The sequence below is a fragment of the Cyprinodon tularosa genome, unplaced genomic scaffold (assembly GCF_016077235.1).
Source record: "Cyprinodon tularosa strain WSP-4 unplaced genomic scaffold, ASM1607723v1 ctg1124, whole genome shotgun sequence".
Classification (NCBI taxonomy): Eukaryota; Metazoa; Chordata; class Actinopteri; order Cyprinodontiformes; family Cyprinodontidae; genus Cyprinodon; species Cyprinodon tularosa.
Window position 1 is genome coordinate 468577 of NW_024037921.1, and position 70790 is coordinate 539366.

The window sequence follows — 70790 nt, forward strand, 5'->3', positions numbered from 1 at the left end:
ACCCACAGATAGTATGGGATGATTTTTCTTGGGATAACCTTATCTTTGACTGGAACAAGAACCAGGCCTTTGCATCCTGGAATAATACCAGCTTCCATCTTTCAAAGCCTTTCAGAAAGAAAGCAACCTAATGTAAAAGTCTAATAGACAGAATATAGAGACTAAACTATCTGTTAAACAGTGAGAACCTCTTAAGCAGTGTTGTTTTCATCAACAATGAGGATGACAAAATAATTTTTGTTGATGCTCCTTTTTTCATGATGATAACAAAAACTGAGGAGCTAAACATGGATCTTTGATGACTAAAACATGACTAGTCATAGGTTTGAGTTTTAGTCAATGAGTTTAGATGGGACTAAATAAAAAATAACGGGTCGTCGGTCAGACGTTTCAAATACATAAATGTGCTGTAATCAGCTAAGCAGTATCACCCGTGTAGCTGCGTCTTCATTGATCCTGCCGCCCACATGACATGCAGTGCTGCACATACTGCAGGAGCACAGATAAATCATGGGAGCAGCCTTGGCGGCATCTGAGAAAATAACCCTGCTTTTGTCTGGTACTGCGCATTCAATTCTGATAAACTGCTTTGATCTTCCATCTGTGCTTGTTCAGAAATGTGTCTTTGACGTGTCATCAGAAGCACTCGTCATCTGATGATTCGCTAATCTCGCTGATGATTCGCTGATGATTCACTAATCTCATCTGATCATAATCTGCCAAGAGTAAAAAATTCCTTTACTATCACATTTTAATTCTTCAAGCTCACAAGAGTTGATAGTAAACATTCCTTAAGGAATCCCTAAATTATATCCAAATAGAATATTTGATTGCAAACTGTTTTGGATTTTTGGATAAAGAAAAAAGATAAAAAGGTATATAGATCTTTAAATATGTTTCACTGATTGTTCCCGTTTCTATCTATTCAAATGTGATGTAAATGTTTCCTTGTTTTTTCATTAAAACATTTTCTATGTTTCCTTTGAATATTTCAACATTTTAGTTAACATATTCATTGAATTTAGGTCTGGATTGCCATAGAATTATGTAGGTTCTCTTTTTTTTATATCAAAACCCAGTGAATTTAAATCTACTTTGACCCCTGAGCAGTGGTAACTAAGGGACATATTATCAGAAGTATAGCCCAAATTGCCTGTTAGGAATCCAGTTTGTGTGGGTTGTTTGTGTGTTTTTCTCTCTCCACCACCAGGTGGCGCCCCGTCCTTGTTGGGCCTCCCTGCACACCTGCGACTCATTGGATCATTACTGGAGGAGTATTTGAGTAGTGGGCTGTTACTACCTTGACGCCAGAGTGTTTGCCAGTTTTGGGTACTCTAGCCAAGCTGAAATTAGCAGAGTCTAACCTAAGCTTTATATCTCTGACTCTTGTTAGGTTTAAACACCAAACACCTTATTCAACCTGCACAAAAGAAAGACACAGAGAATTGAGTATAATTTACTTGCAAGGAGAGGGGATCAGAAACTGCATTCAGTTACAATCTCCAACCCACTCTGAAGCAGTCTCTGCTCTCCAAGCTTTTTATTAAGGAACAACCTGGCTACAATGTGGTTCCGACTGCTAAAAGGGAGGGGGGGTGAACCCAGTCGGAACCAGAATTTCTGTATAACTTCATACAACATCATAAGATAAGGAGAGCTTCCACTCCTTATCCGGTGCTAGTGTGTACAGCTCCCTGTTTTCTCCAGCTTGTGACCTTCAGCATTCTTCTGCACAGACTTAGCAAAACATTAGTACACAGCAAGCAAGTAAAACGTTTCAACACTCTGTGTAAGTATAAATGTATAAGTATAATATGATTAAAGGAATATGATTAAAGTAGAATAACTTGTACAATTAATCCAACATTTCCCTCCTGTTTATTCACTTTAAGCTATTTATTTTATCATTCAGAAGTTACTTCTTTTCAGATTTTCAACTATGAAATCATTTTTAGCTAAAAAGGGTAAACTCAGAGGTACTTTAAACTGATGGGTTATTGTTATTGTCATTGGAATTAGGATATAAGTCAGGAAAATGTAAAGAGATTTCATTCTCTTTGCTGTCTTCATCATCCAATGGGTATTTTTCAGTGGGCATGAGGGCATACATTTCTGCTTTCATGGGTTGTATTGCTGTGGTAATTAGTCTATTTAGCAGCGCTCTAATACATGGAATACAACAACATCCACATAAGGTCAAGATGGCGGCAAATACAGCTATAGACATTAAGATAGAAAGCACCAATTGTTTGTATTTACCAAAAATGTCTCCAAATCCATCCCACAGTTTTGTGTCAACTCCAGAATGGTCTTTCATTTTGCTGTTAAGAGAGCAAAGGCCTTCAAGGGCCTTTGTGAGGCTGCCATCAGCAGCGGTGTTGTTGGGAATAAAGGTGCAACACTGATCTCCAAAAATAGAGCACACACCACCTTTTTCAGCTAACAACATGTCAACAGCAATACGGTTCTGGAAAGCCATCAGAGAGGTAGCTGACAATTGTTCATGGACGGCGGAGAAGCCTTGTTCTGTTCTATTTCCCAGCCTCTGGACGTTATAGTGGACGTAGTTGATCCTGTCTACATTTTTATTTATAGTGCACCACCAGCATAAGAAAGATTCAAATCCTGCAGAAACTTGATTGGCTAGTTTATACTCATCAGGAACACCCCTGGGTACACCAATGCTATCAATATAAGTAGGATCATCTCCACTCCATGCATCTTCAGATGCCCTCCTCCTTCTAGTATGCTCTGTGTGAGGTAAAATGCTGTTTGCAGTCGTTAACAATTCATCTGTTGTGAGTGATGTAACAGAAACAGGTAAAATCAAGGTGACCGCAGCACATAATCCAGTGGTGTTGTATGGAAGTCTGTCAAACAATTTGTCATCTCCGCACCACCACCAGATGTCACTGCGGGATTGAGGTTTAAAAAGATGGATACCAGTAAAATGCTTGCACATTTTGTTTCATTTAGTGTGCCTAGTTTCGGGCCCACTCCAGTCCTGTTTACACAGGTGAAATTTGCCACAGCTACTTTTTTCAAAAAGATTGTTTTTTTCTTCTCAGCTGTGGTCAGGGGATAGATCTTATCCCAATAGGTGCAATTATCAGTTGGGACTGTATAATTCATGATGTTTAGAAGACATTGAGGAGTTATAGTAGCAGGAACCACGCGTAACAGCGGTCTGGCTCCCATACACACAAGACAATCAGTGGACACTGTTTTAGCTGCTTGTTCTGCCATTAAGAGCCAGTTGTTTGTTTGTCCAGAGATTCCAGTGGTGACTTGAAACAATTCATCTGTTTTAAGTGGACCATTAATATTTTGAATTTTTATCTGTTCACCTTGGGCAGAAGTAAGAATCCCTTGTATCTCATTTTCTTTTTGTGTAACATTTGCAGGGCACAAATACAATGTCCAACATGGATCGGTTCCACTAGACCGTGCACATATAAATGAGGAAGAACAGCCTTCCTTCTCAAGGGGTTCTGCTGTGGAGTTTATTGTCATAGTGAAATCTTTGGAGACATGGTTAACAGTGAACCCTGATATTCTACTCATCCATTTTTTAGCTAAAGGTGTCCATCCATACCATCCCTTTTCCACTGTCCAGTGGTTCTAAACACGTCTCCCCAACCATTATGAGTTGTTTGAACTACGCAAGGAAATACGTAGAAATCCAAGAATCCTTGCCCTGAGTGAGAGCTAAAGACAAAACTAATATGAGTAGTCGCAACATTATCTAGGTTCAAACTTCAAAAAGTTTCCTATGGGTAATCTTTCACACAATGGTCTACTTCCTATGACCTTTCGGCAGAGTTGTGGACAATCTTCACCAGTTTGAGACGGTCGTATACTAAAAATACAACCCCCTTTGTACGATGGACTTCCTCTGAAGGTCGGTGAAGGAGACCAAATGTGTATTCTATAACAAGTACCACAGTAGAATTACTAGAGTGCTAAGCAGTACGGTAAGGTTCCAGAGAATAATTAAGAAAGTGATTTTACTCATTACTCATCTGATCTAACTATCACTTTCTTGCAATCCATTTAGAAAACAAATCTATTATAACTAAACAGAATTTTTTACCTTCGCTTGGATTTAGTTCAATAAAATCCATATATATGAACTGGAAAGCATAAATAGGTTTAGGGAAATCACCTTTTTAGGTCTTAAATTTCCTTGAAGATTATGTTTAGCACATATTAGACATGCTTTTTAGACATGCCTTACAAAAGTTTTTTGCATAGAATATAAATCCATATGCTGTATAATGATGCTCAATGCTCAATCAATCCTACAATCCCTCCGTTTGAGACATGAGTAAAAAAATCATGACTCAATATAGCAGCCCATTTAAAGGAATTTTTATTTGAAAGGATTGGTTTATGTTCTGGTCACATATAGGTAGGTTTGCATAGGGACCATAGGGACATCATTAACAGATTTTATCTTACGTGGATTTCCACACAGTCTATAAGTAAATTAGTGCAAAACATTAACGAAATGATGCCACATGGATTTTAAGATAGTTTGGCTGATTAACATGTTTGTTTCGTTGAATGTTATCCCCACTTCACATGTATTTAGTAAGAAATGTTATGTTTAATGCAATGTTACGATAAAATTAGGACAGCAACTAACAATTATTTTGCAAATCGATCAGTCTATCGTTAATTCTTTCGATTAATTGGATAGCCAAAGGTTCTATAAAGGAGATTACTAATGACATTAAACCAGGTGAAACCAAAACAAAGAGCTCCGGACGGAAAGTATTGACAGACAAAAACATTTTATAATCGTATTTGCAAAATGTTTATAAATTTATTTTACAGTTTTGGTATGATTACTGATCCAAGTGGGTTATTCTGTCGGGGAAAGCCAGATTTTACATGTATATTATGTTTTAGAGTCTCTATACTCCATTTAATGATGAATCACTAAATTTATTTACGAATATGCAAATTATCAATTAATATGATTCATGTTTTCAGCCACAGATGAAATACATGAGATGGGCGACACAGAGTACCTACAGCCCAGATGTTCAACTTTTATAGTGAAGTTATTATTTTAATTCAATTCAATTCAATTCAATTCAATTCAGTTTATTTATATAGCGCCAAATTCACAACACATGTCATCTCAAGGCACTTTACAGTTCAACCAGATCAAATTGATACAAAGTTTTCTATCTAAGGAAAACCAGTTGATTGCATTGACTCATTGACTCAAATACAATCCCCCACACTAAGCATGCTTGTAGCGACAGTGGAGAGGAAAAACTCCCTTTTAACAGGAAGAAACCTCCAGCAGAACCAGGCTCAGTGTGAGCGGCCATCTGCCGAGGCCGACTGGGGTTCAAGGAGACAGAAGCAGAGATACAAAAAGCAGCTGTAAAAGGCGGCCCCGTCCAGGAAACACACAGCCAGGCAGACGAGCTCCAAGGCAGCTCCCATGCCAGAGGACGAAGAAAGCACATCCACTCAGTCACGGTCAGAGAAACAGGACCACACTGGAAAACAGGCCGATCTCCAACATCTATAAACAAGGGTGTTGATAGAAGCAGCACAGCTGATGTTTCTTTCCAGGATGACGTCACAGCCAAACAGGAACAGACGAGGCAAAGCTACTCTGAGGAAAAGCAGAGAGAGCAGAAGGTTAGAGATTGAACTAACAGATTCTGCAGAATAGGAGAACAGAGAGAGAATGAAGCAGAATGATGAAATGGGGGTCCCTATGTCCTCCAAAAGTCTAAGCCTATATCAGCATAACTATAGAGATAGCTCAGGATAACCTGAGCCACTCTAACTATAAGCTTTATCAAAAAGGAAAGTTTTAAGCCTAGCCTTAAAAGTAGACAGGGTGTCTGCCTCACGGACTAAAACTGGTAGTTGGTTCCACAGGAGAGGAGCCTGATAACTAAAAGATCTGCCTCCCATTCTACTTTTAGAAATTCTAGGAACCACTAGTAAACCTGCAGATTGAGAGCGAAGTGCTCTGTTAGGAACATAAGGAACAATCAGATCTCTGATATAAGATGGAGCTTGGCCATTTAAGGCTTTATATGTGAGAAGGAGGATTTTAAATTCTATTCTTGATTTAACAGGAAGCCAATGAAGAGAAGCCAGGATAGGCGAGATGAATGTATTATTTTGCTTGATACAGAGAGAGCATAGTAGGTAAAAATATAAGAGTGGGGTTTAACTCTGCACGATTCTATATATTCAGAAGAAAGTACTGTATTTACCTTCTGTCTCAGTTGTGCAAATGAAACCATTTACAAAGTGGAAAACAGTCCTAATTCCACATTCATCAGAGCCGGTGATACTTCAACATTGATAAACAGCATCTAGTGAGTGTAGTGCTTATAAAATGTTTATTAATGTAGCAAAATGCTCCTTTTCTCTTTAAACAATGAATTCCTCTTATCAGTACTGATGCTCACGTCAGTCATAAAAAAGGGCATACATATTGCATAGCACCAATGACACCAGACTAATAGTGTCCCTACCAAAGTTCAAATCAAACCTAAGCCCTTGGGTACCATCCTTCATTGCAGCGCCCTTTTTTTTTTATATCGTTTTTTAATCCAAGTAAGTTTTTCATAGTCTTTATCAGGACCTGGAGAGTCTTTGTACCACATGGTAATGTGTAGGTCATTCGGGTCCATGGACTGCTGTACAGTTCGAACAGACTGTCTTCCCTCCTGAAGCAGCGCTTCTCCGATGTTTAAAGGAGGTTTGTTGGGAAAGTCCAGAGTGTAATGGTAATGTGGGATGCCCAGCCTCTGTATAACCATGGTATTAATGGGTTTTCCCATTCGTTTTATCACAATCCCAGAGTCAGTGGGGATTAAGGCTAAGCAAAGCATGGCTAGAGCATCCCTGCCTATGAGGTTAACTGGACATTCAGGTAAAGTCAGTACAGACAGCCGGCAGGAGAGTCCTTCAGGGTCTCTCAACCACACAGGCTGGATCTCCTGCACAGCCTTTAAATGACCTTGAGCTGATCGGACTATGACAGTCACAGGTCCTTGGCCAGCACCTGGAATTTGTTGTTTAACAGTTGTTCTGCATGCACCACTGTCACACAGGAAAACTGTTGGGGTGCCATTCACATGTATAGTTAATACAACTATTCCTTATTTGTGCACATTAATTATGTTTTTGATAAAAATGCTTTGGCTAAAATGCCATCAGAACGCTGATAAATAGAGAGGAAAAAGGGACAAGAAGAGAGGGACAAAACCTAGAACAAATAATGGATGTCTACTCTATTAACATTTCTCTATCTGTAGAATGGGACTGTCTTATAGGTTTTCTTGTCAGGGGCCCCCCTGCCTGTCCATGCCTAGGGCCCCAAATTTCCTAAATCCGCCTCTGCCTATAGACCATCATGACAGGAAAAAAAAGGATTTTCAGCTGGCCCCTGACCCGCCAAAGGATTGGGCAGCTCGATTAAAGGAAACACCTCAGTGTCAGGTTTGGGTTCAGGGGCTGGCTGTGGGGAGATTAAGCCTCCCCCCATATCTTTTGACCAAGCCCCCACAGGTCCCCCAGAACGGGTAACCCTTGTGGAGGTGCTGGGCGTAGGAGAATAAGCCGGTGGATTCTCAACTTTAGGAGCTGGCAAGACTGGGGCTGAAGCAGAAGCAGCAGCAGCACCAAGTTCATTTGGGTCTTGCTATAAAGCTGCTTGTGCAGCTGCTTGTGCTTGCTGTAATAATGCTGATTATGGACCTACAGGTAAATCATCTTTACGATGGGTATGTGTGAGGGTATGGGTTCTTTTATTGTGGTTCTGCAGACTCCTGTATCACACAAAATTTAACAGGAGTGCCCTGGACCATCAGAAATATTTCTGGTCTATATTTTTCTTTAAAAAACAAAACAAACAAATCTTCTAGGTTTAAGACATCCATATTTTCTATATTATATTATAGAAAATATTATTATATATATATATATATATTATTATATATTATTATATTATATCCATATATCCATAAATTATATTATATCCATATTATCTCTAATAGAAAATGCCTGCTCATCTAGTCATGCTGAGCTTCCTATTTTTGTGGTTTACTTCGACAGTGTCTAGCTATGTGGCCTTTTTTTTTACATGACCAACACAATCTGGAATTATCAGTTGAGTGTGATCCAAAGCCTCTTCCCCTTACACGGCCTCGACCTCTGCCTCGGCCTCTACCTCTGGACTGCTGATAAAACACAGTGTCCTCTTCCTCCTGATAAAACACAGTGGATTCTTTATTGTTATTCTTTTTACTTTTTATGACTTTCTCTGCATGCAGGTTTGCATGTAACCTTCTTTTGCCATCATAGTGTCTTTATTTTTGTTTTTTGTTTTTATTTTTTGTTGCAATTCCTTTATGTTTGTGGTGCTCAATTTGCCATTAAAACCGTAGTTTTTTTTTTATCCAGTAACACAACGGTTCTACCGCCGCTGGGTCATCATTTTCAACTACTTTCCAATCTTTACACTGGAGTTCTTCTTATAACTTCTGTTTTTCTTTACTTTGCCCTTTTCCCATTTTGAACTAAATTTGGGCCCAGTGGGTTTTCAACACCTGTCGTGTTCTAAACACTGGGGCTTCAGACAAGATGGTGATCAACTACTTTTCGTGGTAAAACTCACTTCAACCTTCATAGGTGGAGTTTTCTTGTCTACAAACATCCACAAAAGCTCACCATTTAACCCTTGTCTTTTTGGTATGAAATACAGATATCTAGTGATATCTATATTTCCTTTCACACACACACACACACACACACACACACTCACACTGCGCAGTTAACTTTTACCGTTTACTTTATTTTAAACACAGAGGACGCCGCCGTCCTACACAGAATTTAACTAGTTTAAAACTAGGGGAGTCTGTCCTCCCGCGGACTTTAACTGTTTTAAAATTTCTGTTTTACCTGATAGAGTCTAGAATTGTCAGGGTTTTAGCACAACAGAGGACGCCGCCGTCCTACACAGAATTTAACTAGTTTAAAAACTAGGGGAGTCTGTCCTCCCGCGGACTTTAACTGTTTGCTGTTTTTCTCACACGGTTCTCACGCACTCCTCATAAAAAGGAAAAAACTACTCACAATTCTCTGCGTCCTTGGAATGCTTCAACCGTCGGACCCCAGCTTGTAAGGGAGAGACCAGTCCCGTAAAGGGTCTGTTTGCTGCGGCCGCAGGCTTATCTGGATCTCACTCACCTGCTGGGGGTCGTCGGGTATCTTGCAATCCGGCTCAAAGGACCAATTAATGTTAGGTTTAAACACCAAACACCTTATTCAACCTGCACAAAAGAAAGACACAGAGAATTGAGTATAATTTACTTGCAAGGAGAGGGGATCAGAAACTGCATTCAGTTACAATCTCCAACCCACTCTGAAGCAGTCTCTGCTCTCCAAGCTTTTTATTAAGGAACACCCTGGCTACAATGTGGTTCCGACTGCTAAAAGGGAGGGGGGGTGAACCCAGTCGGAACCAGAATTTCTGTATAACTTCATACAACATCATAAGATAAGGAGAGCTTCCACTCCTTATCCGGTGCTAGTGTGTACAGCTCCCTGTTTTCTCCAGCTTGTGACCTTCAGCATTCTTCTGCACAGACTTAGCAAAACATTAGTACACAGCAAGCAAGTAAAACGTTTCAACACTCTGTGTAAGTATAAATGTATAAGTATAATATGATTAAAGGAATATGATTAAAGTAGAATAACTTGTACAATTAATCCAACACTCTTATCTTGTTTTTGCCTTTGTTCTTCGACAGGAAGCCTTCCTGTGTTACTGGATACCTGGACCTTCTCCCCCTGGAAGGATTAACTGAGTACACACTGAGGAGGGAAAAACCTTCACATGATCCGTTCAAGTCCTCATTGGAACTCCAAGTGACACTCCACTCCTTTACTCCTGTGGGTCCAATGCATGTCTATCTGTCTGCGTTGGTAGTGACAGCCCTCTGCTGGTCTAAGTTTCCTCTTCTCTGGATAAACCCCCACAAGCTGGATTCAAGGATGAACAAGAGCCCCCTCAAACGTGAGTCCCTGTTCAACAATATTCAAGCCTCAGTCAATGTTCCTACGGTCCCTGAACTGATCACTGTGATCTCCCCTCCAAAATTTCCAGTTCTGGTTCACCAGTTCACTGAGTTCCAGATTCTACTTCTGTAATTCATTTACATTTAATAAACCTGCTTAACTTTTTCCCTTGGTCTCTGAGTGGTTCTCTGCATGTGGGTCAGATCGCTTAAACCAATCATGACATTGCAAAAGTAGAAAAAATGCTGTTTTGTTTTCTGTTTTTTTTTTTGAGAAATTAAGATTTTATTGATCTCTGTGTAATACATAATTCATAATAGATCAGGAAGCGTTTGCTTTGGGATGGAATACTTGTTTTTCTAAAACCATTCCTTTATTGTACATTTTGTAAACCTGTCTGCTATATTAACCATATGATGTGTTGAACTCAATCTGCTATTTTAGCAACTTTTGGTAGACACTTTTTTTTTTAAAAAGTAGGGAATTAATTGATAAAAAATATTTGAAATCTATAAATCAAAGTTTTCTGCCCAACAGCAATGATGAACTACTCAGCAGCATTCTATACCCAGTTATTGTAGCATCTTGGCAAGAGCTGTCAGTCTGGGAAAGGATCTGGTTATTATTCTAAATGGTAAAGGTTCACTTTTTTGGAACATTAAACTGACTAAAACCATACTAAAACCTTTTTAAGTGTTAGTCAACTTAAATTTACTAAAACTATCACATATCATAAGGACTAAAATGCGACTAAGATTAACAATAATTTTCATCCTGAAGACTAAGACTAAATCTAAGATGGCTGTCAAAAACAACACTGCTCTTATGACTCAACACAGAAACACTGAGGAACCAGGAAAGATGTAGAATCCAGGATAAAGAGGTTCAGTGATTGTTATGTTGAAGGTTAAAAGGTGGATCAGTGAGTCAGAGGAGACTTTGTAGAATGACAGAATGCCAGCAGGACAATCCACATACACTGCTACTCTGTTAGAGACAGCTGAGGGTGAGGGGGGGGGGTAAAGGAGATGATTTTTTTCTTCTTATTGTGCATCACAGAGTAACCTTTTTCATTGCAGCATCTCAGACTCCAGGAATGATTATTCCACCCAAATACACAGTCTCTACTATCTCCTTTCCTCTTGATTCGTCTGTTACTCACTGATATAAAAACATCTCCTCTCCACTCAACCTCCCAGTAACAGCGACCAGTCAGACCGTCACTACACAGCAGCTGAACCCAGTAGTCAAATCTGTCTGGATGATCAGGATATAATGTAAGGTCCTCCATACGTGTCACCTTCTTGTCTTCTTCAGATAGTTCCAGTTCTCTGTTCACTGTGTTTGTGTCGATTTTGAGCTGACAGGAATCTGATGTAGAGAACAAACACAATCCAGATTTAGTTATTGATCATTTATTGACACTTTGATGATTACTCCTGAATCAGTGAGGGATAATTTGAAGATGGTTGGATGTGAGCTGATTTGTTGTCTTGAATCAAATGAAAAAAAAAAAAAAAAACACTTACACTTCCTCAGACCTGGCTTCAACCATCTGACTCCATCAGGCTCTCTGAAAGGAGAAGGGGGATAAGACAAATAGTATCTTTCAGTAGGAAAACATGGACATTGTAATGGATCATATCAGATTCCACTCTGATATACTGCTGAAAAAACTGGATCCGGTCCTGGTCAATTGTTGGAGAAACCAACATGATGCAAATGACAACATGATGCAGCCTGTGCTGTCTATGAGCTGCTAACAATGAATTCTGCTGCATAAGGCTTATGCAGCAATTTCTCAACGTACTTGCCGTATGTCAACGTGTGAAAGTGTGTTTCAGCGTACTTCAGCATGGTCATAACTTACAAAATACAAAATATACCCTTAACTTGACCAACATACCAATGTTTTTGCTAGATTTTTCATACATCTAACATACACTGTCTAAATCGTGAAGGTGTGACAATAGCTTTAGTTACTGATCATATTGTCTGAAAAAGAAGGATGGTCAGAGCAAGTAAACTGATGGAGTGTTCTGTCCTCACTAAGCGTTGTTCCCCTGAACGTGGGCTCAGCTATACAGACAGCTAAACACTCTCCTTTTCAAACTACAAGGAACAGGCTGATATGTTGAGTTGGATGGTTTAATCAGGATAAAGTGTGAAACTGTTGACAAAATCAGAAATAAACAAAATATTGCATCAATACACAGAAACTTCTAAATATAAAATCAGTGCAAAAATGTACTTTTTAAATTTATGCATAATCTAAACATCACACAAATCAAATGATAAATTAACTTTAACAGCCATAACCTGCTCAGGTTTTACATTTGTCAGTTAAATTTAAACTACAGCTTCCTAAAACAAAATAACAATGCACACATGTTGTTTATATAAGAAGAAACAATATAACTTACAGATGATGCCGCTTTTAAGCAAGTTAGAACATGGATGGCAACAGATGAGCCCATGTGTGACTGCTCTTGGCTAGATTCTTAGAAACATGGCATTCAGAAGGAAGTGACATCTAGAACAGTGACCTCACATCCTGTCTAACTCAGGTTATCAAAATAGAATACACAAACCAGTCACTAGGGGGCACACAGCTGCATAAAGGAAAAGAACTGATTCCATCACATGGAGAGATGATTCAAATATACCAAATCAGGAGGGGAGAGGCCTGATGTTTACACCATCAAACCATTTTTATGCTGGTTGTCTGGAAACTCGGGAACCAGCAACCATCGTCTACTGAGAATTGAATCATGTAGCGTTTGTAGACTGGTTCTGGGTCTGAGTCCAGAAAGTTCTCTTGTCTTTGTCACTATTTGTGTGTTCCTGCTTTGTTCTTTAAAGTTAGGTGTATCTCTGGAGGCCATCTTGAGTCTGCAAACTTTACTGGAATTAGTGAGTGAAGGGTTTAGAAGGGGCTGCACTTTCATGATTTTGGAACTGATTACTGGCTTAACTACTCATTCCAATTCCCCTTTAACTCGGTCTCTCACTGCTCATCTGATCCACCTGCTCCTGCCTCTATTTAAGGTACTTGCATTCAGTCATAAAGGCCAGATTATTCAAATTCTATCTAGCCAGTGGTGTTATTGTTTCTTCATGTTTCTGATTTCCTGATGCTGTCCTGTTCTGCCTCTCAACCACTGAACCAGTGGTATCTCAGTCGTGAGAGTACTTTTAGCTTAAGCTTAGTGTTTTTGATTAACTCATCCTGTTCTGCTTCTCAGCCACTAGGCCTTTGCTAGGCCTGACATCAGACTGCTGGACCTCTGAACCTGCCTGTTCATGTTCTGATCTGTTTGCCTGACCGGCTTCGGACTTGTGGACCTCTGAGTCTTCACGTTCCTGTTCTGATCAGTTTGCCTGACCAGGTTGAAGCAGTTTGCACCACTGTTGCCTTGCAGTAAGAAGGTCCCACGTTCGGTTGCCAGCCCTGGGTCTTTCTACATGTAGTTTGCATCCTCTCCAGGAACTCCAGCTATTTCCATGGTTGCATGTCTTTTTGTGTCTCTCTGTGTTGCCCTACGACAGACTGGCAAATTGTAAAGCGGGGACCCTGCCTTTAACCCATAGACTGACGAATAGGCAAATAGGCACTGGGCCCACTACCACCCTGATGGAATAATCGGGCTGGTTTTAAGGATCCAAAAGAGTGAACGTTCTGTAAGTAGTTAAAAACTAGAGTGGCCAGGACAATGTTTGATCTTGGTCACCATGAGTCTAAATCAGTCAATGAAACAGATGATGAGCTAACTGCTGTCTGTTCCATCTGAGAAACTAACCAATCAGAAGGATTTACTAGAACATCCTCAACATAGCATTTCAATTACTTGATTTTGGGAAACAGAATACTATCAATGCAACTTATAAGCATTAGATGACTCTTTACCTGAATATTTCCAGTGTCCAGTTTGAACCAGAGAGGAACTTATCCCCTGAATCTTGGAGGTTGTTGTTTTGCAGGTCAACCTCTCTCAAACAGCAGGACTTGGACTTGAGAACTGATGACAGAACTTCACAAGTTCTTCCTGATAGGCCACAGGAGCTAAGTCTGAAAGACACAATGAAACAAGTGTAAGAAGAAGAAACAGATGTTTTTTTTGGCAGAAACACTTTGGGGGTGTGTTTGAAGGACCGGGTCTAACAGGTCTTGGTCCTTCAAAGGCCATGAAAATAAGAAGGCCACGAGAGTTGAGTTATAGATTCAAATAGTTCCAGCCTTCTCCAGCAGTCACTCAGCATATGCGTATGCTTTGTCGCCTAGCAACTGTGACAGTTAACTCACAAAGCAGACAAAGAATGAATGCAAATCTTCTTACTACTGTTCCGTGTGCTAATTTATTTTTTGAGGAGCTTCAGTTGCAGTACTGTTGTTGCAGATATTAGATTTGTAATGTCTGGTGGAGCCTCAGTAAAGGAAGTCTTTCATTTCCACCTTCAGGAGAGCTTCTTTCAGATTCAAAAGGAGGCTGGAGACATGAACCCTGAGTTGGCCATGTTCTCTGCCTTCATTGTGAATGCAGTGGTAGTTGTGCCCGAAAGGTCTGGAAGTCTGTCATGGCAGCAATCCCCAAATCCGGTGGTGGACAGCCTTACTGGCTTGTGGAACTCCTAAGACAGAAAGTAGGTATTGTGAGGCCAAGCTTGTCGCTGCCCAACTGCTGCAGAGGCATAAACTGTGGCCTGGCAAGAGTTTGGAGAGGCCATGGAGAAAGACTGTTGATTGGCCTCAAAGTGATTCTGGCAAACGATCTTGCACCTTACTACTTACTGCTGTTTTCAGTGTGAGTAGGGAGCTGCAGACCCTAAAAGAGGCAACATTGGACAGTGAAATGAATATTTTGAGGATGTCCTCTATCTGGCTGGCACTCCATTCATAATTGAAGGACAGACTAGCCTAGATGCCAGATTCATTCATCTTTCAGACAGAAGTCACTGAGGTGCTCCAAAAACTCCATAAAGGACAGTGGATGAGATCTACTATGAGTACCTTAGAGCTCTGGGTGTTATCAGGTTGTCCCCTACATAAGAAGGGGGACCAGAGGATGTTTCCCAAAGTATGTTTGGATTAGGTCCAACCCGTACTGTATAAATACTTTATGTACAGGATTTCTAGGTGCAGCCAGGGATAGAAGTTGGTCTGGTTCAGTTACCCGTGGATTTCGTCAATTCTTTTTGCTTACAAATACCAAAGACAAGACCTGGAAAAGGTGGCTTTAAGGTTAGAGGAGAGCTCCAGCCTTATATAGAGTGGTTCAAGTATGATGGGACATTCAGCAGAGACTTGGAGTAGAGCCAACTCTCCTCACTTTGAGAGGAGTTAGCTGAGGTGGCTCAGACATCATTTTTGGATACCCCTGGATTCCCCCTGTAGAGGTATTCCAGACACCTTTTAACAGGAGGATGCCCAGGGGACAACCAAGGGCACGCTGGAAAGACTATGTGTCTCGGCTGACCTGGGAGCAACTTGGGCATCCACTAACAGAGCTGAAGGAGCTCTCTGCGGAGAGGGAAATCTGGGAGCCTCTGCTATGTCTGCTACCCCTGCAACCTGGTCAGGGATAAAACAGAAGATGAATTGTAAGAATATGTAAACATATATTATTCGTTATGAGTACAATGAACCTGAGGACCTGTTAATTCCCTTATTTTTTAAACCTAGAGGTCCAACTAGTCTGTGTCCATCTCCACAGGTACACTGCTGCCTTTACCTCCGTAGATGATTGTGCTGCACATTTGAACATTTCCACATTCATCCTCCACTCGTGCTCACACTACACCAATGGAGTCAATTATTTTTACTCTTGATGGTGAAAACCTGGATTCAAACCTTGCTTTGTGTGAAAGATATTTATTGTTCAGAAGTCTTAGAAACGGCGGACCAACCTTTTCTGTTATGGCCTCTGAGCTTGGTCAGAACCACAGCAAACATGGAAGGTAAAAGTGGGAATGCTTTACTACTCTCAAGAAAGTGAGAAGTTTATATGACCTAGAACTCTGGCTACAAACAAATAAAAAAAAACTACAATGATGATGATAATTTCATACAATCTGTTAGGGTTCCAGTTTTTTCAGGGGTTGTTTTGTGTTCTTTTTTGTGTCTCCATCCATGCACCAGGCATCTTCCTGGTGTCACCTCCCACACCTGCAGCTCGTTTGGTCATTACCTCCGAGGAGTATATGAGCAGCGGACTGTCACCACCTCCTCGCCAGAGTGTTTGCCAGTATTGGGTCCTCTAGCCTTTTTGAGTTTAGTTGAGTCTAACCTGTTTGAGTTTTACATCTCTCTGAGTCCACAGTTCTAACCCTTTGTCTCTCTATGTGATCTCCGGCAGGACAATCACCTGATCCACTGGATAAGTCTGGTCCTTCAAGCCTTGGAAGGAATCTGCTAGTCTCACTTAGAAAAATGAATACATTCACCTGATCAGTTCACAGTCTTCTTCAGTAAGCTTGTGACAGTCTGCTCTCCTGCTCTTCTGGACCACTAACTGTCTGCCTGTTTACCCTCCAACAAAGTCATCTCCTTATCTGGAAAACCACCCAACAAACAGGAACCAAGGAGCACCCCCAACGACTACAGTGAGTCCATTCATGGCTATTTATCTGCATTGGCCTATTTTCCCTTGGACCTTGAACTCACCACTCTGATCTCCCCCCTAGAGTTTCCGGTTCCGGTTCAGCAGACCGATGGATTTCCCCCAAGCTGAGAAAACCCATGTTTAGTCTCTCTGAGAACCTTCTTTGTTTTGTCTCTCTGAGTGCCGCACCTAACAATAAACTGTTTAACCGTTTCCGTGCCTCTGAGTGGTGTTCTGCATGTGGGCTAACCTTTACAAACCCACAAGGACACAATCTACAGAATTTAGACTGTTTGGATCAAACAAGTAGTTACTTTGATTTTAGCAGATTTTGTTTCAGTTAAATAAATTATAGAAATACACAGCTATGTAACAGATTTCTATTAAAAGATCCAGATATTGACAAGCTGTATTAGCAGAGTTATATAAGTATAGCTCAGAGTCTTGTTTTTAATTTTGCTGTAACATTTTAGAATTGCATTATATAACTCAGAACACAGCAATAAGCCAGGAAGTTTCTTAGCTAATCAGCTGAAAATAAATAAAGAAAAATGACTATATTTGCAGTTACAGACTCAATTAATAACATATTACAGGATCCAGAGGGTATTAACAATGCCTTCCGAGATTTCTATAAATCTTTATACACATCACAGTTAAATTCATCAGGTAATGATATCAAGCGATTTCTGGATGAAATAACTCTTCCTAAATTATCAGAGTCAAAGAGTGACCCTGGACTCACCGCTGTCAACAGTTGAAGTCGAGGAAGCATTAAAAAGCATGCCAAATAATAATGCGCCAGGTCCAGACGGGTTCCCTACTGAGTTCTAAAAAGAGTTCTGGAACATTTTGGCCTCAATGTTCCACAGAATGCTGCAGGAAACTCAAGGTAATGGCAAATTTCCAGTTAATATATTAATTCTGCCACCATTAGTCTCCTGCTTAAGCCAGGCAAAGATCCTATGTTTCCGACCATCTATCGTTCCATATCCCTAATTAATGTGGATATTAAAATAATCTGTAAAGCTTTAGCAAAACGATTAGATAAAGTCACTCCTCTCATAATCCACCCAGATCAAACTGGTTTCATTAAAGGAAGGCAGGGACTGCTGCCGGTCCCTGGCCCCCGGGGCTATGGTGGAGCGACTGGTGGGGATCTCGGGGAACGGGGTTGCCTATTGGAGTCAGCGGGGGTGCTGGCTCCCTGGGAGTGCAGTAAGCACCTCAGTCCATTGCTCCCCATCCCCGAAATCCTCCTTCTGCCTGCTCCACCACACTGTCACACATTTAGGTTTTTGGGGAGCGGGTCGTTACTGGAGGGCCCCACCTTCTGATGACGTCCCCCACCCCAATTTTATTTTGCATTTTAGACACTTCCATCTACAACATTTTCACAACACATATTTATGTAGGGCATTTTTCTGGGGGTTGGGTTCCAAGAGCACCCGGGGGGGGCTTATTTCATGGGCCTCACCACGGTCTTCTCCCCCCACCCCCTCTCGCATTTAGACATTGAGGGTAATGGGTTGTCGATTGGGGGGGCGCTGGCATGGCTTTCTCCCGGAGGGGGGCTGGACTGTGCTGGATACCCCCTTTTGGTACTCCCAGTTTTAATTACACCTGAGAGCAACACGCAACAACACCACATTGAGCAGGCACAGGGAGGATTGGGGTCTTTCTCACACCCCTGTTCCTCAGCTACCACTTGGAGTCTGGGGCCTGGAGAAAGAGCAAGCCACCTGGTCTGTGGTCTTGGTGGGGGCTGCTGTGGGGCCTGGGTGGATCTCCACAACCACTATTGAGTATTTTTTCTTTGATTAAACTTTACATGCACAAGTGCACTTTCACAACCAACTACAGGTGTTTGGTTCCAGGTACCTAGAGATTCACTTCCATACAGAAAGCCCATATTCTTATCTTCACACAGAGTATATGACACAAATTACATTATATAACAATCCAACGGTCAATAAGTTCAGCACATAAACATTAAAGATACATTTAAGTATAAAACATGGATTGAAATGTCTCCTTGGCAGATGCTCAGACCTGAGAGTTTCCAGTTTGGAGTTTGGACTTTTCAGCCCAGACGACAGCAGCTCCACTCCAGAATCCTGCAGCATGTTGCAACTAAGATCCATCTCTTTCAGATTAGAGGACTGGGAGCTGAAAACTGAGGCCAAAATTTCACAGCTTCTCTCTAAGAGGTTACAGTCATTCAGTCTGAAAAGACACAGAGAGAAATGGTACGATATTCTGATGTATTAAATTAGTGATTAATAAAACAATCAGAATACTTAAAACAAAGGAAACTTAGAACTTTACAACCCAAATCAACCTCTTTTTGCTAGCAAATTGTATAATACAAAATGTCAAATGATAGGTTCATACCAACCTGATTCACAACTTTCTGCTATGACCATGCAGTAAGAGTGGAGCGGTGACCTCAGAAGTACAAAAATCATGCCTTTTTTATTAATATGACTAATTAGAGACTGGTAGTGATTTTGATGTATCTTGAAGAAATGTTACAGAGACCAGAAATGTAAATACAGTCAAAACAATGCCTTATTTAACCCCTTAAGCCCTCAGGATATTAGGAGCAAATTCCACCTACATACATAAGCAAGTACAGCTCCAACTATGAATTGGCAATACAATTGTTTGCATTTGTATAACAGAAAGGCATTATTGGAATTTTTCAGGAGGAACCACTATTTTAAATGTCAACATGTCTGATGTATAGGTGATTAAACAAAGAAAAAATAAATAAAAATATTTAGCCTTGCTAAAAATGTTTTCAAAATAAACATTGCAAAACACCTTCAACCCTCAGACTTTGTAGATCCATATCTTGACTATAACGCAAGCAAATTTGGACTGAATAAGTTGAAGCATGTTTGTTTCACAAAGACTTTAGTGAGAAGTGGCAGAAATGTGATTTTGGCACAGTGGTGCATATGTTACGTGAAATAGTTGCTCAATTATGCTCAACACCTCCTTGGAAAGGTTTGACCCTCTAGTTTCCAATGATGCCGGCCATTAGGAGGTTTGGCTAAAAATCAATATGTGCTGTTGCATTATTCCGGCAGAGTCAGAAGTGTCAGGTGGACTTTTAAAACAAATTTTAGTTGTTTAAACAGCTATAAAACAAACATTATTTGTAAATAAAATAATTTTGAAACATGTTTTGGAAGTTAAAGTCCCATTTTGAAAGGCATCTGTGTGACACACTATGTGACTGTGTTTTGGCCATTTCTATAAATAGATAAACATGAGCAGGTCTCAGATCAGCCCCGGTCAGGCTTAATTGAGGTTAATCAAAATATAATGTATAGAATATATATTTTTTTATTTTATTCCTTAAAAACAATGCCACTTTAAGCACTGTTGAAGTATTCATCGTCTTTGCTCTTGTGCAGACATCAGCCAGTTGCTGCCTCAGCCATAAGGAAGGAGGCAGAGGACTAATGAGCCTAAGAGCCACTATACTTGGTGAAACATCCAAGATCCATTAGTACATCACGGACAAGGTTCCAGATGACATCCTCAGTGAATGTCTCAGACAATGGGGAACAGAAGATGAGGTGCCAGAGACTCCGTCCACGGAGGAAAAGCCCCTACACGGGATATAATCAAAGTGGCAGATGTCAGGAAATCCTACCAATGGCTATACAAAGCTGGACTGAAGGACAGCACAGAGGCTTGTCATGGCTGCACAGGAGCAGGCCCTAAGCACCAGAGAAATAGAGGTCTAGATCTACCACACAAGACAAAACCCCAGTTGCGGACTGTGCAAAGAGGCACCAAAGACAATTCAGCACATAACTGAAGGGTGTAAGATGATGGCAGGGAAAGCTTAGATAGAGCACCATAACCAAGTGGCTGGAATAGTATACAGGAACATCTGGGCAGAGTATGGACTGGAAACCCCAAGCTCAAAGTGGGAAACACCTCCAAAGGTGATAGAGAATGACCAAACCAAGATCCTGTGGGACTTTCAGATACAGACGGACCGAATGGTGATGGCAAACCAAACGGACATTGAGGTGGTGGACAAAAAGCAGAGGAAAGCTGTTGTTGTTGCCATAGCGATACCAAGTGACTGCAACATTAGGAAAAAGGAACATGAGAAACTAGTGAAATACCACGGGCTCAGAGAAGAGCTGGAGAAAACCTGGAAGGTCAAGGCATCAGTGGTACCCATGGTTATTGGGGCCCTCTGGGCAGTGACCCCCAAACTGGAGGAGTGGTAACAGCAGATCCCTGGAAATACATCAGACATCTCGGTCCAGAAGAGTGCAGTTCTAGGAACAGCAAAGACACTGGCAGAACCTTCAAGCTCCCAGTCGGACCCAGAGGACCCGAGCTTGGAGGAAAAAGGGCGGGAAGACCATCCGCGATAGGTAAGGAAGAGTTTTTTTTTTTTTTTATATTAATGTTGCACTGATACTGATACCAGTATCGGGTGGCGCCATGATCCAGCACTAAAATAGTATCGGTACCAGTGAGTACCAACAAATAGGGCACCGATACCATTTAGAGAGCAAAAAGTGTATTCAACTATTGTCACTCATTCCAGGAAGGCAATAAAAAGTTGTACTGGATTCACTTTGTATTAGTCTTCTGCTTCACAAAGGTAGGCAGCAGCTTGACAAAACCATGATGGCAATTATTTTACATAGAAGTAGTATGCAGTTCTTCATATATACACACACACATCAATTTCAAACAGATGATATCGTTATGGTATCGGTATTGGCCAATACTGCACGGCATTATATATATATATATATATATATATATATATATATATATATATATATATATATATATATATATATATATATATATATATATTAGGGATGGAATGGTCCTTTCTACGTTAAGAGATGTCTAAACCATTTGGTTCGACTGTCTCGGTTCGGTTCGCGTGTGTTGCGTTCGGTGCATTTAAAGTGACCTACGATGACGGCAGAAAGAAAGTTGTGGATGCTGACAGCAACACGACCAACATGTCAGGCTAACCATCAATATAATAATACCAAATCTAACCGAACCGTGGATTTTGTGAACCGTTCAACCCTTAATATATATATAATATGGCACCATAATATGCAGAAATATGCAGAGCTCATATCTTGTTTGTCATTAATTAAAAGTAGAGTTTTTGAGCAAACCTCTTTTTCTTTATTCTACTCTAGCAATAACCATCCTATGTCAGGATAATTTCTGGATAAAAGCAAAAAACTTACATTTCGTGGCTCACTAAAAATATACTTTACGAGATCAAGAAGACCTCCTTTTTCAGCTGATAAAAGAGTCTTGAAATTGATTCTTGCCTTACTGTTTTGCCAAGTGAATTTAGAGATGAATTTTGTTTGTTAAACATGCACACTGTTTTACTTATAGGTAAAAGAGGGAAGTGTCCATCCTCGATGCATAAACCTTACCATTGAATGAAAGAGGAATAATCTCCATCTTGTTAGGTCCTATTTGATTTTTCCAATCAGTATATTATAGTTTGCCTGAAATAAATCTGTAGGATTTCCTTAAGCTTCAATTCTATGTACATAAAACCATTTCCAGTCCAGTAGTTAGAGAATTTCCCTGATATCATTATTGGTAAAAGAAGTCATTTTAGATTAGATTTTGACGAAAGATATGATTTATTTAAATTTAACATTTAAGTCACATACTTTACATGACCAAACCCTTAGATTTATATTTTGTTCTACTTGCATAAGAATTCAGACCTGAGAGTTTCCAGTTTACAGTTTGGACTCTTCAGTCCAAAAGACAGCAGCTCCACTCCAGAATCCTGCAGCTTGTTTGTACTCAGGTCCATCTTTCTCAGATTGGAAGACTGGGAGCTGAGAACTGAGGCGAGAACTTCACAGCTTCTTTCTAAGAGGTTACAGTTATTAAGTCTGAGGAGACAAAGATAGAAATGAAAAAATAAGGATTCTGATACATTTAAATGTAATAAACCAACTAACAACTAAAATACTTAAAAAGACAAGGTAACTATGTAACTATATATATTTTTTTTTATTTAACCTTTATTTTACCAGGAAGTCCCTTGAAATAAAATCTCTTTTTCAACGGAGACCTGGCCAAGAGGCAGGTCAAGGCACCTGCCTCTTGGCCAGGAAAGGAAAAGGCAAAATTATAAGTTGTGCAGTAATAAGCTGAGAAGGTTATGTCAATCTAATGCAGGTCAAAACCACAGAACAGAATAAATGTGGTTTAGCCTCATTGCTATATTATTTCATTGAAGTCTGAGTCAGGTGAGGGCAGTGGGAGGGAGCGTTTTGATCATGACCTAGATGACTGACAATCCTCACAGATATATTTCTGTAGCACATTTCACACTGATTTAGTTAGATTACATAAATAGAGCAAATTCTGTATAGTTCTAACAGATCATTAGAACTGTACATATAAAATGAAAAAAGTTTTAAAACAATTCTTTATTTATCCAGGAAGCTATTTTCAATAATAAAATAAAAGCTTTCTGTATGGGAAGAGAAATATCTTCAAACTTGGAAATAAAGTCCAGTTGATTGTATTTTTTTTTTTTTTTTTTTACTTTTTTTGGAATTACTATGACCAGAGACTGAGAATCTGCCAGTTTTCTGCACACCAAATCATGTTAAATAAATCAGATGCTACAAACATAGAATTATTAACTCTACCCTACCCAACTCTACAAATGATTGATTCAGTTAATCTCAGAGTTACTTTGTTAAAACGATCCCCTGTCACATGTGTTTGCAGGTTGCAAGTGTTTGGGTTTGCTTTCTTCATAATCAAGTAACTGCATGAGAAATGATAGGGTTCCCCAAAAGTGTTGTGATATTTTACCATAAAATTATGAATATTTTAAATAACTAGAACTGAGAGTTGTTGTTAATTAATAAGTCATTAAAATCGAGGCTAAAACCATTAGTGTTTAGTTTTTAGTTACATGATAATGAGGTGTTTACTAGCCTTTTACATAAAATATTGGACTCCTGGACTGACTGTTAGAATCCAGTTGTATTTCACCAATTCAATATTTGAGACTATGTTTCTCAGCCGAGTTATTATTGATTGATAAATCATTCACTGCATGAAAGAATATGGCTTAAAGCAATGGTACCTTTATTAGCTAATAATCCCTTTACAGTATTACTGAATCTAATAACTTTGCGAACACTAAATACTACTAAAAATAAGTAAATAAAAGGGAAAAAGGGGGTTTTTAAGAGTCTGTTCAAAAGTCTCTAAGGTAATTTCATGTTTTGAGGACTAATACATTCAAAGTCTCCTTTGGTGAATGACGCTGATAAAGACATATTAAATGCAATCATGTAGCGAAAAAGTGAACAACTCAGGAATGAATTAACATTTATTGACGCCAGAAAGAATAGGTAAGGTCAGCGCTGGTATGGGGTGGGTCAGCTATACAAAAGGGTTATAGGACACATATAATGCTACTATATGACTGGACATGAGGTAGCTTGAAGCTGGCGATGTTAGTCAGTCCAGCGTAGCAGCCTATCTTCTTTAAACAAAAGGGCCAAAACAATCAGTAACACAAAACCTTGTTTATTAAGTCGGCTAAGTGAGCACTAGCACTCAGTTTAAGCCCCTTACTTAAGAGCCATCAGCAATTATACCAGAAAGCTTCTTTCAAATAAAAACACAAAGCCATGCCAAAATATATATTCTACCTATTTCTCAACCAAGCACAGCACTTATTAAGAAACAGCAAACAGCAATTGCGCCCAGTTGTTCCATGGGCGGCTAATGGGTCAGAACTGAATAATTTTCACAAAACACTGTGTTGAACTTGGGTTGAAACTCAGGAAAAACAACAAATTATGTTCAGCTCCTGAATCGTAGGCAAGGGTGCAGTCTGGTTTAGCAAGCAAACACAGACTGTTCTCTGGAGGGCTTTTGAAGGCTATGTGGCATAGCTTTAAGCTGAGAGCTGGCATTTCTCAGCTCTCAGGACCTGCAGGCCAGAGGCTAAGAGAGATTTGAATGGAGTCAGCTGCTTAAGTAGACTTCATTGCAGGGATGTGATGACGGGGAGTCGCACCTGTTACATCACTGACATTTGAACTTCAACAGTAGTTTAGTGACAGCTTGGTGTCCTCTTTGTTTTAGTATCTCTTTTAAAAGTTGTTCCATATAACAGTGCATTACTCACTTAGTTCTTAACAGAAACATACCGCATCTCTTAACGTAGAAAGAAAAAGGGTATATTCAGTCACAATAAAGATAAACTGAACCTCCAAGACTGTAAAACTTTTCCTGGGAATGCTGTGGATAGCTTGGTTGAGTAATAATCTTGTAATTGAAAGGTTTTAGATTCTATTCTAGCTTACCCCTTTGACATGCCATTGATCCTTTGGGCAACACAATTAACTCCAAGTTGATTATGTGTGTGCATAGTGATGAGTCAAAATGTGCACATTAGAGATGGTGGATTGGGTGAACGAGGCAATGGTGTAAAACACTTTGATGGCTAAGTATCACTTGGAAAACACTTCATAAATGTTGTCCTTTTAAATTTGTATTTTATGATGTTCAACTAATAAAAACATCAATAATATTCAGACCTGAGAGTTTCCACTTCACAGTGTGGACTCATTAGTCCAGAAGATAGCGCCTCTATTCCAGAATCCTGCAGCTTGTTATTACTGAGGTCCATCTCTATCAGGTTAGAAGACTGGGAGCTGAGAACTGAGGCCAGACCTTCACAGCTTTTCTCTGAGAGGTTGCAGTCATTCAGCCTGAAGAGACACAGATAGAAATGCAAAACAGGGCCCTGTGTAGTGAATAAACAACCAGACTATTTAACCAGACAAATTATACTGCAGACCATTCATTCTAAATAAATTTTTTCACCAATAACCTCTATAAATACATCTCTTATAGTGCTGTCCACATATCCCAGAGGTTAATTTGATAATTTACTTCACTTCTGTTTAAATCTCCTTGTGTTTGAATTTATCTCTTCTGTGCTCTCTTAAGGTTTAGAAGTGGTTATTGCATCTGATAGTTGCTTTTGGTTAAGCATAAATTGTGACATCACCCATATAGATTGATGTCAGTTGTATTAACCTGCTGACTCACTCCTGCTAGAATCAATGGTTCACTGAGGGAAGTTTCTATAACTATTAGCCAAACACTCTTGAAACCAAGAAAAAATGTCTATACATAATAAGGTACACACCTATGCTGATATTTTCTTAATATCAATTGTTTTTTCAAGTTTTGTTTTTTTATTATTTTTATAGCCATTTCATAGCTCCAACATCTACAAACACAGATGTTGATGGTGGCTGCAGCACAGCTTATATTTAATGTTAGAGTGATAATTATAAAATTATTGTGTGGACATATGAAACATTGAAAGAAAGAAGATCCTACATTTCTATCCTGTGTTTCAACCAGAAGGGTCATAAACTTTTATGACCTCCTGTAGGTCATGAGGCAGAGTCACACGGTTGTGTGACTTCCATCCAGCCAGTTGGTCAATTTACACTATGTTATTACCTGCATCCTCCCAGATAATCATTACTGGGTTTTCTGTTTAAGACCTGCCCTATTATGTTGTAAACTGTTAATAAAAGGCTTTGCCATGAAGGGATCTGTGTGAGAAGGTGCTGGTTTCTGAGCCGACACCTTCTCTCCGCTTCTGCAGAGGCTGACGTCACAAAACCCTGTCTCTGTGTTGATTATTTCCTTTTAATCTTTTAAACTCACATTTCTCTGGATTAAAACCCAGCATTTAATTTAAGGAGGAATTCACACCCAAACAGGAAAAGACCAGATGAAAGTTCTATAACAAAAAACAAAACAAAAAAAGCATATAGTTAAGGGTGAAACTTAACAAATACTGCAAAATGGAAGAACAGAGGTACAATGCAGTAGATAATGAAACACAGTCACTGTGTTGTTAAACTTAAACCTATAGCATTATAATTATAGAAAATAATTTAAGATAAGGGGTGCTACTGCTACTGTTTGTGAGATGTACCTTGTTCACTTTATGTTTTGACTGCTGAGCAGCATGCTGTTAAAGCTATTTCCATCTGTATTAAGTTATTTTTTTCGTGATATCTCTGTAGTTAAGTAACTCTGTCCAGAAACACTATGAAATATAATACCTACAGCCGCACTGTTCTAGTGTTTGCTCCAAGCCATTAGTGCCACATTATTCAAGCCATAGGTGAGAGTTCTCTAGCATACCCAATTTATTTCTTGTGATAACCTGATCCTGAATAGTTTCTGCCCTTGGGCCTTTTGAGCTTTCCTGCCCCTGATCTGATGTATTTGCCTGGCCTGTCTTCGTACTTCCATTGGATTCTGACTGCTTATGAGCTTGGATCTGGATGTTGATCCCGGCATGGATTTCCTATTACTTCCCCTGGGCTAAGACTGAACTTCATAACCAGGTTAGTGACTCACCCGCTCGTTATCATCCTCCGTCAGAGTTACGTTGTCGCTAACCTGTGTTTTTCTCTCTAATGAAATTCCGGCCTTTTTTTTTTCTGCTGCTGAGTCGCAGATTAGTCAAGCAGTCAATAAGCACTACTATAAATCACTTCTGTCAATCTGCCTAAATGATGGGTCTCAGGTTCTGGTTTCTGACAAAAATTACATTCTTCCCATCTAGAGTAAACATTCTGAATGCCTGGAAATTAGGTTCAGATCTCCATAATCCTATTGGTACTGGTCAGCATTTGTATTATTTTGACTATGAAAAATGAATAAACCTGCTGTGAAATTAACCCCTGTTGGTATTTTATCTAGTGTATTGTTATGCTTTTTTTCTATTAAAAAGATTTTGGATAACTGTCAATCAAACATCAACATGTCTATTTTCTAATATAGCATTGGGTGTTATTCAGTATATCCAGGCTAAAACTGACTCTTTACTGGTTTCAACTGTTGTTCTTAAACCTTAATTCTCTCAGTACTTACAGATTTTTTTTTGAGGCTTTGGCCACTGGCAGGAGTCTGAGAAGAACTTCCTCTGAAGGGGAGTATTTTTTCAGGTCAAACACATCTAGATCTTCTCCTGATGTCACTAAGATGAAGGCCAGAGCTGACCACTGAGCAGGAGACAGTTTATCTGTGGAGAGACTTCCTGATCTCAGAGACTGTTGGATCTCCTGGACCAGAGAACGATCCTTCAGTTCATTCAGACAATGGAACAGGTTGATGGTTTTCTCTGCAGACAGATTCTCATTGATCTTCTTCTTGATGTATTGAACTATATCCTGATTACCTTCTGCACTAAGTTCTGTCTTCATCAGCAGACCATGAAGGAGAGTCTGATTAGTCCCAACTGAAAGACCTAGAAGGAATCGCAGGAACAAGTCCAGATGTCCATTTGGGCTCTTTAAGGCATTATCCAAAACACTCTGGTGGTGATACTTTAGATTTTGGTTGCTCAAAAGCTTAGACATAACTGAAAGTTTTATTAGATCTTGATTTGCAGAGCTGATCTTCGTCTGATGATAATGAAGAGCAGCCAGAAACTCCTGAACACTGAGATGGACGAAGCAGAACACCTTGTCCTGGTTCTGATACAGTCCTCTCTCCTCTCTAAAGATCTGTGTGAACACTCCTGAGTAAACTGAGGCTGCTGTGATATTGAAGCCACACTCATGCAGGTCTGATTCATAGAAGATCAGGTTTCCTTTCTCCAGCTGATCTAAAGCCAGTTTCCCTAATGACTCAATCATCTCCCTATTCTTTGGACTCCAGTGTGGATCTGTCTCAGCTCCTCCATCATACTTGACCAACTTCACTTTGGCCTGAACCACCAGGAAATGGATATACATCTCAGTCAGGGTGCTGGGCATCTCTCCTCCCTCTTTGTTCTCCAACACATCCTCCAGAACCGTAGCAGTGATCCAGCAGAAGACTGGAATGTGACACATTATCTGGATGCTTCTAGATCTATTGATGTGGGAGATGATCCTGCTGGCCTGCTCCTCATCTCTGAATCTCTTCCTGAAGTACTCATCCTTCTGTGGGTCATTGAACCCTCTGACCTCTGTCACCATGCCAACACACTGAGGAGGGATCTGATTGGCTGCTGCAGGTCGTGTGGTTATCCAGAGGAGAGCAGAGGAAAGCAGTTTCCCCCTGATGAGGTTTGTCAGCAGAACATCCACTGAGGTGGACTCTGTAACATCAGTCAGGATCTCCTTGTTCTGGAAGTCCAGAGGAAGTCGACTCTCATCCAGACCATCAAAGATGAACAGAACCTGGAAGTGATCAAAGCTGGAGATTCTTTTGGTTTCAGTGAAGAAGTGATGAACAAGTTCCACCAAGCTGAACTTTTTCTCTTTCAGCACATTCAGCTCTCTGAAGGTGAATGGAAATATGAACTGGATGTTCTGGTGGGCTTTGCCTTCAGCCCAGTCCAGAGTGAACTTCTTTGTCAAGACTGTTTTCCCAATGCCAGCTACTCCCTTTGTCATCACTGTTCTGATTGGATGATCTCTTCCAGGTAGCACTTTAAAGATGTCTTCTTGTCTGATTGTTCTATCTGCACCACGTGGTTTCCTGGACGCTATTTCAATCTGTCTGACCTCATGTTCATCATTGACCATTCCAGTCCCCCCCTCTGTGATGTAGAGCTCTGTGTAGATCTGATTCAGAAGCGTTGGATTTCCTGGTTTAGCGATCCCCTCAAACACACACTGGAACTTCTTTTTCAGTCTGGATTTTAGTTTATCATGACAAATTAAGGAAAAAAGCCCTTTAGGATGAAAAAATATCAGCATTAGAAAAATTTCTTCTGACTGCAATTCATTTAATAATTTATCTATAAGATTAAATTAATGTTGTAAGGCCCTTACTGCTCTGTAGACAGTCAGCTAGCCCCTTCTGATTTATCCACCTCAGGACAGTCAGAGTGATTTTTATAAAAGCTTCTTTGGTGTTCCTCTCCTGCACTTCATCATCACCTTCCAACCACTTCTCACCCTCCCAATGATTCACTAAGTTTTCTGGGTTATCTGCTCTCAGAATCGTCCAGATCCTCTTCAGCTCGTGCTTCACAAAACTAATAATGGTGTTCTCCAGCAACTGAAACAGAATATATAAAAGACAGAGATCATGGCACAAAACATCAGATCCATATTGAACAACTTGACAGTCCTCCGGTATATAAAGTGTAGCATGTTAAGAGAACCTTTGTACAGACCTGAAATATGGAGTCCAGGTCGGTTTTATTTTGCTCTTCACGTGGATCCTTGTGTGCTTCTGAGTTCTGCTGGTCCAGCCTATGAGGGAACCAGGGAAAACATAACTCAAATCAGGTAAAACAACAAACAAAAGATTAAGGTCCATGTGGTGTCCTGCTCCAGAATATATGTTTTTCGCCTATTCAGGTACACCTGTCCATGAAGTAGAAGTCTCTACCTGAGCAGAGATTGAGATTATGATGTTCAGAATCACGTTAAAAAGAAGTAACAATAAAGTAAATAAATTCAGTATAATATTTAAAACAATACATACCACACTAACTAAAAATATCTGATTTAAATAAAATAAAGATAAAACATTAGAAAGATTATTTTCTATTCTGACATTGTTCTACCCCCCTAAAATTTCTATAAAAAACTTAATTTTCATTAAGCTGCACAGCTCCAGCTCCTGATTTTGTTCATATAAAATATTAATGTTAGCAATCCCTAAAACATTAGTAGAAATAAAATTTTGCATTTATTTTTGTTGGGAATGCATATGACAGAACTATTAAAAATACTATAATTTTGATAAAAATGGAAAAAAGAATATAAAGGAACCCTGTGGTTGACTGAATGATCTGTTTGAACTGTAAAGTGCCTTGAGATGACATGTGTTGTGAATTTGGCGCTATTTAAATAAACTGAATTGAATTGAATTGGTACATTACATATATATATATATATATATATATATATATATATATATATATATATATATATATATATATATATATATATATATATATATATATATATATACGTATATATATGACTGTATATTTACAGTTCTAACATTCTTTATTCTTTGTTATAATAAGCATATAATAGCCAATAATTACACTATAGATCATTGTAGTGCCCCAAAACGTATAGCACACATAGATAACCTCATCTTGTTCATAATACAACTCTTACTTTGGGAAAATGGGCTAAACTCTATTTTTTTTAGATTTTTTGCATTATTATAAGCAGGCCAGGTGTGCAACCTCTGCAACAGGAACCACAGCACTGAGCGTTGTGTTCACTGCACAAAGTACACTCACCGGCCACTTTATTAGGTACCCCATGCTAGTAATGGGTTGGACCCCCTTTTGCCTTCAGAACTGCCTCAATTCTTCGTGGCATAGATTCAACAAGGTGCTGGAAGCATTCCTCAGGGAGTTTGGTCCATATTGACAGGATGGCATCACACAGTTGCCGCAGATTGCCTGAACATCCATGATACGAAACTCCCGTTCCACCACATCCCAAAGATGCTCTATTGGATTGAGATCTGGTGACTGTGGAGGCCATTTGAGTACAGTGAACTCATTGTCATGTTCAAGAAACCAGTCTGAGATGATTCCAGCTTTATGACATGGCGCATTATCCTGCTGAAAGTAGCCATCAGAAGTTGGGTACATTGTGGTCATAAAGGGATGGACATGGTCAGCAACAATGCTCAGGTAGGCTGTGGCGTTGCAACGATGCTTAATTGGTACCAAGGGGCCAAAAGAGTGCCAAGAAAATATTCCCTACACCATGACACCACCACCAGCAGCCTGAACCGTTGATACAAGGCAGGATGGATCCATGCTTTCATGTTGTAAACGCCAAATTCTGACCCTACCATCCGAATGTTGCAGCAGAAATCGAGACTCATCAGACCAGGCAACGTTTTTCCAATCTTCTATTGTCCAATTTCGATGAGCTTGTGCAAATTGTAGCCTCAGTTTCCTGTTCTTAGCTGAAAGGAGTGGCACCGGTGTGGTCTTCTGCTGCTGTAGCCATCTGCCTCAAAGTTCCACGTACTGTGCATTCAGAGATGCTCTTCTGCCCACCTCGGTTGTAACGGGTGGTTATTTGAGTCACTGTTGCCCTTCTATCAGCTCCATCCAGTCTGGCCATTCTCCTCTGACCTCTGGCATCAACAAGGCATTTCTACCCACAGAACTGCCGCACACTGGATGTTTTTTCTTTTTCGGACCATTCTCTGTAAACCCTAGAGATGGTTGTGCGTGAAAATCCAAGTAGATCAGCAGTTTCTGAAATACTCAGACCAGCCCTTCTGGCACCAACAATCATGCCACGTTCAAAGTCACTCAGATCACCTTTCTTCCCCATACTGATCGGTTTGAACTGCAGGAGATTGTCTTGACCATGTCTATGTTGGGATCTGGAGATCTGTCCACCTTTCTCCAGCAGAGGGCGCCCTAGGTCTCTGAGAGCTGAAGCTGACTACCACACCTGTGGCTGATTTGCTCATCAGGGAGGAGCAGTATATAAGCAGCAGCAAGACTACTCTTCAGCGCCAGAGTGTTGTACCAGTTACGGTTAGCAAGCCTGAGCCAACCTGCCTGTCTGACTCTCTGACTCCCTTGAAAGCCTGACCAGATTCTAATCTGTTTTGTCCTCTCTGCTTCCTAGGAAAAACTTGACTGCAACCTGGAGCTCTGGAAGAGCCTCCCCACCGAGAACCTGCCTGCCTGCCTCTCAGTAAACAAACCTGAAGATCAAACTGTCTGACTCAGCCTGCCAGCCTTCAAGTAGGAAACTTGGAGGAACTCAGAACACAAACAAGCCTAAGTCAAGTCCTGCTGCTGCCTAGCTCTCTGCTGCCACTCTGTCTCCAGACCCTCCTGGTTCCCTCCCTCTGCCATTCAGCCTGAACCTCAGAACAGGTACAGACCTGCACAATACTCAGACTCAAGATCGCTAGCTTCCTGGCTAACCTAACTATCCCTCTCTGCAGAAGAACCCTGTGAAACCTGTCCCGGACCAGATTCCAGTTTCTGACAATAACCTTGTGCTTTCATTTAATAAACTGTTTAAAGTTTTACTCTGACTCCGTAGTGTGTTCTGCATGTGGGTTAGATCCCTAAACCCAAACATGACAGAACACTCTGGCCAACAACCTAACCCAGCAGTTCACCTCCGGAGGCTGATTAAGGAGCAAGCTGCTCTCATTCGTGGACATGATTCGACCCTCCGTGAGTTAACTACACGTTTGGATCAACAGACTCAAACACTTCAAAATTTTGCTGGCTATCTGGGTAATGCTAACGCAGAACCAGCTCAACTTCCTGTTCCGGAGCCAAGCCCGGCTCTAAGGTCAGAACCTGTTCCGTCACATCCTGAATTCCGTCTGTCACTTCCGGAGAAGTTCTCAGGTATTACGACCAAATGCAAAGGATTTCTATTTCAGTGTAAACACATTTTTGAACACTCTCCTTTCTGCTTCTCCGATGATAAGAGAAAAATTAGTTAGATCCAAGAACATCAAGCCTGACTCTCTTTCTCGTCTTTACTCATCTGAAAAGCCTGAAACACCTGAACCTGTTCTTCCTGCCAGTTGCACGGTGGGAGCCGTTTCCTGGGAGATCACCGACCTGATTAATCTTGCCCAAGCCTCTGAACCTGACCCAGGAAATGGACCACCACCAAACCGTACGTACGTACCCACCTCTGTAAGATCTAGGCTCATACACTGGATGCACTCTGCAAAATTTTCAGCCCATCCAGGAATCAGCAGAACCATAGCCCTCATCACCCGGCGTTTCTGGTGGCCGTCCCTTCATAAGGACGTGAAGGAATATGTGCTGGCCTGTCCCATCTGTGCCAGAAACAAGCCGTCTCATCAACCTCCATCCGGTGTGCTTCATCCTCTGCCTGTTCCGCCACGTCCCTGGTCCCACATTGGGGTGGATTTTGTAACCGGTCTTCCTGCCTCAAGGGGTATGACTACTATTCTTACCATCATTGATCTGACAATAACTATTGCTTTCATTTAATAAACTGTTTAAACTTTTACTCTGACTCCGTAGTGTGTTCTGCATGTGGGTTAGATCCCTAAACCCAAACATGACAATCTACATGCCTAAATGCACTGAGTTGTCGCCATGTGATTGGCTGCTTAGAAATTAAGTGTTAACGAGCAGTTGGACAGTTGTACCTAATAAAGTGGCCGGAGTGTATACCTGTCACAAATGCAGGAAGGACTCACCTTGGGTTTGTAAAAACTGCTACCAATTGTAGCTTAATATGTAGTGCTTTTCCTTGGGTGGAATAAGTGTTACTCCAAAACTGAAATCATACTGTATTTAATTCTCTAAGCTGAAATGTTGAATGACAAGAAAAGGTGAGAACAGACAAAATACTATCATTCTCTAAGTTGTTCTTTCTTTCACATAGTGATCTTTGCAATATAAATGAGTCTGTTGGTGAATGGACAATATTAATAGGTTCTGCCTTGCCTTGTTGGAAAAGCATGGCTATGACCTGTTCTCAGCTCAGGAACTAGGACCCGTATGATATCTGGTTGTTCAATAGGTTTGCCTAAATACAAGATTTAGATATGACTTATTAGCATATCCCTGCAAAAAGGTCTGAAGTTGCAGGGGCAGGTAATGAAAAGTGTTTGGAGCATGCTCTTGTTCTGATGCCAGTTTGTTTCAGCCTTTATCCAGTCTCATGCAGAAGGGCTGGTCACATCACAGGTTATTTGCATTAGAACAAGGACACTTAGCAAGGTAGAGTGAATATACAAACTTGAAGAGGGAAGGGGGGCTTGCAGGAAAACTGGAATTCTCTGGGACATCTAGTGTTAACTCCCCTCTGACCTGGGGTCCTGGATCCTCCTTGCCAGAGCAGTGGTTTTGTACCTTGTCAATCTCAAGTTGCCAAAGCAGTTGTTTACAGCTGTTAGAACATTGAGTTACGAGTTCTTTTGCCATGATTGTAGACTGTGGGTTTCGAAGTCTCCATTTCTCTCACATCCTTTGCATATAGCCTCTCTGACAAGGACTACTTAAGTGCCATTCTTGCATCTTGTCCATTTCCTGCTTGTTGTTCCAGTTGTTGTTCCAGTAGCCCACTTGACATCAAGGTGCTCTGTTCTCCAAAACCTGATGCAGACTTTATTTGGCTTCGCCACGTCTGCTCTGTAAAGCTCTGTATGTCGAATGAACAGATTTTCCAGTGGCAACTCTAATTTTTTAAACCAACCTGTCTCCTAATTTTTATTTAAACAGCGAACTAGCTGCTGTTTAATATTCCTCTTAGTGGTGCTGTGTGTCTCTCCTCCTAACCACGTAGCTACATTGTATGCAGTGAAATAAGACCGCAAATCAGATGTCTCAAAGTGACAAATCCGATGATGTTACACAGAGTTTTCCTCTCTCCAGCTGCTCCCGGGACACGGGAGCAGCTGGAGAGAGGAAAACTTTGTATGAAATGAGGATAGAGGGATCCGGTATTGAATGTGAGACAAACAGTGAAAGTTCGAAATGTGTATTAAATGGTAAATGGCCTGTACTTACACTACATTCAGTCATGCACCCATTCACACACACACACTGATGTTGGCAAGCTACATTGTAAACACAGCTGCCCTGGGGCTCACTGACAGAAGTGAGGCTGCCGTACGGGGCTTGAACTGTCAATCCTGCGATTTCAGGGCCAACTCCTACACCCAACGCCACTGTCACCCTTTTTTTTATTTATATTTCTTTTTATTCAGTGTCCTGTCTGGCAATGTGGCAATAAGAATAATTGTCTTGATGCCAAAAAGAGCCCAACAGATTTTACTTTCACAAGTGTAGCAGTATGGCAATTGCCATATTGCTCCACTTGTTTCATGCATATAAATTGCTTTTTTATAATTATGCAGGGAGCTTTACAGTTTATATGGACACTGCAATGTAAGTAGAGCAGAAAAACAGAAGAAGAAAAGGAAAAAAAAGAGAAAAGATGAAAGAAGGAAGAGATAGAAAGGAGACAATGACAAAAAAATTTCAGTCTGCTTCATCACCTGTAACGAGATGAAAAAAGAACAGCACAACCAAAAGACATGGTACGAGACATATAATAAAGCAACACCTTGAAACTATCGCTAAAGTAATATTATTAAGTCTGGCATGTACTCTGTGTTACCTGATGATATGAATGTGGGCTTTCTGTAAGGAAGTGAATCTCTGAGTACCTGGAGCCAAGCACCTTTAGTTCTTTGTGAGGGTGAACTTGTGCATGTAAAGTTTATTCATAGAGAAAATGCTCAATAGTGGTTGTGAAGAGCTGAAGAGGAACACCCCCCCAGAGCACTGAGTCCAGCGTCGGGAGACCCAAAGCCCCAGGCGCCCAAAGGGTCCCCAAAAACGAAGGCACCAAGGAGGGGTGAGCCCCGGTGCCAGCCAGCGGAGGGGCAGGACAGGGGGATACTAATGCCGTTACCTTTGTTTAGTTACGAGTAATCAAAATTATTACTCCAACTGTAACTATAACGCAGTTACCATTGCCGACACCCCGTTACTGCACGTTACACGTGCGCACCTTGTCATGAGAAAGGAGAGGATGGAGAGCGAGGAGGACTCCAGCTACAAAACAGCGTTTTCCAGATAGAAATACTGGTGTTACGTCGAGCTGCGTTTCCCCATCAGATACGGTTTCCCCTGCATCTCCGCACAGCGCAGGCGGCACGATTCAGGAAACGCGCATGCTTGCTAAAGGCGCGTAACAGGTGCCCTGTGCTCGCGCCACAGGGGAACTACGGAGAGCGTGAACGATCAAATGTTAGCCTCTATGGAGAAAGGGAGAAATCTGGATGGATGGATGGATGGATGGATGGATGGATGGATGGATGGATGGATGGATGGATGGATGGATGGATGGATGGATGGATGGATGGATGGATGGATGGATGGATGGATGGATGGATGGATGGATGGATGGATGGATGGATAGATAGATAGATAGATAGATAGATAGATAGATAGATAGATAGATAGATAGATAGATAGATAGATAGATAGACGTTGCAGTATCTATAACAACCCGACAGCTCTGATTGCTGATCAAGCTCTGCACTGGTGGCAGCATGATGCTGCAGCTTCCCTCTCATCAGAGAACGTTCCTGGAGCTGGTTGGACGTCCTGAAGCTTCTTTTCTGCAGCTGAACTTCTCAGCTTAAAGTTCAGTCTGACTTAGTTTCCATCTATCAGAGGTTGATGATGTTTAAACATGATTATAGCAGCTAGTAACAGATGACTCACCTTGGATCTGCTGCTCCAGGATCATTACTGAATACAGGAGGATGATCTTTGGACCGGTCACTCTTCATAGAAACACAGCTGGGTGATGGAGACTCTGCTCTGTTCTCCTCTGTGTTCCTCCAGATGTTCCTCTGTGGGTTCCAGCCTGAAGCCCATCTAAGAAGGAAACAAAAACCCTTAGTTAACATGACCCGGAAATTATAGTGTATGATTTTTTTTTAAACTATTTATTTGTAAGACACAGCTGCAAATAAATATGCAAAGACCTGAGAAAGTCAAAGTTAATATTTGGTACAGTAGCCTTTCTTTGCAATTCCAGAGGTCAGATGTTTCCTGTAGTTTTTCACCAGGTTTGAACACACTGCAGGAGGGATTTTGGCCCACTCCTCCACACTGATATTCTCTAGATCACTCAGATTTCTGGGCTTTGGCTGAGAAACACAGAGTTTGGCTCCCTCCAAAGATTCTCTATTGGGTTTAGGTCTGGAGATTGGATAGGCCACCCTAGAACCTTGATAAGCTTCTTCCAGAGCCACTCCTTGGTTATCCTGGCTGTGTCTCATCTGACTACATGACTTTCTCCCATGACTCCTCTGGATCATCCAGATGGTCCTTGGCAAACTGAAGACGGGCCTTGACCAGTGCTGGTTTAAGCAGGGGAACCTTCCTACCATGCATGATTTCAAACAATGACATCTGGGTGTATTACCAACAGTAACCATGGAAACGGTGGTTCCAGCTCTTGTCAGGTCATTGATCAGCTCCTTCCATGCAGTTCTGGGCTGATTTCTCACCTTTCTAAGGATCACTGAGGCCCCACCAGGTGAGATCCTGCATGGAGCCCCATTCTGAGGGAGATTGACAGTCATGTTTAGCTTCTTCCATTTTCTAATGATTGCTCCTACAGTGGACCTTTTTTCTCCAAGCTGCTTGGTAATTTCCCCGTAGCCCTTTCCAGCCATGTGGAGGTTTACAGTTTAGTCTCTAGTGTCTATGGACAGCTCTTTGGTCTTGGCCATGTTAGTAGTTGGATTCTTACTGATTCTATGGGGTGGACAGGTGTCTTTAAGCAGCTAATGACCTCAAACAGGTGCATCAGTGCAGGATAATAAATGGAGTGGAGGTGGACATTTTGAAGGCAGACTAACAGGTCTTTGAGGGTCAGAATTCTAGCTGATAGATGTTCAGATACTTATGTGCAGCTGTATCATACAAATTAATAGTTAAAAAAAACATGTATTGTGATTTCGAGAGTATGTCTCACACAGTGGACATGTACCTACAAAGACAATTTCAGAGCCCTCCATGATTTTTAAATAGGAGAACTTGTAAAATAGCAGGGTGTTCAAATACTTATAGTCCTCATTGGTACGTAATGATTATGTTTCAAGTTCTATTTTCATTTTAATGCTATTTGCAGCTTTTTTTTTTCTTTTACAGTGTCCTGTCTGGCAATGTGGCAATAAGAATAATTGTGTTGATGCCAAAAAGAGCCCAACAGATTTTACTTTCACAAGTGTAGCAGTATGGCAATTGCCATATTGCTCCACTTGTTTCATACATATAAATTGCTTTATTATGATTATGCAGGTAATTTCACAGTTTATATGGACATTGCAATGTAAATAGAGCAGAAAAACAGAAGAAAAGGAAAAAAAGAAAATAAAAAAGAGAAAAGATGATAGAAAGAAGAGATAGAAAGGAGATAATGACAAAACATTTTCAGTCTGCTTCATCACCTGTAACGAGATGAAAAAAGAACAGCACAACCGAAAGACATGGTACGAGACATATAATAAAGCAACAGCCTTGAAACTATCGCTAAAGTAGTATTATTAAGTCTGACATGTACTCTGTGTTACCTGAAGATATGAATGTGGGGTTTCTGTTTGGAAGTGAATCTCTAAGTACCTGGAGCCTAGCACCTGTAGTTGTTTGTGAGGGTGAACTTGTGCATGTAAAGTTTATTCATAGAGAAAATGCTCAATAGTGGTTGTGCAGAGCCAAAGAGGCGCACCCCCCAGAGCACTGAGTCCAGCGCCGGGAGACCCAAAGCCCCAGGCGCCCAAAGAGACCCCAAGAGCGAAGGCACCAAGGAGGGGCCAGCCCCGGAAATCGGACCCCCACCAAGGGAGGAGAGACGGCCCCGAGGAAGTCCCCGAGCCACTGCCATGCCGGCGCCCCGGGGAGCCGCGGGGACAAGTCCGCGGGCTCCGCCGGCAGCCGGCCACCCTGAAGTAAGGCCGGGCACCAAACACCGGCCCCCCCCACGGCACCGACTGAAATGCCCCGGCCCCACAGAGCACCGAAACACGCCCCGTTCCCCTGCACAAAGCCTCGGCGACCGGCCGCAACACCCAATGCGACCGCGCCACCCAGGAAAAACACACAGGCGGCCTTACCCATAGCCAGGGCCAAAAGCGTGGCCCCACCCCACCAAGACCAATGCCACCAGCGCGCAACGCAACACACCTCGCACAGAAACAACCCAAGAGCAGAAAAGCCGCTCGGCGCCCGACCGCAAAAGATTGGACTGCAGCTGGCGCAACCATCCCCCCCAGCAGCCCGCGGGCAGCGCAAAGCCAGAGCGGAGCGAACTAGGGTGCTCACCCACTGGACGAAGCCAGAGCAGCACAATCGCGTCCGCCGCACCCCCCGCCGCCCGCACCAGCCTCCGACACGCGGCAGAAGCAGCCACGCCGCCAGACCCCTGACGCGCACTGGCCAGAGCCACTTCACCCCCCACCCGCCCCGCAGCCACACCCGCCGCTATCAGCGGGAACAAAGCAGCTCCATCATGTCTCCAAGTGTGAAAACCCACCCAAAAACCCAATTAGCGCAGCCAGCACATCCACACCAGCCCCCCAACACCACCCCCCGCCGGAGCCGCCCTGACCCCCACACACCACCGATGAGCCACCAGCAGGACCCCCACCCAACGGGCCCGCCCGCCCCCAGAGAAGACAGACATGCCAATCCCCCCAAAGAAGAAAACAAAAATAATTAAATGCGACAGTGGACACCAGACACCGACCCGCCCGCAGCCGCTTCCCCCACCAAAAAAAATAAATAAATAATTTTAAAAAATCCTCTATGCAAGAGGAGAAATGCAAACGGAAAAACCAGAGCCCAAAACAAAACCCAAGACCAGCACTTCACCACGCCGTGCAGCTCTCCTCCTCCCTGAACCGATACCACAAAACCGGCATCGGAAAAAACATCGAAGCAAAGGCACCGCAACCGAAAATCCCCCAACAACACCCAGCCCCCCCCCCCCGAAGGGAATCCAGTCCTGGGCCCCAGGGATCCGAAGCCTCAGGGACGCCCAACCCCCAGACAGGAGCCCCAGCGAGGCCCCGCCGGCCGGGGCCCACGGAGAGGCTGCCAGGGATGAGCCAGCAGCCACCCGGGCATCCACCCCCAGACCCCGAGCTCCAGCAGTGCACCGGCGAGCCGCGACGCCAGCCAGCGGAGGGAGAGCAGGACGGGGGGAATGGGCTCCGCGCTTAGCAGAGACTTGAGATGTATTTGGGAGAGGGTGTGGTTGAGACCCCAACCTGGGAGAGAAAAATAAATAAATAAATAAAAATAAAAAAATCACTCACAATCTCAATCATGCCTTCCCTCCCTAGTGCCCCCACTCGCACCACAGAAGAAAAAAAACGCGGACACATATTCACACATAACACTCGCATTCAATAATACCAGGACCAAAGACCCGGCAGCACCTGTTGTTGGTCCCAGGACTATCGGATGACCCAATAAGTGAACCTAAAATCCGGATGGGGGGAGGGGAGCGGTGACACTGCCATACCAACCCATCTCATTCCTGCTTCGAGCCCGGCCCCCCACCCCTCACACAGACAACCCCCAGCAAGAGCCCCCCCCCGGGACTGGGGCCCACCCATCCCGCGCAGGCCACCCAACCAGAACCGCCCCCCCCCCCAAAAAAAATACTTCAACCAGGCACTTCATGCCCCTCCTTCCAACCTTCTTTGGGGAGAGGAGAGGCGACACCCCCGCCACCGGCAGGCCACCTAGGCCCCACAGCCGGCCCCAGCCAAAACCACAGACCAGGTGGCTCAGTCTTCCTCCAGGCCCCAGACTCCGGGTGGCAGCCAGAGAACAGGGGTGTGAGAAGACCCCGATCCTCCCTGGGCCTGCTCAAATGTGGTGTTGTTTCGTGTTGCTCTCAGATGTAATCAAAACTGGGAACACCAACAGGGGGTGTCCGGGACAGTCCACCCCCCCCCCCCCCTCCGGGATATAGATGGTGCCAGTGCATCCCCCCATTCGACAACCCTGAACCCTCAATGTCTAGATTATGAGAGGGGATGGAGGAGGCCGACCGTGGTGAGGCCCATAAAATAAGCCCCCCAGGTGGCCTTGACCCCCACCCCCCAGGAAATACCCTACATAGATGTGTGATGTGAAAATAATGTAGATGGAAGTGTCTAAAATGCAAAATAAAATTGGGGTGGGGGACATCATTAGAAGGTGGGGCCCTCCAGTAATGACCCCCTCCCCAAAAACCTACATGTGTGGCAGAGTGATGGAGCAGGCACAGGGAGGATTTCGGGGATTGGGAGCAAAGGACTGGGGTGCTTACTGCAATCTCAGGGAACCAGCTCCCCCGCTGACTCCAATAGGCACCCCCATTCCCTGAGAGCCCCTCCGGAGAGGGGGGCCCCACCAGTCCCACCACTGTAACCCGGGGGCCAGGGACCGGCAGCATGACCCACCAGCCAGCCTGGCACAGGGCTGACACCACCAACCTCCCCCCATCCTGTCCATCCTCAAAAAAAAAAACAATTAATGATAATAAAAATTAAAATAAATAAAAATAAATAAATGAATAAATAAGGGAGGGGGACAACCCCGGCCAGCCAGCCCACGTGCAACACACAGAGCCCTTATCCCGGATAAAGCCCCACCAGGGGACAGCACGGACCAGGACCAAGACAGGGAGCCAGACCCGAAGCCCTTCTGAAATCCTCTTGCCTCTATCACTAGCCAAACACCGAGCAACCCTCCACTCCCAAACCGCCTCCGCGCATGATGCACCGCACACCACCAGCATCCGTCCCAACAAAGCGAAGCCACACACCCCGGGGGACATCCCAAAGGGGCCCCATGACGCCCGCAACCAGCCCACGACAGACACACATGAACCCTGGCCGCAGGCGCGACCACCCATGCACCCCCGCAGGACGACGCAACCACACCAAGCGCCACGGCCAACCACCACAAAAGAACCGATGTCCGGTTGACCTGTATAGTGCACTATGTGGAGGATTTTGTATTGTATTAATCGTAAAATTGGGGTTTCTAGTCATGTTAAAAGTTCTTAGACATATCTGAGCCCAGATGTGTTGTTCAAAACTGACTGATAAATCCTCCTCCCATTTAGCAATAGGAAGAGATATTGTATCATCCAGTTTATTCAGTGTAAGGGGTTTAACTCTAGAAATTAATATATTAGTTGGAATTTTTAAACCTCCATCAATATGCTTAAATTTATTTCTAATTATAGCTTTAATTTGCTCATATTCTAAGAATTTATTTTTGTTAATGCCATATTGCAAATTTAATCTAACAAATGTGATAAACTCTGTACCTTCAAATAAATGATCCAGATATGTAATACCTTTATTCTTCCAGTACAGAAAGTTTATCACATTATTGTTTTGTAGAATCTCAGGGTTATTCCAGATGGGTGTACGACTGCACGGGATAAGTGATGACTTCATTATTTTTAGAAATCATTTTAATTGAGGCTACCCTACCTATACCTATAATATAGGTATACAAATATACCTATATTTGCAGCTTTAATGCTCTAAATATCAGAGCTCTAAAAGTATTCAGATGTTCATCAAGGACTGAGGTTCAGTTCAGTTTGTATCATCCTGTCTGGAATTCTAATTCAGAACAAAACTACACTGAGTCAGTTTATTTCATTGCTTCTCTACGAACGCAGTGAGATAACGAATAAAACCAAGTCATTATATCTGCATAGAATTGATAGTCTGAATAGTTTTCTAAGTTATTTTATTTCATTTAAGAAAAGAAATGACTTTACTCTTCCACTTAACTACAATCTAGTACCTGTACTTCTTAGTTGTACTTAAGTAACTAAGTTCAATCAGTAGTTTTAACAGCTCTGATTGCTGATCAAGCTCTGCACTGGTGGCAGCATGATGCTGCAGCTTCCCTCTCATCAGAGAACGTTCCTGGAGCTGGTTGGACGTCCTGAAGCTTCTTTTCTGCAGCTGAACTTCTCAATTTCCATCTATCAGAGATTGATGATGTTTAAACATGATTATAGCAGCTAGTAACAGATGACTCACCTTGGATCTGCTGCTCCAGGATCATTACTGAATACAGGAGGATGATCTTTGGACCGGTCACTCTTCATAGAAACACAGCTGAGTGATGGAGACTCTGCTCTGTTCTCCTCTGTGTTCCTCCAGATGTTCCTCTGTGTGTTCTGGCCTGAAGCCCATCTAAGAAGGAAACAAAGACGCTTAGTTAATAGGGATGGAACGGTTTATGAAAACCGTCCGAACTGTTCGGTTCGACTGTCTCGGTTCGGTTCGCGTGTGTTTCGTTCGGTTCATGCGCTGCTCCTTTTTCTCATAGGCGAAGCGTTTACACTCCAGAGCAGAAGGTGGCGGTACTGCGACCAAAGCCAACCACCAGTAGTAAACAAGAAGAAGAAGAAGTGAAGCAGCGTAGCCGGGTGTAGCAGAAAGAATCAGTTGTTGTGGAGAATTGTGTGGGTATGGCGAGTGGGAAAGAACAGGAGTTGGAAGACGCGCCAGCAGCACTTTATAGGTCTGCTGTATGGGACCACTTTGCATTTAGAGTGACCTACGATGACGGCGGGAAGAAAGCTGTGGATAAAAACAGTGTGTAAGCATTGTGCAAGACGTGTTGTTTATGCTAACAGCAACACGACCAAAGTAGGGTGGCCAGATGTCCGATTTTAGGGAGGACAGTCCGGATTTTCATTGCACTGTCTGGCGTCTGGCACCGCATCCAGCAGGATGTGTATTTGTCCTCCTTTACCTCCAGATTCCACATATTCCTTCAGCGCTCCGCTCATGTATGTCGTGCCGAGTACTTTTCTGTCATGTAAATCAATGAGAGCTGTTCCACATCCTCCGCTACTCCTCCGCACGTCTCTGTCCACATATGTCTTCTCCGTCCTTCACCGTCAAAATATGAAACTGAGCTATTTTTTGCTTCGCTCCAGTCAGTCCAGATCAAGACCTGCAATTGCAATCGCACCAAACAGGAAAAAAGAATGTCGAGAAGACCTGGTTTGTCAAATTAAATTATAGTAAAAACTAGGGGTGTAAATCACATCCATCATGGTGATTCGATTCAGTATCGATTTCCTGACCCAACGATTCGATTATTTTCGATACTCAAGAATACACCACGATTCGATTCGATTAATTGATTAATCAATTAATTTTTTTTAATTTATTTTTTTAGACCTTACAGGCTAAGTTTCAAGTTTGAAATAAATCAATGAAAGCTGTAATATCGTTATGCATTTTATTTTAGAAACAACAGCAAATAACAGAAGTAGAAAAGTTGCATGTAAAAATACTGCAAAAATACTGCACTAAATCATTGTAATGATTGCAATTCAATACCTCAGCTCCAGACGTCAACGCCCCCTTGAGAGATGCTCCGCTGCTCCTCTCCCAAATTGTAGTTGTTTTGTTTTTATGACCGAAATTGCAGAAAACAACTAGTTAAATTTGACCTGCAAGAAGAGCGAGGTGCGCGAGAACGCTCGGACCCTTTTTGCACCTGGACCTCCGCTCTTTTTGGCCCTCATGTCCCTCCGTCGTCGGACTAAACTCTCCACCACTTCCTCGCCGCCTCGGCCGTATCTAGACCCACAGCGTGTACCACAGACCACGCTTCAATATTAAGCATAATTTAAAAATGTCTGTGTCAAGCTTACAGCAACACACTGCTGTAAGAGTATAACCAGGTGGGAGGGCAAAATAGGTTTAGCGCCACCGCAGCCCGGGAGGGAGAATTACGCCCAGGAGCAAATGGATAAAAATAGACCGGAGGGAAAAAAAAAACATGAATCGATTCTCTTGCGGACGTGTCGATGCATCGGATCGTAGGCTGTTGGATCGATGCATCGATACAAAACGATTATTATTTACACCCCTAGTAAAAACAGATCAGTAACTAGAAATTAGAGCATAGTTCGTATATATATTAACAAAAACTAAGAGCAATTAATTAAATAATTGGATGCAGACTATTGGTGCTTCAACAGACCAGGAAGAAGTTGTGAGATTCTAGAGCGCATCTCACAACGTTAAAAGAAAATTCTTATTGCAGGAATGGGTGAAGAGATGATGAGTTTGGAAGCAGAGAACAGAGTTCATACAAACTATATAATCCTATTTATCCCTGTTACAAAAATCCACAACAGAAAGAAAATATTTGGACAGAAAATGAACATCTGCTGGATGATGATGGGGAGTTTTTTTTAAATATGTCTTATTAAATTAAACGTTCACAGGGTTTATACATGAATAAGGAACTCTGATTTAATCCTCTTTTAATGCTATTAGAAATAATTTTAATGCCATCAACAAGTATCATGTACACAATTTATTAGTTTACATGAAATAAGGAGCTGTAAACAAAGTTTCAAGTTTATATGTATATAGTGAGTGTGTCACGGTTTGTTTGGGTGTTTTTATGAGGACCCAAATGCAGAGGTTGAGAGGCAGGGGTGACTTCTTAAAAGGTTTAATGGAGATCAGGCAGCAAAAACAGGAATCCAAAAATCCAACTGAAAAATGTTAAACAAAAACAGGTATCCAAAAAATCCGACATAAAAATCAAAAACAAACCAGAACCATGGAGACATCAGGGGAAAACCATCAAGGAGCCAGGGTGAGAAAAGGTAAGACGAGGAATCAGCAAAGAGGGACTGCAGAGGGAGTGTATTTATGTCTGACTGAACAAAGGTAGAGCTAATGAGCTGATAGGGAGCAGGTGTGACTAGAGCTGATGAGGAAGCCAAGGGAAAAGAACATAAGGGGGCAACAGAGGGCAGACAGAAAAACCTAAGCAACTTAAATGAATACAGACACATCAATAAAGCTAGAAAACAAGAAAAACCTGGCTAAACTTGAAACTGAAAGCTTAAAATCACATGTGGGGTTCCCCAAGGGTAAATTCTGGGTCCCCTCCTATTCAATATCTACATAATCCCTCTTGCTCAGTTAATAAAAAACAACATCAGCTACCATACCTATGCAGACAACACACAGCTTTACATCACCATGTCACCAGGTGACTATGAACCAATTCAAGCACTGAGGAAATGCTTAGAAGAAATCAATGCCTGGATGTGCCATAATTTCCTTCAACTGAATAAAAACAAAACTGAAGTAATAATCTTTGGACCAATAGAGGAGAGATCTAAAGTTAGCACACAGCTTCTGTCGCTTCAGCTAGTAACCACTGATCAGGCCCGAAATCTAGGTGAAGTGCTGGATTCAGACTTGAACCTCCAAAAGCATTTAAAGACAATTACAAGGTTGGCTTTCTATCACCTGAAGAACATTTCCAGGATTAAAGGAATAATGTCTCAGCATGATCTGGAAAAACTAATCCATGCGTTTATTTTTAGTCGAATTGATTACTGCAGCGGTGTTTTCACAGGTCTGCCTAAAAAGTGGATCAGACAGCTGCAGCTGATCCAGAACGCTGCTGCCCGTGTCCTCACTAAGACTAAGAAAGTAGAGCACATCACCCCAGTTCTAAAGTCCTTACACTGGCTCCCTGTATCTCAGAGAATAGACTTTAAAATCCTTCTGTTAGTCTATAAATCTCTGAATGGCTTAGCACCTAAATACATCACAGACTTGCTATCAGTGTATCAACCCTCCAGACCACTCAGGTCTTCTGGCTCCAGCCTGCTCTGCAGACGTAGAACCAGAACTAAACATGGAGAAGCAGCATTTAGTTTCTATGCTCCACTTATCTGGAACAAACTTCCAGAAAACTGTAAAAGTGCGGAAAGCCTGAGTTCCTTTAAATCAAGACTAAAAACACATTTGTTTAGGATTGCCTTCAACTGTTCTAGATAAACAGTTCAACTAAAACATATTTTCTTTAATCCAACTGTTTTTAATATTCTTTTTTTTGTTTCTGCATTTTTTATTTTATTTTATTTTTTTTATTTTATTTATTTATTTATTTTTTCCTACTTGCTTTGATTCTGTTTTATCTTCCTGTATTTTAATCATGTAAAGCACTTTGCATTGTCTTTGTACTGAATTGTGCTATACAAATAAATTTGCCTTGCCTTGCCTTGCCTAATGGGTTCTGGAGCTAGGGAAACTGGAACGCTAATGGGTTCTGGAGATGATGGCGGTGGCAGGAAAGGGAAAAGATCTTCCCTCTCCCCATAAAAGAAGGTCCACAAGTGAGACTCCTCAATATGGGGAGCTCTGACTGTGGGGGGTGCAATTATGGAAGCTGTACTAAATCTCCCAACCCGAGAATCTAGCTGTTGGTCATGGAGGTAACGACTGAAGCCATAGGGGGAACTGACCTGGTTATAAGAGGGACTGAAACAGGAGTCAGGCTGACCCGCCGGAGAGGGAGTGGGGGCGACAGGCTGACCCGCCGGAAGGAGTGCATGAAAAGATAAAAAATTAAGGCAAAAAATAGACAACACCAAAGATATTCTATGTTACATCCCCAAGTTGGATGTTTTTGTTCTTGCATCCAATTAACACCTTGCTCTGTTTTAGGCTCCACCTTTAAGACTGGCTACTGCTGCTTCCTGAGTCTCAGTCCAATCAAGATCACCAGAAGACTATTTAAGGCCTGTGAAGCAGTACTTCAGGGCCTCTGAGCCATTTGTCTGCCATAGACCTCTGTATTCCTTGTTGAATCTAATGTGCTGTTAAGTAAACCTGCAGGGGAGAGCTGCCGTTTTGTTTAACCTCAGTTGCCTCCTGTTTATGTTATGGTTAGGTAGGTTATTTTGTAGGTTTGTACATCTTGGTTTCATATTGAGTTAGGTAAGTTCGTTTTTCTTTTTCTTTAGGGTTGTTTGTTTGTAATTTTGGCTTGGGCTCTCCCTGAAGCCTTTTCCATAATCTGGTCAAGAGAAATAGCAGAATAAACTTTTCAAATGCCCTTTTGACTCCTTCATTCGTTGTCTACATTTATGTTGGTCCCTTACCCCCGCTAGACTCAACCAGGGGACGTAACATAAATTGGAGGCTTGTCCGGGATCAAATCCGGTCCACAAAATTTCTGGACAGTGAATGTTTTGGAGTAGTTTGTTTTTTTTCTTTGGTGTATTTGGCACCGTTTGAAGAAATATGGCAGCCCATAACTTCAATCTAAGTGCGTTCTTGAAAAATCCTTCTTGGGAGGAGTTAAATGTGTGAAGAAAACAAGATCTGTTTTCTATAGCAGTACATTTTGAGTTGAATGTAACTAAACAAATGGTGAAAAAAAGAGATGAAGTCTGTTGTTTCAAAGAAGCTGGTGGATTTCTTTCTGTTTTTGATTCACCGTGTTTGCAAGTCCCTCTTAACAGGACTGCTGTTGAGAGATTGATGCCTGCTGTGTTTGAGGAAGAGCAGAAGCCTACTGCTGGGATCATCTAAAGGTTGGGAACTTCAGTTCTGATGCCTCACCTTCTGTGGTGATTTCAACTCCTCCTTCAAAACAGGAAGCATTAATTAAGGTACGTTTGGCAAGATTGCAAATGGAGGCTGAAGATAAAGCCCAAGCTCATCAGGCAGAGTTTGAACTCCGTAGGTTGGAGTTGGAAGCAGAGACAGAAAAAGTTTTAAGGCTGAAAAAGTTGGAGCTGGAGTTGCAGATTGAAAGGGAAGTCAAGCTGCGCCAGCTGGAGTTACAGGCTCAAACTGCCAATATTCAGTCCAGTTCTGTATTTTCATCTGCTGTTGGTGGAACAATTGGCTCCCCTGAAAAGCCATGTTCTTTTTGTGTGAGCAAAAACATTGAATTGGTACTTCCATTTCATGAATCAGAAGTTGATACATATTTCAATGTTTTTGAACGTGTTGCAACTTCATTGCACTGGACGAGGGAGGCTTGGCCCTTGTTGCTACAGTGTAAGTTGGTAGGAAAAGCTCAAGAAGTCTGTTCTGCTTTGTCTCTGGAAGAAAGTTTAAATTATGATGTAGTAAAGTCTGCTATTCTTGCTGTGTATGAACTTGTTACAGAAGCATATAGACAAAGCTTCCGTAACCACAAAAGAGCAGCAAATCAGACTTTTGTGGAGTTTGCTCGTGATTAAGCAACTCTTTTTGACAAATGGAGTTTAGGAAGTAAAGTTTCTGATTACAGTGCTTTACGTGAATTAATGTTGCTGGAAGAATTTAAAAATAGCCTGCCTGAACACATGGTTGTATATCTAAATGTACAGAAAGTTTCAACTCTGAAAGAAGCAGCTGTGATTGCTGATGAGTTTATATTGGCTCATAAAACTGTGTTCAGACAGAAACGAGAGGTTTACACAAAAAAAAACCCTCAAGAAAAGATCCTTCAAGTCCACGAAAAACATTTGTTTCAAGGACTGAAAGGGAATGCTTCTATTGTCATAAACTTGGTCATGTTGTTGTAGTGTCCCTCTTTAAAACGCAAGAATCAGTCATCTGAAGTAAAGCAACCCAAAGGAGTGGGCTTAATTAAAACTATCCCCACTCAGAAAGGGAATCAAAATTAGGAGCTTGATCCGTGCTTCAAACCCTTTATTATAGATGGTGTTGTGTCTTTGACTGGAAACTTGGAGGATGAGAAGTTCATTAAAATTAAAAAAGGGATACAGGAGGATCGCGATCTGTGATCCTAGCTGATGTACTGCCAGTGGGTAACCATTCCTGTAATTCTAATATTTTAATTCAAGGAGTAGAAATTGGTTATGTTGGTTATTGGTGTTTTCCCTGTGTCCATATGGCCTTCACTCAAAATCAAAGGGTTCAGTTTACTATGGGAAATGACATTGCTAGTGGAAAAGTACAACCTGTGTTGGAAGTAACTGATGATCCTGAGTCCACTCTGAAAAATGATGACCTGGCGACGTGTTTTCCATTAGTTTTTTCTGCCTGTGTTCTTACCAGGGCTCAAAACCGGCGCCGAGCTTTGGAGACTGATTTGGCGGATTCCTTGTTGGCTCAGACACTAGCTGAAGATGGTTTACAAATCCAGACAGAAGATAAAGAAGAATCCATGGGTGTTGCTGAAAGTAAGTCAAAGGACTTTCATATTCCCCAGTTGGATTTGCCAGTTACACATGAGAGCCTCATTGCTGCTCAGAAATCTGATTCCTCACTGGATTAAGGTTTTTCTTTCTCTGAAACGGTAGATAAGAAGGCTTCTCATTTTCTTGAGGATGGTGTCTTGATGCGTAAGTGGATAGCACATCCAACAGTATATTCGGAGGAAGAAGGAACGCCTTCTGATGACAGTGAATGGAGTACCGCTTATCAGATTGTTGTGCCTGTTGCGTATTGTCACAACGTGTTGTCCCTTGTACATGAACATCCATTGTCTGGACATTTAGGAGTTACAGAAATGTACAATAAAATTCTCAATCACTTCTTTGGGCCAGGGTTGAAGGCTGATGTGGTAGAATTTTGTCGTTACTTGTAAGACATGTCAGGTTGCTGGAAGCCAAACCAGCCTATTCCATTTGCCCCTCTTCATCCAATTCCAGTACTCGGTGAGCCTTTTGATCATGCCATTGTGGACTGTGTTGGTCCATTGCCAAAGACAAAGAATGGTAACTAGTTCTTGTTGATGGCTTTGTGTACTTCGACATGTTTCCCTAAAGCAATTCCCCTCAGAAGAATAACTGCAACTCTGGTGATCAAAGCATTGATAAAATTTTTCACCACTTTTGGTCTTTCAAAAGTAGTTCAGACAGGTCAAGGAACCAACTTTCTGTATAAACTTTTTAAGCAGGTCATGCAGACTCTGGGGATTAAACATGTGTCAAGTGCTTACCATCCTGAGTCATAAGGATCGTTGGAACGCTGGCACCAGACATTCAAGGCAATGTTGTAAAAATACTGCTTGGATACTAGAAAGGATTGGGAAGAAGGAGTGCCCCTGATGGTGTTTGCTATCCGGAAAGCTAAACAAGACTCATTTGGGTTCAGCCCAACAGAACTAGTGTTTGGCCATTATATTTGGGGACCTTTAAAGCTGCTTAAAGAACAGTCCATGTCAATAGAGCATTCAGATCAAAACTAATATTCTGGATTATGTTTCACAGTACAGAGAACACCTCCATAAGGCCCGGTCGGCAGCAGCAGAAGCACTCTCCTCAGCTCAGGAGAAGAAGAAAAGTTGGTATGATAAGAAAGCCCTTCCCCAATCTTTCAATCCAGGTGACAAGGTCTTGGTTCTTCTACCAACCTCTAGCTCTGCCAGATTCTGTGGACCATACTTGGTGGATAAGAAAGTGAATGAAACAGATTATGTGATTAAAACACCAGATAGGAAGCGCAAAACCCGCTTGTGTCATACAAATATGCTTAAATCCTTTCATTCTCGAACTGATTCTCTCTGTGACCCTACAGAAAAGCCTGCTGAATCGTCACCTCGAGAATCTCTCTTGTGTTTTCCTCAGGACTTAAAGTGGGTGCAGATGAAAATGGGCTTAAACTCTGTGATGCCAGCTATCCGTGTGCCAGAATGCTAAATTCTGAGGTACTTTCTAAGTTGTCCACACATCTTTCTCACTTGACATGTGAACAGAAATCTGACATTGAAGTCCTTATAAATAATAATTCAACACTTTTTGGTGATGTCCGTCATGTACTACAGTGTTGGAGCATGATATCAATGTTGGAAATGCAGTGCCTGTTAAGCAACACACTTATCGTGTGAACTCGAACAAAAGAGAACTGATAGAACAAGAAGTAAATTATCTTCTGGAGCATGGGTTGGCCATACCAAGCCATAGTCCATGGAGTTCTCCGTGTTTGGTTATACCAAAATCAGATGGAACACTTTGCTTTTGTACAGATTTCCATAAAGTCAATGCAGTTACGGTGCCAGATTCCTTCCCACTGCCCCGTATTGAAGACTGTGGTCACAGTGTTGGATCTGCTGCTTATGTGAGTAAACTGGACCTTCTTAAAGGTTACTGGCAAGTGCCTTTGACTAACAAGAAATCAGAAATCTCTGCCTTTGTCACACCTGATCATTTTCCACAATGTACAGTGATGGCATTTGGAATGAGAAATGCTCCTGCAACATTCCAGAGGTTAATGTCAACTGTATTATCTGATGTGGGAAAACTGTAAGGTTTATCTTGATGATGTGGTTGTTTTTTCTTCCAATTGGGCTGAGCCTGTTGCCACGTTAGCCACTGTATTTAAGCATCAAGAGGATGCTTCCTTGACTCTCAACTTGGCTAAATGTGAGTTTGGTAAGGCCACTGTAACCTACCTTGGAAAAGGAAGTTGGACAAGGCCAGGTTTGTCCCATCGGTGCTAAGGTAGATGCCATCCTCACCTTTCCAGTGCCCAAAAAAGGGGTGAACTACGAAGGTTCCTTGGTATGGTTGTCAAAAATCCTTGTTTTTTTTAAAAGCGTCTCTGAAGTGGTTACACTGCTGACTAACCTCTGCAGTCCAAAGCTATAATTTATTTGGAAGGGTGAATGTCAACATACATTTGAATTTGCCAAAGGTCTTCTGTCCAATGCTCCTGTACTAGCTGCCCCAAACTTTTCTAAGCCCTTCAAGCTTTAAGTAGATGCCAGCGATGTCGATGCTGGAGCCGTTCTCCTTCAAGATGGGTAATGCATCCTGTTTGCTTCTTCTGTGAGAAGTTTAATGCTCATCAAAGAGGGTACTTGACAATTGAAAAGGAGACACTGGCAATGCTTCTGGCTCTGCAGCATTTTGATGTGTACGTTGGTTCCACTTCAAAACCCGTGGAGGTCTTTACTGACCATAACCCTCTTGTGTTCCTCGCACGTATGTATAACAGCAATCAACGACTCATGGGCTCTAATTTCTCAAAATTATAATAGTGAGATCAAGCACAAAAAAGGATGTGGTAGCAGACACACTCTCAAGGGTGTGATTGCGTCCAATGTTAACAACCTTTAATGTTTGTTCTTATTGGTGGGGGTGTTACATCCCCAAGTTGGATGTTTTTGTTCTTGCATCCAATTAACACCTTGCTCTGTTTTAGGCTCCGCCTTTAAGACTGGCTGCTGCTGCTTCCTGAGTCTCAGTCCAATCAAGATCACCTGAAGACTATTTAAGGCCTGTGAAGCTGTGCTTCAGGGCCTCTGAGCCATTTGTCTGCCATAGACCTCTGTATTCCTTGTTGAATCTAATGGGCTGTTAAGGAAACCTGCTTGGATGTTTTTTTTTGTAGGGGAGAGCTGCCTTTTTGTTTAATCCCAGTTTTCTCCTGTTTATGTTTTGGTTAGGTAAGTTATTTTGTAGGTTTGTAAATTTTGGTTTCATATAGAATTAGGTAAGTTCATTTTTCTTCTTCTTTAGGGTTGTTTTGTTTGTTATTTTGGCCTGGGCTCTCCTTGAGGTCAAAAGAAAGAATTTGGTCAAAAGAAATAGCAGAATAAACTTTTAAAATGCCCTTTTGACTCCTTCACTGCCTGAATTTGTTGGTCCCTTACCCCCCCTAGACTCAACCAGGGGACGTAACTCCTGAGGGTCTTCTTCCACAACTGTATGAGATGAGAGAAACATAAAACAGAGCATAACCGCAAAAAGAAGACAACAGACAACCAAATAAATAAGTAAATAAAAACCTTCCAAAGCAACGAGTGTCCCTTAGATATCCATGTGTTGTGGCGTGGCAACCTATGTATGGAGGACCAACTGCCATGTTTAAGAATAAATACAGAAATAAATAAATGCTCAATAAATAAATAAGTATACAATTAATTGCAACCAAAAATACAATAAACAAATAAATATAAGTAGAAATTAAATTATACAGTGAGACATAAAGGTATATACAGTGGGTCCTGGTTGGAAATGGACACTTCACTCACGCTCTCCTTGTTTCACAAATTGTGTGAAAAAACTTTTTGCCTACTATAGCCACTAGGTGGCAATCTGAGTCCATTTCGGCGTCCCATGAGTCAGGATTAGATAGATCAAGTAGCAGACTGGGAGGATTGCTATGTATTGGGAGCTGATAGGTTAGTTGGTTGAGTGACTGGTCTGCAATGCAAAAGGTTGAGGGTTCGGTCCCAGCTGTGGCTGAGTTTATTATTGTTGCCTAAATGTTTTTCTATTTTTTTTTATCACTTGATGGCCTATGATATCAAAAACTGTACAATAACTTATTTAACTTATTTAACTTATTTATATATTTTACAGATTACGAAATGACGGGTTAGTATTACACGGATCAGCACCGCCCCGCCGTGACGGATTGGAACGGGAGGAAATGAAAAATGATTATGAAAAAAAATTTGGGGGTTTGGAATGATAAGACAGGCATAAAATCAAATACAAAAAATAAAAAAATATAAAAATCAAACAACAAGCAGGTCCCATCTAGGCGCAATCAGAGAAAATGACCGACGAAGTGTGCTCCTGACATCCAGTCTCCTCCGTAGCTTTGTTTTGGTCACTGTAACCGCAGAAAATCCAGCTTCACGAAGATAGGATGTTATAGAGAGGATGCGTCTTGAACTGAATTAACCTGTGTCAAGAGACACAGATGCACCGACTGATGTAATTGGGAGAGAATACCGCAATTTTTTTTATTTTTAAAAATAAAACATCACTCAGACTCTGATCGTCGATAAATTATATATATACTTTTTTCTGTGCGGCCCGGTACCAAATGACCCACGGACCGGTACCGGTCCGCAGCCGGGTGGTTGGGGACCGCTGCATTAGACCATAGGGATTATCATTCTACAGCATCAATATCTTACTCTAATAATAATAGGCGTATTGTTATACTATTTTTGTTATTTTTATTATTATTATCATTATTATTATTATTACCTGGCTGGTAAAATTTTCAGTTTGATCTGGAAAATGACGCTATGATGCCTGATACAACAAGCATGAAAGGCAATGATGTCTTAGTTTACTCCTGTTTACTCTGTAGCTTTGTTGGACCCATTCAGATTGTGCTGAAAGCTTTTTGGGCACATTATACAAGAATGCTGCTTGCTGCCCCAATGATTAGTGCCGTTTCTAAGCTGTTGTCAGAGATGTACTATTTAACCACGTATGACCAAAACGTAATCTGGATATAATGGGTTCCTCTTTTGTAGTTCATGCTGTAACAAACATCACCAATTAATTAAGCAAACCACTTAATGCAGGAATGTCGCTATTACTATAAATAGTGGCACTTGAATGCTGTTGTCAGAAAACAAGAGAGTAAATTGTCTGTAAAACAACTGCGCCAACTCTGAATAACCTGCTAAAGCCATTTGTCGTTATTTTTGTATGTTTTGTCTGCTATAGAGTCATTTTGGAGGGACAAACTCACCAGAAAGGACTGTAATAACTATATAGATCATCTGGACAATGTAATCGATGAGGTCAAAGCCTTAAATGGAGCAGCGACTGGCATGTAATATTCCCAGGGCCAAGAGATACATGTCATTTGCTATCAGTAATACATTGATTTGAGTTGAAATGCAAATAAAAAACATTTTCTATGAAACGTTTTCCTGACTTTATGTTTCACTGTTATATTATGGGTGACCATATAAATCTTTTTTTTAAGCAAACCTGTCAAAACCCCATTTCCATTTCTTTCATTTTTCAAATTAAATAAAAAATTAAAATGGCAAAAATTACTTGTGCTCGGGGTGTCCGCAACTACGAATTTCAGAGGTGAAACCTGATTAGTCAGTTCATGCCATTTGGCGTTATTTTTCTATTGATTAGGCTTTAAAACGTGTCTGCTAGTTTAAAGTCCATCTTATTTATTTGAATATTTAACAGAAAGTAAATTATAATGAAATGACAGAAAGAAAGAACCCCTTCGGGAAACGGTGATGGAATGATGTTGCATGAACCCCCCTCCCTCCCTCTGGGATTCCCAATGGATTGCAGATGCCACACACGCACACAAAATGACAGAAGGATCTGAGCGTTTTAGTTTACCACAGATTGGTGAATTTAGATCCAGATATAAGAAGTCTTATTTCTGCATAACATGGCATCAAATATCCTGTAGCTATAAGTAGCCTATAATAATCTACTATTAATTAATACATTTAATTTGAAAACAAGCTCAGAATCGTCACAGCATTAAAAAATACTCGCGGGTGTGAATTTCTTCTTTTCATCTGCATTTTTAAACTTCACCATGGACCAATTTTGCATTAATGACTGAAACGATGGTGATGAAAATAAGATTCATTCAGAGTCGCTGAGGACGTTTTTATAACCTAGAAATGATCCAGTTTACGCCCATGAGCACGCGACCGATCGAATGGACGGATGATCCACGGACCTTTATTGATTCAGTTATTTGTTTTGCCAAAAAGATTAATTATAATCATTTTTCATTAAATAATAGAGATGCAGATAAATAGAAATAAATAGTTCTTAGATAAGATCGGAGGTGTATCTACTGTATAACTGCGCCCATATGCAACTATTTTTCATTAAATAAGATAATGCAGTCACTATGTTAAATTAATTCATTAACTTTATTTTAATTAAAAAAAATCATAAAATAGCACAATATCACACCAAGATCCCCAATAAACCTGCTTTAAAGACAGCATCTTAACGGCCTGGTTTAAGGAGAAAAAAAAAGTTCCCAAGTGCCACCTGGTGGTTGTCCGGGTACATTGCAGTTCTTTTTGAAATAAAAAACAACTGGCCTGAGAAAATACATCTTGATTCACGCAGGAATCACGCAGGTAACCGTCCATTTCCAACTAGTACCCACTGTAACTCTTTTAATTAGCTTCTTTATTTATTTGCCTTTGTAATATTTACATTATTAATTTTTTTTGTCCTTTATAATCTTCAACTTTATTTTTAATTACTTAAATATCTGTGGCTCGCAGCCACCAGGAATGAGATAGCACCCACTGAAGCACACAACCCCTCACCTAGAGAACCATCAACATGCCAGCAGACAAAGGCACCTTTGACTAACTTTTCTTCCATCCGAATGTTACACTATGAGCTTATTAATAATGCAGCTAACCCTCCAAACAAGAATGTTTACTCCATTTTTGACTGCAGATCTGACCTTCAAAGATAAATTACTTGTGCTGCTTCCTGCTCACTCTTCTTTGTTCCAGCAGCATTTTTGGTAATAGTTTTGCATATTCATTTTGCACTACCTACAGTGATCACAGCCACCTCAACGACTGCCCCTTCTTTATGTAGTTGGCTAGCACATTGCTTTGCTTTTGTCTGGATTGGTTGAATTGTGTGATGGCTTTGAATTGTGTGCTTTCTGTCACTACAGGGAGCAACTGCTGCTGTTGGTGAGACATGTGTTCCTGTCCTGTTTTGACTGCTGCTGCGTTGTTGTCCAGTCTATCTTCGTCTGAATTAAGTAATTTTTTTCTGTGATATCTCTGTATCTGAGTAACTCTATATGTCCAGAAGCACCTTAAAACATTGCCTTCTGTTGCACTCTTTTACTGGCCACATGACGCTATCACACAGTTTTGTTTCTGGTAATAAAGAGCAGTGTTAATTTCGTCAACCAGGATGATGATAAAAATATTTCGTTAACGTCCCTTTTTTCCGTGACGACGACGAAACGATTATTCACAAAAATTGTTTCCAGAAAATAAAAATATGACGCAAATCAAAAAGGATTTCCGTTTTCCGTAATGTGAGACATCCCCTGTATCTAGGCAACAGAACACATTTGTGCCCATGTGACCATTTTGTTTCCAAGCTCCTCCCATTTCCCCTTTACCTTAAAGGAGAGAAGCTCATTTTGCTGAGGTAAGCATGTTTTTTCCAACAAAATGTTTGTTTTGCATGTAAAAGTAAATTTTCTTGCTGTCAACCTAATCAACTGTTGTGCCAAAGCAAACTAATTCAAGTAGAAAAACTTATATCATACCTGTTGATGAACTACCAACATATAAAACCATGTTATGATGCTAGCTGAAGGTTAGACTGAATTGCTAAGAAATGTCATTTTTTCAAAAATGATGGAGGTGGGGTAAATTGAGACAAATGCTGTGGGGTAAAGAGATACAGTGTCTTACTTTACCCCCACCATGAGGCACAGGTTACGTTTAGTTGTAAACATATTTTAATGTAATATTATATTGCATACGTAATGTAATATTACTATTAATTACATATCAATTAAATTAAATTTCTAAATTAGATTTTGCTGCTTGTGAAAGAGGATGATGACTGATGGAGTTTAAAGGGAAGCCATGCATGGATGGAAGTGAAGTTGTGTCCATTCTAGGGATGCAGGATGTATTGATGTTGGCATCGGATACCGGCTGTTATTCATACTTTTTTTATACAATCATGTTTTTGAAATAATAAATAATGCACTAAAGGCAGACATCTGTCTATAACTGTAAATATCAGTGTATTGTGGTACTCTGGTAAGGATAAGGTTAAATAAAATAAGATTGTTATTCACGCTTGTGGTAATGACACTCAGTTACACTGATAGTTTCCCTCATCCAAAATGCAAAGCCTCAAAACCTCTTCTTATTGTAACTTTGTATCGTCCACCAGGTCCTTACGTTGAATTTTTAGATAAGTTTTAAGAGTTTCTATCTTATTTGGGGTTGAATACTGAAAGTGGCATCATAGTGGGGGATTTTAACATCCATGCTGACATTGATTGTTATAGGTTAGGTGCAGCCTTAAATGCTATCTTAGACACTATTGATTTTGTTCAAAAAGTGAATAGCCCCACACATTCTCATCTTCATACTTTGGAACTTGTGCTGACATATTGAATGGGAAGAAATAACAGTATTTCCTCACAACCTTTTCCTTAATTTAACAGAGTTCTCCTCCCCCAAAAGAAGGGTTCACCTTAGCAGATCATCATCAGAAATTGCAGTTACAAATTCTAATTAATCTTTTTCATGTTCTCTATCCTATATGTCATGGAGCAGTGTAGCAGAGGGCAAAAGTTTTTCCCTTCACATGTTAATGATTTTGTTGCCTCTTTGAAAAAGAAAAACTTTAAAAATAGAAAGCTGGCTCTGTGGTTTAATATAGAGCTGCATACGCAAAAGCAAAATGTTAGTAAACTGGTGAGAAAATGGCACCCTACATGTCTATAGGAATCCTACCTAGTCTGGAGAAATATTTTACTGCTGTATAAGAGGACCCTCCTTTAAAGCAAGAGCAGCATATTTCTCCCCATTAATAGATGATAATAAGAATAATTCTAGATATCTTTTTAATACAGTTGCCAAACTCATCCATAGCCATAGCTCTGTTGAACCATCCATCCCACCTCCTATCCTGGTGAGGCGGGATCTGAGGCAGTGATAGAATCTGAACGGATTTAGACTGCTTTGATCCAACCTTCTGAGTTAGCAAAACTATTGTCTTCATCTAAGCATTCAACTTGTATATTAGATCCAGTTCCAGCCATTTTATTTAAAGAGGTATTCCCTTTGATCTCCTGCATTTTAGATGCGATTAATCTATCCCTGTTAAAGTGATATATACCAAACCAAAACTTAACTTAAGAAACCATCTCTTGACCCAGATGGTTTGGTCATATATAGACCTATATCATCTCTTACTCTCTTATCTTAAATTCTTGAGAAAGTAGTTGGCAAACAGTGTGTGACCACTTACACCATAATTGACTTTTTGAACAGTCTTGGTCTGGCTTTAGGGCTCATCATAGCTCTGAAACAGCTCTGGTGAAAGTGGCTATTGATATTAATATGGCCTCAAATAATGGACTTGTATCTGTACTTGTCCTGTTAGATCTCAATGCTGCATCTGACAGTCATAACATTCTTTTAGAAAGACATGAATATTTGGTAGGAATTAAAGGAAAACATTTTTCTTTTCAAGATCATGAGATAATTGATGTGTGAGTTAAACTGATTAAGCTTAAATTTGTTATCCTTCAGGATGCCATAGCAGAAGCTATTCTTCCTGGGGTCTATATCTTTAGGCTATGTTGGCGTCACATTTTTGACAGACAACATATGCTCCATCAATAAAAAATACAACCTAAAACTAAACCCTAAATGTAATAAACAACAATCAATATTAAACAATAACAAAATAGTATCCATAGAATAAAAATATAGAATGATAAAAAAGATGAAATACACAGAAATAATCCACATGTAGATGGAAAAAAGCAATCACATCAGATTTAAAGCAGCTCCATTCACAGCTTTAGTTTAAAGTCAATATCACTCAGTTAACATGTAATAAGCCCTACACCAAAAACATAATTGGAATCAGAAATGTTCATAAAATAACATTGATTAAAAGATAAATATACACTCACCGGCCACTTTATTAGGTACACCTGTCCAACTGCTCTTAACACTTAATTTCTAAGCAGCCAATCACATGGCGGCAACTCAGTGCATTTAGGCATGTAGACATGGTCAAGACAATTTCCTGCAGTTCAAACCGAGCATCAGTATGGGGAAGAAAGGTGATTTGAGTGACTTTGAACGTGGCATGATTGTTGGTGCCAGAAGGGCTGGTCTGAGTATTTCAGAAACTGCTGATCTACTGGGATTTTCACGCACAACCATCTCTAGGGTTTACAGAGAATGGTCCGAAAAAGAAAAAACATCCAGTGAGCGGCAGTTCTGTGGGCGGAAATGCCTTGTTGATGCCAGAGGTCAGAGGAGAATGGCCAGACTGGTTGGAGCTGATAGAAGGGCAACAGTGACTCAAATAACCACCCGTTACAACCAAGGTGGGCAGAAGAGCATCTCTGAACGCACAGTACGTCGAACTTTGAGGCAGATGGGCTACAGCAGCAGAAGACCACACCGGTGCCACTCCTTTCAGCTAAGAACAGGAAACTGAGGCTACAATTTGCACAAGCTCATCGAAATTGGACAATAGAAGATTGAAAAAAACGTTGCCTGGTCTGATGAGTCTCGATTTCTGCTGCGACATTCGGATGGTAGGGTCAGAATTTGGCGTCTACAACATGAAAGCATGGATCCATCCTGCCTTGTATCAACGGTTCAGGCTGGTGGTGGTGGTGTCATGGTTTGGGGAATATTTTCTTGGCACTCTTTGGGCCCCTTGGTACCAATTGAGCATCGTTGCAACGCCACAGCCTACCTGAGTATTGTTGCTGACCATGTCCATCCCTTTATGACCACAATGTACCCAACTTCTGATGGCTACTTTCAGCAGGATAATGCGCCATGTCATAAAGCTGGAATCATCTCAGACTGGTTTCTTGAACATGACAATGAGTTCACTGTACTCAAATGGCCTCCACAGTCACCAGATCTCAATCCAATAGAGCATCTTTGGGATGTGGTGGAACGGGAGATTCGCATCATGGATGTGCAGCCGACAAATCTGCGGCAACTGTGTGATGCCATCATGTCAATATGGACCAAACTCCCTGAGGAATGCTTCCAGCACCTTGTTGAATCTATGCCACCAAGAATTGAGGCAGTTCTGAAGGCAAAAGGGGGTCCAACCCGTTACTAGCATGGGGTACCTAATAAAGTGGCCGGTGAGTGTACAAGTCTTGGGCCAAGTCCCATTTCTCTCAATTTGAGCTGAGAACGCTCAAGTGAGTTCCCTGCACACTGAAGTCCACTCCATGAGGGAAGTGCAAATTTTCTCCCTAAGAAATGGGACATCACTAGTTGCCGAGTAGATGGTGGTAATACATTGCTTGTAGACTTCAGTGAATTACATGATTAGAAATTCCGGCTCCAGCCGTTATTCTTCCTATTGCTTGGGCGCTGATGATCTTTCTCCATGTGGCTAATTAACAGAGAAGAAATGTCCAAAACCAAAGATCACTCCACTGCTATTATGCTCTAATTATTCTGTTTACTATTTGTGGAATCATTTATTAGGACAATAGTTTGCTTTAAAGTAGTAGAATTTTTTGTTGGGTGGAGGGCATGTTCCAGTACACTATGGAACACTGGCATTTTTTGAAGAAAATTTCAAAAAAGCAAATTCACAAATGTTTTTCTTGGTAATATTTGAAAGTGACTGGATGCACAAACCTGACATATTGTTCATATGGCTGAAAGAGCTTCCTATCGGCCGGCATCACACATAAGCTTTTGAATATTGTCTCCAAATTTTTGACAGCTTTATGAGATGACAGATTATTGTGCTGACAGAAAAGACGTTGGATAACAGCTTTTATTTTCATATCGGCTGGCCCAGGAACTACAGCAATAGTATTCATAACCTGTAAAATCATGCTGTATGACATTTACTATGCGCTCTGTAAAGTAACAAGCTTTATGACAATTATGCACAACATTATACCGTCGATGCTGCTATAGTGACCATTTCACTTCCCGTCAAGTTAGAAATAGTGATAGTGATTTTGCTAAACGCTGTCATGCATAATCATCTTAGTTTATTTTATCAAAAACAAAAAAAGTTTCTCTGTAGATTTGTGTACTACTAAAAATAGCGATTTTGCAATATTCCTGTTTTAACACAATAGTATGTAATTCATTTGTATTTACATCTAAGATATCCCAACATATTTTTTTAAAAGCGCACGGTCAATTGTAAAAATTATACTTACATTTGTGCAGTTCTTGACTGGTCTGAAGGGATAATTTTAAGGGTTAAACTGCACTTCCCCTTAGCTGTTAAAATTTCTGGTCAAACTAGGCTTACAAATGAATAGGCAAAAGCGAGAGCTAGTGAAAGAATGGGGACACGGCCTTGCTTTTCCTATGAAAACTCAATTTGTTCATACTTGAAATGAAACACTGTGTTGATGAGTTCTATGCCACCATTACCATGTGTGAAAAAGAGTTGACTTTACATTACTATTTTGGAATGCAGCTAGTTTAAACTGATTTGTTAGAAAACAAAAACTCTCACCTTTTGGTAGATGAAATTTGGATGTGTTTAAAATGAATAGAACGACCATTTGATCTATTGCTTTTTAAGGACACAGAGCTGGGTCCGGGTTGTGGTCGGTTCCTGTGAAATAAAGGTTTCAGAATCAGAAATACTTTAATAATCCCAGAGGGAAATTACTTTTGTTACACGCTCCAGTTACATTTTTTTTCTTATATATATATATATATATATATATATATATATATATATATATATATATATATAATATATATATATATATATATATATATATATATATATATATATATATATATATATATATATATATATATATACATCCAACTACAAGATAATAAAGATAAAAATAAAATAAAAAAGAGATAAAATATAAACACATATAGATCTTCTGTGTGTATATATATATATATATATATATATATATATATATATATATATATATATATATATATATATACATCCAACTACAAGATAATAAAGATAAAAATAAAATAAAAAAGAGATAAAATATAAACACATATAGATCTTCTGTGTGTATATATATATATATATATATATATATATATATATATACATATGGAAAACTAAATCCAAGTAAAGTGAAAATCCAAGTAAAGTGATAAATCCAAGTAAAGTGATACGTGGCATGCAAAAATAGTGCACTTGTGATTTAGGGATGTTCATGCTGAGTTCTGACATATAGAATAGTCCTGCACAGGTAGATATGGTGATCTGACCTCTGAGCTTTGCTCTGGTCCTCAGGTTCTCCACAGAGAGTCATTTTGTTGCTCATTTCACATCACTTCACAGACCTTCTACCTTCATCTGAGGAGGAAACACGCATAATTTAGCTGAACATCAACTCTGATCAACAACACTGAAATACACCAGCAGGGGGTGTTCATTGCAATCTGCAGTTTCTGACTGATGAGTCAGCATGCTGATGAAGATTCTCAGTCATCCAGTTCATAGTCATTGTACTGCTTGGAAGCATACAAATAGGAACCGATGAGTGGGTTGTTTGGTTCCATTGTTAGCCTGTAATACCTGAAACCTGTCTATGATTCTGAAGGTCAGTCATTAAAGGGGGGGGGGATTATTAGCCTGTAATACCTGAAACCTGTCTATGATTGTTAAGAGTCGGTCGTTAAGGAGGTATTGTTCACCGGCTCACCTACCCGCTCCAGCTAACAATGGAACCAAACAACCCACTCATCGGTTCCTATTTGTATGCTTCTAAGCAATACAAGGCCTTGTCTATATAAAGACTCAAACTCACTGCGGATCCAGACATTTGAATTGAGAAAGCTTCCTGGAGAGGAAGAGAAACGTCTTCAAATATTGGAAACCAAGTCCAGTGGATATTTTTGAACTTTAATGGAATGAGTCAGCATTATTCTACTTTTAACTACAGGTTCCAAACAAACATTAACTCTGATATGTCATAAAACCAGTAAAAGATCAACTGAAATCCAGTATCAGAGTCCGGTCCAGTACCCGGACCTGATACCAAAACTGTAGTCTGAGAGCTTTTCCTAGAAATAAACAGAACTTTACAGTTACTGCTGGGCTGTTGGGACAGCAAGAAGAAGGAGACAGAAGAGCAGTTTGGGTTATATTTAAATTTGGGAAAACCTTTAGCTCCTCACTCAAGGCCTGCTTATCTAGAGTCATATGGGATCAGACTTGTGTCTCATCCGAAGATTAAAGTAATGCTCGAAGATTTGAATAAGCAAAGAGGAACTCACTCAGTTTCTTCCATGAATGTCTTCACTCTGTAGCTCTCTGCCGTTTGGACCAGGTCTGTAAAAGAAGAAAACTACAAGACTTCTTCTATGTTCTCGAACCCCCTAAGTCTGAAAGCTACTTGAATCAAAAAGCCGTCTTATTGTTCAGCCCACAGATCAAAGTTCAGCTACTGTAAATTTATATCATAAACATTTCCAATAATTAACCCATAGCAGCTTCCTGCAGACAATCAGACCATCAAAGAAAGTTCCATACTCTTTGGTCTCTTATGTTATGAAACCCCCATAAAGATTTCTGTTGTAGGGATCTGATCTTTTCTGGGTTGTTTCAATGTTCTTTTTTTTATCAAATCCAAATAGAAACTAGATGGATGTTGTAAATCCACAATGATTTTGATGTAGTTCTGCTCAGCTTCCTGTTTCCATTGGTCTTTGCAATCCTTTTCAGACTGTTAGGCGTGACTTTGGATTGTAATCTGTTCCTGTCTTTACATCCAGGCCTGATGCACTGTTGTTTCAGATCTTTCAGTCTACTTCAAGTTGTTGAATGGGTTCTGTAATATGTATTTTTGGTTCTGCAGCTTGGCAGGTAATCAGGTCCAGATGTGGTTTGTTGTGCAACTTAATTCATGACCACCCAGGGCGGTGGTAATGTTGTGCAATTAACTTTACATTCATATAATGTAATTACGAAATGATCAGGCTGTTAAGTTTTTTTTCTGTGAATACACTGATATGAAAGGAAGTTTATGCTCTTGTCATGGTCAAAGAGTTAATTCTGCAATAAATTCACAACAACTTCCATTCGAAATGTCAAATTTTTCTTAAAGGGGTCATAGCATGATAATAGAAGGTATCTGGTGCTGGTCTTTAAGGGTGTGTAAAATTGGTTGGCCTGAAAATGGCATATTTGCTGTTCTATGAGCCCTAATGCAGTCTGGTTAGAAGCCCTAGAATGAAACGACAGGTTTTCTTCCTTTTATGGTATGATCATGAATATTTAGATGAGCTGTGCTCTGATTGGTTGGTTTACAACGAGCGAAGCTGCTGAGCAAAGACGCATCATAGCAACAAGCACTCACTCACTTTAACATCAAATTGTTGATATGGTAGGGTGAACAGACGTCCTCTTTTCCCCGGACATGTCCTACTTTTCATACCTAAAAAATGTCCAGGGGGAATTTCAAAATCGTCTGGGATTTTGGTCGATTACAGTGCTTAAATGCTTAGAGCAAATGAACAGCTGAGGAACAATCTTTGCAGGGATCTCCTGATAGACAAAAATAGTCCATGCCTGTCGAGTCTTCCGATCCTTGGGAAGAATGTGAAAAGTTTCCCCTTTCTCCGTGCAGCCTGGAACACTGCATTTCTGCCCGTGGTTCTGGCTAATTTCTAATAGAGAAATTGCCAGCTTTGAAATTCTTGTAGAAGTAAACCCAACTGTCCATTTCAGCCACTGAACTATCGTTATTCATCTATGACAACGGAAACTCAGTTTTGCATTCTATGACCCTTTTAAGAAAATTCAGCTCCTTGCTAAACTAGTGAAACTCAACTAAACTAATTACTACTATCTACACATAGACGAACCCAAAAGAACAAAAATGGTTAAAAAAACATCATCATAAAAAAATACCATGTTATTAAAGTTTTTCATGGATTTGTAAGGTTTAATGCTTTTTTTTTTTTCTTTTTTTCTTTTTTTCTCTTCCAGCATGCTTCTAAGTTTCATTGTTGGAACCAATTCTTTCAGCAAGTCCTGCAACTGAAAAATAAGCTATCCCTACCTAACCAATGTTCTCTCTTCCACAGTCCATTTCTGATTCAGTTCATCTTTCCACCTCTGCTCTTCTACCGTTCCTCGTTAACACCTTAACTATTCCAGATTCCTTCACCACTTCACCCTAGATTTTCGGCGTCACCAGTCATTCCCAGATGACAGTGATAAAAGTTTAATTTGTTGGTTTATTGAGAGACTGGGATGGGCTAAAGCTATTATTACAAAAATAACTATTTCACGATAATCATACGAGTTTATAAATTTGCTGAAACAGACTTTCAATCCAATACTATGAAGATACATCCAGAAAATGATGGAAATTAAGACAAGGCTTTTAGGTTTGCCGTTTTATTCCCCTCATTCTGCTGTGATGTAGTGTGTGTGATCGGCTGTGTTGCTGAGAAAATCGGCAGTAGATTATTGTTCACAGAGAGATAAAAATTGAACCTCACTTGATTAAGTTCCTTTGTAGGATGACAGGCAACTCACCTTTTTTTTCCTTCTTCAAGAACTCCATAGTGTTGAACTGGACCAGCGAGTTATTAAATGACTTTGAACTCGAAATAGTTCCAAAAATTCTCAGTGTTGTCAATTAATTTGAATGACTACTGGCAGGAAAGAGCTTAAAAGATTACCAATTTGTAATTTCTCCCACAATTTTCAGTAACTTTTGACCAAAAATGTTAGTTGTTTACTTCAATGACTGGATTTTATCTTAGAGTTTTATTAGAGAGTTTATAAGGACATTTATCACTACTCTAAACTTTGATTGAAACCATATTACCAACAATATAGAATAGGGAACATATTTATAGATACAATTAAGTGGTATGCGATATACTAATATATAAACATCTACATTGGTTTTTGATAAAGTTACTCAGGTAAAGAAGAAAATCTAATTAGAGTAATGTTTGCATTTGAAAGACCATATGCAAGTGTAAATGCATATAGTAATCCACTGTTATGCTGATGATACCCAGCTATATCTGTCTATAAATCCAGATGAAGCTAACCCATTACATAGATTACAGGCATGTCTGAAGACATAGAAACCTGGATGACTCTTAACTTTCTGCTTCTGAATGCAGACAAAAATGATGTTAGGTAACTTGATTTGGATGGCATTGAATTGATAAAAAAAAAAATAAAGTAAAATTTCTTGGTGTTATTTTTGATCAGGATCTTTTATTTAAATCCCATATCAAAGAGGTTTCTAGAATTTCCTTCTTTGATCTGCAAAAAATGAGAAATCTCCTGTCCAGGGGTGATGCTGAGAAACTAGTCCATGCATTTGTTACTTCAAGGCTGGACTATTGTAATTCTTTACTATCAGGAAGTCCATAAACTGTAGTTAAAAGCCTTCAGCTGATCCAAAATGCTGCAGCCAGAGTTCTGATGAAAATGAAAAAGAGAGATCATATCTCTCCTATCCTGGCTTCTCTTCATTGGCTTCCTGTTAAATCCAGAATAGAATTTAAAATCCTCCTTCTCACATATAAAGCCTTAAATGGCCAAGCTCCATCTGATATCAGAGATCTGATTGTTCCTTATGTTCCTAACAGAGCACTTCGCTCTCAATCTGCAGGTTTACTAGTGGTTCCTAGAATTTCTAAAAGTAGAATGGGAGGCAGATCTTTTAGTTATCAGGCTCCTCTCCTGTGGAACCAACTACCAGTTTTAGTCCGTGAGGCAGACACCCTGTCTACTTTTAAGGCTAGGCTTAAAACTTTCCTTTTTGATAAAGCTTCTAGTTAGAGTGGCTCAGGTTATCCTGAGCTATCTCTATAGTTATGCTGCTATAGGCTTAGACTGCTAAAGGACATAGGGACCCATTTTTCATCATTCTGCTTCATTCTCTCTCTGTTCTCCTATTCTGCAGAATCTCTTAGTTCAATCTCTAACCTTCTGCTCTCTCTGCTTTTCCCTCCTGTTTGACTGTGACGTCATCCTGGAAAGAAACATCAGCTGTGCTGCTGCCATCAACACCCTTGTTTATAGATGTTGGAGACCGGCCTGTTTTCCAGTGTGGTCCTGTTTCTCTGACTGTGACTAACTGGATGTGCTCTCTTCATCCTCTGGCATGGGAGCTGGCTCGGAGCTCGTCTGCCTGGCTGTGTGTTTCCTGGACGGGGCCGCCTTTTACAGCTGCTTTTTCTATGTCTGCTTCTGTCTCCTTGAACCCCAGTCGGCTTCGGCAGATGGCCGCTCACCCTGAGCCTGGTTCTGCTGGAGGTTTCTTCCTGTTAAAAGGGAGTTTTTCCTCTCCACTGTCGCTACAAGCATGCTTAGTGTGAGGGATTGTATTTGAATCAATGCAATCAACTGGTTTTGTTTAAATAGAAAACTCTGTATCAATTTGACTGTATGATCTGGTTGAACTGTAAAGTGCCTTGAGATGACATGTGTTGTGAATTTGGCGCTATATAAATAAACTGAATTGAATTGAAGATTTACAGATTTTGATAAAACAAAAACAAAAAAGAGAGTAGAGTTCAAAGAAACTCTCAGCTCCAGAGAGAAATGGGTTAAAATAAGAAGTCAAAAAGGACAGTGTTTAAACCTGATACTAAACATATTTACACAGTATTATATATTAAACCTACACTGTACTAAGTAATAATAATGAATTTTAATTTCAATGGTGCTTTTAAAGAAACAAAACTCAAAATTTTTACAGGAAATTAATAACTCATAGCTAAAAAAAAACTATTAAATTATTACAGAAAAGAAAGTAAGTAGGGCATAAAATACGTTGAAATTAAAAGTTTAAAAGAGAAAAAACTTGTAAAATGGAGGAATTAACCCAAAATGTAATTAAAAAAACAAGCAAAATTAAATAGAGAAAGTAAGGTTGATGAGAAAAGTAAATATGAGAAAATTAGATGAGAGATGTATGTGGTGAGAGGAACGTGACATAAAGTGACTGAGGAATGAAGTGGGGCGACTGACGAGACGACATTCCTTTCCTGAAAAAGGCTTCTTCTTTTATATGGTAAAGATGAACAACTTTATTTTATAATTTTTGTTATTATTATTCATTTGAAACATTGAAACTCTTCCTCTTCCTAAACATTGTTTTTTTTACTTCCTGCCCTTTAAACATGGACTCCCTGAACGGAGTCGCATCTTGTGGAATTCAGACCTGGAGGAGATGCCCCCCCTCCCATCAGCCCGCCGGAGAAAGACAGCCTGCTTCAAGCAGCAATCTCCCCCCACCCCCCAACGCACACACACCGTCACAGGAAACGGATGGAAATGATGGGTTAAAATATGGGGAAAACAAGACAAAAGGATTTTCATCTGCTCTGAACCCCTGACCCTAATAACTCACCTGAGCTGCAACTTTCTCCCCAATGTGCGTGTGTGCAAAAAAACCATGAGGACAGAGACACTGGTGACATTTTTTTTTGTGGGGAAACAAGGAGGAGGTGCACCAAAATAAGGCTTTCCTTCTCTCCGATGCTAAATTAATTTTTAAATAATGAAATATTTGTTTTTGTTTGAGAAGTGGCTGACCTTTTTGGACTGGGGAAAAGATTGCATGTTGCTTTGTCCCTGTGCCATGAATGTCTGAGGTTCTGACTAAGACAGAGAAAAGGTGATGGTTGCTCTGACTTATGAAAATGTCAACAAAATAGCAGCTTATACAGGGAAAAGAATGAATAATATAATTCAATAGGATAAAATCTAAAGTTATGTTTCACTTTAATCTGAATTAGATTTTACTCAATGAAAAACTAAGAGAATTTGATTTTCCTTTCCTAACTTAAAATTAAACTTAAAACACTGTGATTTGTGTTTTTTTCCTTGGATGTTAGTAAGGTTAAATATTGAAGTGTGACGGTTTTTCTTGCTGAATAATGGTGATTAGTGAGAAGCTATTGTTCCATTCTTTATGCTGAGATGTAGGGAAAGGAAGGAGGTTTGAAAAGGAGTTTCCTCCCTAGGTTAGATAAGGGGGAAACAGATTTAATAATAACAATAACAAAAAATAATAATAACAATAATTTTTGGCACATTTAAAGCTTAAGTGTGTAATTTTCAGCGACATCTAACGTTCAGACTGCAGACCGCAGCAACATGAACATCTCTCCCCCACCGCTTCTCCCCCCCAACAGTACGGCGAGCGTTACGGGACAAAATGTCTTCCACGACGTCCACATCACCTACCTTCTCAAGTGATGAGGTTTGTTTACATAGATAATTTTACAGATAGTATTTC

The 70790-nt window shown here is 40.7% G+C and overlaps 1 protein-coding gene across 1 annotated transcript; it reads right to left on the reverse strand.

Annotated features, from left to right (window-relative positions):
• Positions 1–10898: 10898 nt before the first annotated feature.
• LOC119793804 (NLR family CARD domain-containing protein 3-like) lies at positions 10899–43448 on the reverse strand. The gene is given in 12 exon segments (XM_038301079.1): positions 10899–11084; positions 11087–11439; positions 11598–11641; positions 16940–16942; positions 18720–18893; positions 22427–22600; positions 25283–25456; positions 27654–29445; positions 29546–29774; positions 29893–29971; positions 36964–37119; positions 43314–43448. Coding segments are annotated over 12 exon segments (3432 nt in total). The 5' UTR covers positions 43382–43448.
• Between the last annotated feature and the right edge of the window lie 27342 nt (positions 43449–70790).